Source organism: Ambystoma mexicanum, chromosome 3p (genome assembly GCF_040938575.1).
Source record: "Ambystoma mexicanum isolate Mex_15411 chromosome 3p, UKY_AmexF1_1, whole genome shotgun sequence".
Classification (NCBI taxonomy): domain Eukaryota; kingdom Metazoa; phylum Chordata; class Amphibia; order Caudata; family Ambystomatidae; genus Ambystoma; species Ambystoma mexicanum.
Window position 1 is genome coordinate 77,850,131 of NC_090925.1, and position 72,089 is coordinate 77,922,219.

The window sequence follows — 72,089 nt, forward strand, 5'->3', positions numbered from 1 at the left end:
ATATTGAAAACCATACTAATCCAAGTACTGTGTTTAAGGGAGACGACGGTGCTTCCACCACAATCACAACATCTCATTTAGATGATGCAGATGTAAAGGAATCGGAGAAATAAGTCGATGAAATGTGATCATATTTAGATTTTCTTTGATTCTTTTGGACAATGCATCATTTGTGGTTATCTCTTTATATGTACCTGTGCCGTCGACCCCAAGTGTGTGTTGTGTTTCCAATATTGAAAAGCATACTAATGCAAGTACTGTGTTTCAGGGAGATGCGGATGCTTCCTCTCCAATACAACCATTCATGGCAGTCCATGCAGAGCCAGGGGTATGGATACTGACAGCTCCATCGAAATAGATCATCACTGGTCGAATACTTGTCGTTTGATTGTTGCACACAATGTTTAAATCGTGTTTGGCTATTGAGATGTACCCGTGTGTTCGTCCTCACGTGTGTTTTATGCTAACAATTTTGATACATAGTAATGAAAGTACTATGTTTCAGGGAGACGATGGAGCCTCATTCCGTGCTGTCTATGCGGATACAGAAAATATAGTCGTTGCAGCGCAAGAGGAAGGGAGGACATGTGGAAACGAATCGGAGCTACAGCGTGCCGATGTTGAAGGTCGAGTCAAAAAAGTTGCAAAGAAAAAAAACCAAAAAAAGGTTAGTTACAAACAGTTCATAACTTTAAAAAAATGTTTGTGCTGGGGACTATTTTATGTTTTTTTCCAGTCAATTGTACTACACTTTATCTTGTGTTTAAACTGAACAACCCTTTTCCAATCTCTCCTCCAGTTACCCGTGGGTGTCAGAACTATACATACACAGACAGTGAACCGAATGAGAGATGTGGCTTGCCAGACCGTGTACACTATGGAGGAACTATTAATTGAGGCGAGGCGTGTTCAGGCTTGAGATGCTCATGTCCAATGGCCAGAACATGAAATAACTGTGTTTCGAGACTACAGCAAAGTTGCATTGGACCATAGCTACAGTGCGACCGCACCACCACAAGAAGATGTTATTGAATGTATTGAAGATAGCTCTGAAGTAGTTGCAGATCAACTCACACAATCTACACCCGCCAAAAATTTGCCACCAAAAAACCTGTCGACATTGTTGTGTTCTCCCATCAATGTTGAAGTAATAGATGGCGAAAAGACAGAGAATGAACCAGCCGCAGCATCCATAGACGCATCAGAACTTGATATCAGCGATATTACTTTCCAATGTGTTGAAATCTCCACAACGTCACAGGCCAAAACAACGTTGACGCAGGATGACAGTATAATGAAAGAGAGCAAATACATTGTATTCGACAGTTGTTTGATGGAAATTATAAGTATGCTGAAATGTGTGCATTCCATTAGAGGGAAAGTATGTGGGAAGCCATTGATTAATGTGACTCGTCAAATAAAAGGCAGTAACTTCAAAATAAATGCCGCCTGTAGATTAAATCATAGGTTCTCATGGTCTGCACAACCGATGCTGGGGAAACTGCCAGCAGGCAATCTACTGTGTGCAGCTGCATCACTTTTTAGAGGCTCCAGTTTTAGAAAGTTAGAGGCTTTCTTTCAAATTGTGGGACTCCATTTCATTTCTAAAGCGCTGTACTACATATACCAATGTGATTATCTGTTTCCGGCCATTAGTGATGCTTGGAAAATTGAACAATTGTCTCTAGCAAGTACATTCGAAGGCAAACGATTCAGGCTAGCCGGCGATGGACAGTGCGACAGCCCTGGATTTTCTGCCAAGTACTGCACCTACCACTTTCAGGACATGGATAGTAAGAAAATTGTGAGTTCGGTGGTCGTGCAGGTAACACAATGTACATCGTCAGTGGCCATGGAGAAACTAGGATTTATAAAGTCAGTGGAATATCTACAATCAAGGGGAATGCACATCGTCCTCATAGACACGGATAGACACGTTTCAATTGCAAAGACAATGAGAGAGCAGTTCCCACATATTAAACATCAATTTGACGTATGGCATCTTGCTAAATCAATCAATAAGAAAATCTCGGCTGCAAAGAAAAAAAAAGGTTTTGAAAGTATTTTGCAGTGGTCCCATTCTATCACCAACCATCTTTGGTGGAGCTCAAAAACTTGTGAAGGGTCATGGAAAATACTACTTGAAAAATGGCGGTCACTGATGCACCACTGTACCAACGTTCACCGCTGGACAGCAAATCAACATTTCCACCAATGTGAACATGGCCCTTTGTCCCCAGAGGAGGCACGGAAGAAGAAGTGGTTGATTCCATCTTCACCGACACACAAAGCCATTGAGAAGATTGTTTTCGACAAAACTCTATCAAGAGATTGGAGAGGACTGACAGAATTCTGTCACACAGGAGATTTGGAGGTGTTCCACAATATGTGCCTAAAGTACAGGCCAAAGCGCTTGCATTTTAGCTTTCGGGGCATGAAACATCGCACTCTACTAGCAGTCTTGGCCCATAACAGCAATGTCGGACGTGAACAATCTAGGACTAGGGGTAAAGTAAGGATGCCTCGCTACACTAAGGTGTTTTCAAAACGAAGTAAGCAATGGGTGATCAAACCAGTCTATGATGAAATGCAGTTCGACTTTGTGAAAGGCCTTATTGTTGCTGTGTTAGAGAAGCACAGATATGGAATTTTGGACGTTTCTGTGCAGAGCAGTGATCCATTGCCACCGAACATTGCGACTGTGCCATGCCCACCTGAAGCACAGCTGATTGTGAAGTACAAATCCCGGTTTAAATAATTGCAATACGATTGTCTTTTTGTAAATAAATGTTATTGTACAGTGTACCTGTAAACCTAACCCCTACCTTCACCATCATGGGTGGCGAACAAGCTGGGTGTCATCTTTGAATTCTCTCTATTCACCTCACATATGTGTATGTATATATTTTTCTCATGTCTCATCTCATGTAAATGTAAATACTGCGCACTGTTAACGGAGGGGAGGCTTGCGTATTGCAAATAATAAAACAAACAAACAAACAAACAATAAATCTCACTTTTAAAAAATTAAATGTCTCAATTTGGGCTGCAAAGCTCGCAGACAACGGGGACAATATTGGGGCACTTAGAACGCGCCAGCCAAGCGGGCCGTGGCATTTGGGAGAGAAGCCAGTTCGCATTTGCACATTGAGGCGCACTACATAGACGGATTCTAAACTTCAAGTTCTCACAGATGCCTATACTACGTGATGTTGCAAATAAAGAATGCGAAGGACAGCGGCTTTGGTTTTCAGCTCGCGCCCAGATGAGGCCCACAAGTCGCACTGGAAGTGTAAGGGTCTATTGTTTTTTGACCTTGAGACAGGGACCATGCCGAAAGAACTACATTTGAAGGGGGTGCATAATAACGTAAGAGACGATAAGGCAGAAAATTCAGAAACTAGACCGAGTTTCATTTTAGTTCAGTATACAAAAAATCGTTGTCAAGAGCATGGTCCGTTTTACAGACTGCATTACGAAGAGACACAATGGAAATTTCAAATATAATGTAAGTAAATGTTTACACGCTTTTATACCGGAATGAAGATTTAATGAATGGATGCATGAATAAATGAATGAATGAAGAGCTAGGAAAAGCAAGGAAAATGTGTTCGTAGTGGGCACATGGGCATGCAGGTCCACTGGTCTCACCGATCTCGGTCCTTGGTCCAGCCACTTTTCCCTGCACTGCCTACCTGCACTACGGGACTGTCTCTGTATCCTTCAGCCCCTTCTACCGGCATTTACCTTGCACTTGCCACCAGATGGCCCTATTATTTAATTTGTATTCAACTAACCATGTACAGCACTTTTCCCTCCTTCCCCCCTTCCCATGCGCGATCAGAAAGACACCTGGCCTAGTAGGATCGTTGTCTGTCTGCCCTTGTTCCCCACCTGCCTCGTCGTGCCTAGAAACACCTGAGTATAGGCGCGTTACAAATGCCATATCATATATCATATCATTCCTCACGCATGTAGACTAACTGTCGTTTATCATTGTGTGTTGGCCTCGATTTATTTCGTTACTTTTCGCATTGATTTTGGAGCCGAACATACTCCATTGAACTATCCTTGCAAGCAAATAGTTTCTGATCGGCTGTAATAAATAAAATAAGTAATATTAATGAAGATCGGCTGGCGAGACTAATTATAATTTTTTTGTTTTCATAACAGGTATTTGCTCCCCTTCTGCTACTGCCATCGGTTTGAGACACCAGCAGATGGCTTTTACAGTAGACACCTGCAGCTTCATGTGAACAACTGGTGCATACTGACAATTGTATGGGACGATCGCCAAGGGCCCACATGCCCTTACGCTGTACTAGTGGCTAGAAGCAACATATCAACCTTTACGATGGACTAGTGCCTAGTTGATGGAACAGCCTTGTGGTTCACCGTGCTTCCAAAGTGCTTCTTTTAACGAAAAGCAACACCCTGTGTACCATGGCGGATACAGATAAAAGAAAATACATGGCTTTCGGAGTTCATATGGCAATTGCTGAATATTCTCTAAACATTTAATGTAAAATAAATGTACTTTACCAAATGTACCGTGTTGCTGTTTGATTTTAAAGTAGTTTCATATTCCGAATTGTGGCGCGCTGTGTTGTGAGATGGTCTGTGTTGGTTTCCGGGTTCTGTGTGGAGTCGCGTAGAAGACGACTGGGTGCGTTTGCCTACGCAGCACAGTAACGTCACGGAGAGAGGCGGGGAATATGAATGTTTGGATAATGTCAGGCTCAGGGGCGGGGGAATTCATTTAGTGCCGCAAAAGCAGGTCAGCCAGGGCGATGGGGGAACTGATAGGATTATCAGAAAATGGCGGCTTCCTGGTGCTTGTTTTTGTGTGCGTTTAATGGACGAAAACTCGGGTAAGGTCCATAGGAAAGTTTTCTAAAATCGAGCCACTTAGGCTTAAAAAAACATGGCCGAACCGTAGGGACAATAACATTTTTTACTAGACCATGCCTTTAACTCTACCCCCACCATGCATGCTATCTCCTCTCTACCTCCACCCATCCTACCCCCTGTTTCTCTACTCAACTCTATCCCCTTGCTCTCTACCCCACAACGCACACTGCTCCCCTCTCTCTAGCCCCATACACCCTACATCCACCCTTTATTGCACCATCCACATTACTCACCCTTCCTCTGACAGTCTCGTTTCATGTGTTACCCTCTCAAGCCGACCCTTTCTCGCTCGTATTTCCTTTTGCTCATTATCTATGGCACCCTCTATCAATGGCTTCCTCCCTCGCTCTGTTCCCCTTGTCATTCTATTGCACACCTGCACCCCTTATCCCATCCTCCTATGAACCTTTGCACTTGTCTCCCTGCACCCTGGTGCCTATAAATGCAAAATGCAAACAATAGCAGTAAACGCCAAAACTATTGGCATTGCCAATGCTTGTTCAGAGTTCGAGGGGAGCCACTGCGTTGAATAATGTTCACTCACTCACATTCAATCCAGATCATTTCCTTTTTTCCTTTCATCAATCCCCCTCTATACTTCCTGACAGTGCAGCTCAATGTGGCATCCCGCATCCTCTTACCCATATCGCAGCCCGATTAGATACTGCCATTGCGAGAAATGTGGAGGTTTGGGGTGATATGGGCACTGCTAGGTACTTTGTACAGTTCCATGAATCAGGGTTTGTGTGGCAGTGCAAAGTCACTTTTCAGCAGTGCAAATTCACTTTGAACGGGGCAAATGTTCCATGAATCGCGCCCAGTGTGTTATTCGTAATCCGTACACAGCGGCGTGCTGTGTAACGTGAATGAAAATAAAACGGAAGCACCATAGGCAGCGTTTTGATTTTTCTGATAAGACGCCCCCTCCTTATTGGTTCTTGGAGAATTATGCATATACACATGACATGCTGGGGTGAGTCAGGGGGTGGTTATACATGGGGCATTTTGGTGATTGGCTGTAGAGGTGGTCCCAGCCCATGAGATGATTTCCAAATGGTGGTTTTATATAAAATAAAATCATAATAAGCCTAGCAGCAGATACTGTGGTTCACTGGAAAAATAGAAACATTTAAAAACAGGCACTGGCAAAGGCAACAGTTCAGGCTTATGTGTAGGAATGGTACAGGAAAGTTCCAAACACTGCCCCGGAGGCACTGCCCAGCCATGAGATGACAACAGCTACACAATGGTGCAAGAATCTGGGCATATGCTGGCGGTACCTGGCAAAGGCCGACCCAGTACTATACATGAGCCCAGACTGTTGATTCTGACAGTGTTTTTGGTTTTGCCGTATTTGCTTTTCCCCTGTTAGGGTTTTCAACCTAAGCCCTGCCAGCATCAATCTAGTGTCACATCTTGCCGCATAGTCTCGCAGATGCTAGACTAGCTTTGTTTATTTCAATAGATCTTTCAAACTTTCCACACTCCTCCTTGCACCCTATATATGCAAAGAACAGCAGAAAACTCCCAAACTACTGGCATTGCCAATGCTTGTTTCCTATTGCCATAGCACCTGCACTAGAAATAGAAAAAAATACTTTAACGTGCCCTGAAGATCCCAAACAGGTCCCTATGAGGCAGCGCCCTCCCTTGGAGGGCATCATTGGTGACCCACGGATGAACCTCCAAAGGGGCCCCTTCGTGATAGCTGTGCTACTCATTTCACTTTAAACTTGTGACATAGGCACTTCTCCTGCTTCAGTGCCAACGCTTGCGTGGCATCTCTGCCTAAAGTCTTCTTTCAGCCCTGGCACTGTATACTAAACAGTTTTCCTGCAGACGGGGTGCCAGGGACTTATAGCGCTATATCTTATTCACGACTGGGCTGCCAGCAGGACTGTGACACAATGGTCAGCGATAAGCGATGCCATTTGCAAAAGGTTGATGCAGGCAACCCAGTTTCTTGGCCCAGGCGGAGTGGGCGGTGGCCCACGGTGCAGAGCTAAATAGCTCAGGAGGTGGCTGCAGTAAGGGGACTGCTGAGAAAGCTGCTTCTGAGCTTGCCAGACAGCAGATTAAGCAGCCTGCTGTGCCAGTGAGCACCCCCCTGCAGTGTGCGTGCGGTTGGCTGCTCTCTGCTGACTTGTAGATAACTGCAATGCATTCGGAATATGCAAACAAAGGGATGCATATTCCAAACACAGCATGTGAGGTGGTGCTCCTCATTCTTTGTGCACACAGCCTTTGAAGTGGGGTAATTTATAAGTTTGGCTCACTTAACAAGCCATAGTTTTTACACAGTACATGCTTAACATTTCAGTGTTAAGAACTGAAACTGGAGCATTTTTATTCAAAATGCCAGCACAGAAAGTTTTAAACTATTTTCTTTATTTTCATGTCTCTTTATTTTACACGCAAAAACGTTTTTTTTTTGCATATTCATTTTAGTTATATATGGCGCATGCCTGGGAAGGTTAAGGTGTGTGCGCTAGGCAGTGGCTGGCTTGTTTAGACAATTAAAAGACCTTTGATGTCACTTGGCACCTTGATTAGGAAAGTAGAGTCCATTGTGTGTCACCATGCAGACAGTAGTTCAATGCAAATCAATGCAGTGATATGTTTGCAGCAATGATTTGTGTGCTGCACAATTCACCACCAAGTTGGTTAATGGCATCTATGTGGTGGTCCCTTATCTAACAGCACTTATACCTGTCTGATATGTCCAATGTCAGTTCAAGAGCACACTGGGATGTGTTGTGTATGTGACTCTGATGAGCATGCCATACTGTGCCCGCACTTAAGCACATAAAGCAATCAAAGAAATTGGCTGAAATTGTAAATCCACCAGGCCAAACACCCATTCTGCACTGCCACACCATGATTTTCACTAGCTGCAGGCCAGCACTAATAAGAGATGCTAATGCCAGTTGGGCTAGATAAAGCATGGGCCTGGTCTTTTTTGCCAAAATAACCCCTGAGGCATGCGTAATAGTGAGGAGGTAGTGGCTGAGGAACTGTGGACCCTTAAACATGCATTAGAAGTCGGGTTTGTAGCCTTTATGCGCTATTATTGGATCTCTGTTGTGCAGTATTCTGCTTTGTCTTTAGATTTCATTCCCTAAAGATGTTTCTGTATTGGGGTTGGGCGTGCCCACACGTAGACCAAGCCCTTCCTCCTCTAAAATTCTTCAGAAACAAGAAGCAAAAGAGCCCTTGTACCCCATTTGAGTGGCTGATGTTGCAGCCATTTTATGCTTGCATCCAAAAACGTAAGCTGTCTAAATGAGCATATATGGTTCATGGTTACAAACATTTCAATGTTAGAGTGAGTATTGTGAACCGTGATGTGAGCACCAAGTCATACATCAGTTATGCATTTAGAGATTCAAACATACAATCCTTTTATGACAGACTTGTTAATCAAGTGTAGAGATCTGTGATCACTGTCACGTAACTAAGTAAATCAACTGTAACAGCGCCACGATGCCTTAGTGCTGCTTGTGCGCTCTATGATTACAAATAAATAAATAGTCCTGAAATGCTCTGTGATTTAATGCAAAGCATACATGAATCCTCATTGGTGCTATTTGTCCCTTTTCCCACTCCCAGAGAGGTATCTTGAATGAGTACACTACGAGTGTACCAGACTCTCCACCTTGGAATGATGACCTAAAATAATTAATTTTGGTTAGTCTAGTTTTGCCCCTTCCGAAATACAAGTGAGGTGGAACAGAACCCCTACAACACAGGGCCAGTGAGCTCTCAGACGCTGGCAGGCTGGTCACACCGCAGTGTGCCAGTACAGACAGTTAGACACTGCATTCAGGCGAGGCCTTCCCTAAGAGCAGGTGACAGAAGCACCATTTACCTGGGCAGCAACAGGTCTGTTCTCACATTAATTTTTTCTGTAAAGTGTTTTATTTACAAGGTAATGAAAGCAGCTTCATTTATATAGCAATGATTGATTCATATTGAGGAGGGGTTCTGTCGCACGACAGAGGTGTAGTTTGGGAGTGATGTGTGCCAGTCGCGAGGGGGCGGGGCACATTCTGATGTTTAGCCCTGGGCACCAATTTGGCCAGAAACTGCCCTGCTTATAGTTGACCATCCAGGATGTAAAAACTAAAGCCACAATGCTATTCTTTAGGGTAACCCCCCACTCGACACCCCCACCCTGCCCTACCCACCTCCCCACTTTTTCTATGCAGCCAGAGGTCCACTTCCACCACTGGAGTGACTTACCTCTGAGACAACAAAAGCAAAGCCCCACCAAAGAGAGGGGCGCCTTAAAAACGGGGCGGATCTTTCACTGCCCGTGTTCACAGAGACAGGCATGGATGGTGTGGCCAGACAGCCTTACATGGAGGAGGCAAACGGCCCCAAAGGAGAGGAGAGGGTGGCAGAAAGATCAAGGTTCAAAGATGACAGAAGGCGATCAGACAGATGGAGCCGGAAGGAAGGGACAGGCGCCAGTTCCAGCAGAGGCACAGCAGAGGGCTGGAGAGGTGAGGACAGCGGCCGGGTTTGCGATATTCACCCCGGGAAAGTCTTTCCATGAGTCCCCCCTGCTTTCTGCCAGCTTTTTATAAGGCAGCAGAATTGCCATGTGAGCTCTGTCTCCCCAGGGTCTGGGTCCCTGAGCTGGACAGGGCCAACCTGAGCAAGCAGCACAGCTGCAGGGCGGCGTCATGAAAAGTTAGCTTGTCATTAAAAGTTGTGCAGCCTCTGAGCTCGCAAACACACACTGGTCTCTGAGGCAAGATGGCTCTACTTTGGGTAATCAAAAAAATGCCTCAGTCCTCTCGTCCTGCCAGGTCATGTCAACATGCCGTGTCATGTAATGTCACGTCTTGTCATCGTGCCATTAATGTTATGTCTCGGTCAGTTTTCAGACTAAGACCTCCACTGGGCATTTCTCTGTTCCATTTTAATGAGCCCCCGACGAGCCTGGTGGTCTCCAGACCTTGCAGACCTGCCTCTCCCTCCCCCCCACACCACTCGCCCCACACCCACTCCAGGTCTTCATGACATGGCGCCCTGCAACAACTGATTTTGCGGGGTGCATTACACAAGCAGAACAATAAATACATGCATGTTTCAATGCAGTCATGTAGCGGGGGCTGTATTCGCGTGGGCGCGGTCCAGTGGTGTTGGAAGCCGGGCAAGGGGCTTAGCACCCTATATCGAGGCTTTAGTCATCTGAATCTATATTTGTAAATGTGTGTCTCACGATTTGAAATCTGGTGGCAAGGTTAGAACCGCTCTCCCCAGTGGGTTCCAGTAACCCCCAAACAGAAGGGCTATAACCTGTCATTTATTATCAGCAGTGTGCAGCTCTGTGACCGCTGTGACCTTTATGGTAAGTGCTGGTGACCCCTCACTGTCCAGGCGTGCCCCTTTACGTGCACACTGGCAACAATGCCCTCCATGTCCTCTCTGCGATGTTTCCTGAGGGGACCGTTTCTTGGGTGGCCACTTTGGTGTTACTGCTTAGCAACTATTGGGGTCACCCAAGCTTCCCACTACGTGCCCTGCAGAGATGTCACGCTTTCCGTTGAGGATTCGACCCGTTCGTCGCTTTCCCAGTAGTTTGCCAAAAGGATCTAACCCCTCCTGATCTCTTCAGGAGCAATCTGAGGCCTGCCATCCAATCTCAATGCCCGGGATCTGAGAGGGGAACATAGTCCAGCCAATGAGGTTCCCTTCATTCTTCTGCTTTCAGAGAAATGTTTAGAAGGGGCGGGCGGGGCATGACGAGGAGAATTTGGAAACTAAACCATCGTAGGTTGTGTTAGCTGCAAAGGAGAGTGAAGGAATACCTGCAGATGGAGAGCGATGTTACGTGGGGGGGAGGGGGGAGTGATGATCGACACCTCACCAGCCCCCCATTGGTACTCTGGGACACCAGTACCACGGAGGCCCAGTGCCTCATGGAATTGAGAGATGGGGGCTGGTCGGGGACATAGCACCAGCCCCCGAGGGTACTATGGGAGACCAGTAACGCGGAGGCCCAGTGCCTCTGAGGACTGATGGGTGGGAGCTGACCATGGACATCGCACCAGCCCACCCTGAGGTGATATGGGACACCAGCACCTATGAGGCCCCGTGCCTCTAGGGGTGGCAGGTTGAGACCTACCAGCACATGCGGACCCTGGATGCCCTCGTGGCAATGAGGCCCCATGGCAACCTGGCACACATCTGGTCTCACATTCTTATATACATATCACATACCGACCCGTCACCCTCAGGTGACGGTCACAAGGGGAAGCGCCCCGTGAATGGTTGGCAGTTGGACCACAAGTTACAAAACCCTTTATTAACTCGGGGTACGGAATTTACACCATTGCATTGTGCTGACGGATAGCCACTGGTACCATAGAGCACCCCTACCAACTGCGGGAGCACAGCTTCACATCACTGTCCTTTACTGAGACCACTTTAAGCATGTAAATACTATGCAGGTTCACAGCACCAACACGCATGTTTTTTGAGTCCTCTTAAAGCAATGGCAGGACTGCAGGAGACCAGTTCACCTTCCAAAAGCGTCCGTTCAGGAGTCACTTCCACAGGTGCAGGTTCATTGATGGTATAGTTCAGAACCGGCAAAGCCGCACCTGGCAGGTGCCAGGGGCCACTTTGGCATAGTCCCTTGATGTTGAGAGCAGTCCGTGCAGGAGTCACTTCCCCGGGTCCAGGTACATTGATGGTACCTTTCAAAACTGGCAAAGGGTATGGGACATAACTCATCCCCTTTTTCGGCGGTGTTCGTCCAGTCCGCAAAGTGCTGCTCTCCAGTGGCACATGAGGGTGCCCAAGCACTCCTGAGGAGCTGCCACCCTTACCTGGCCCAGTGTACCGTTTTCTCACGGCGGGTGTCAGGGCCACCCATGTTCATTGGTCACACTTCAGCTGTTGGTTGAACGTAGGGCAGGTAGGTATCTCCCCCAAGGCCACGTTGGCCTGGTCCTTCGACAGGATGGCATGGCGGGTGATGTTAGTGGCAGGCAACCAGGGTGTCATCCGCGGCAGGCAGTCAGAGCCACTAGCTCCCTGGTCCTCAGATGGTACAGTAGGGGATGTTGGTGGCATGGTGTCAAGGCCACTTGTAGGGCAGGCAGGGTGACTTCCATGGCAGGGTGTCCTGTTTTCCTGATGCCACTGCTCCTTGGTGATTGTTTCTATGCTTGTTGGCCTTGCCTTTCGACGGCTGGTACAGTGCATGGATTCTTGTCCTGCTGGACTGGATTGCCGTCCCAGGTGCGTGGTGGGAGTCGATCTCTCTGATCACCTGAGAGCACGTATCACCTCTTCCCCGGTGCTGGAGGGCCTTCCCTTTTTCACACCCTGCACAGGCAGCATCACCTGCTTATTAATCGTGCACCGGGTGCCCCGGTGCTCACGGCTGGGACTCTGAGGAGCATGAGGGTGGAAGCTCCACGTCAGCCATGGTGTGGCCATTGTTGGTGCTGGGTCAATGCCATACTTCAGTATCACAGGGCTGCCTTTGGTGCACAGAGTCCTTTTTCTTCTTCTCTGGCACAGAGACATGGAGCTCATCCGCCCCTGTTGCTGTCTTTGGGGGTTGGGGTCTGATGGCATCCCCCCGATGCTATGAGCATATGATATACCTGTGCTGACATGGGGTCCTTTCGTACTCACTGCCAGGACAGGGATCACTTTTGGGGCTGCCTCCTTTGTTCTCTTTGCACCAGAGTACTTCAACTGATCACCGCCCTGAGGCACGGGTTTTTCAGAGGGCCTATCATTACTACAGCTCCAGCAGGGAGCATGTCTTTGCCCTTCGGCTCCTACCAGCGCAGAGTGGTAGTCACCGCCGGTGCCCAGGATCTTGCTGGGGCTCACATGATGCCAGGATCTTGCTGGGGCTCACACGGGTGGCATTCCAGGCTGGAGCACCTCCTTACCTTCAGCGCCGGGCTCGGGATCATGCTGGGGGCTCCGACGGGTGTTGGTTCTGCTCCTACCGGAGCACTGTGACAATGATCCGGATCGGAGCACTTTCTCCATGTCACCGCTGCAGGGCCCGGGATCAGGCTGGGTATTTCTTTTGCTACCACCAGAGCACCTCCTCCATTTGTTGCACCGCTGGCCCCGAGATCACGGTGGGGGGGGGGGTGGGGGGGGCAGATGTTCGTCTTTCTGCTCTGGCAGATGGGCCGGGGCAGCAGGCGAGACCCGAGGTTTTATCTGGGTTTTTCCTTTTTCTGGCGGCGGGTGCCACACTGGGCAGGTGGACTCCTGCCTCCATGGCACGGCGGGTGCCGAATGGGGCAGACTGGCTCCCTCTCTGGCCACACGAGCACCTTCCACCCAGAGGGCCGTGGCCAGGGAGGTCAGCAGTTCTCTGTCCATAGGGCTCCTCCATTATGCGGCCGTTGCATGTTTTCTCCCCACATGTCCCTCTTCTTTCCCTGGATGGGTTGAGAGCAGCACAGTTCTCCCCCCAGATGGTAGACTTCACCTCTCCTGTGGCCACGGCTGCTTCATTTCTTCTTCTCTGGGGGGGGGGGGGCAGAGCAGCACCGCTCTCCCCCGGCAGGCGACATCTTTTCTTTTCGGCTTCATCCGCTCTGTTCCTCCCCCCCCCCTTTGGGGCGGGCACACACTTAGTTATTTTGGGGCGGAATGCTCTGGGGGCACCTCACTGCAGGGTTGCCCGAGTCTGCACCGCAGCGGAGGCAGTGAGGTGCAGGCCAATACTGGCTTGCGGTGGGGGTCAGGCACTGTTCTTCTCCCTCTCCCTCCTTTCTTTTACTCAATACTCACGGACAGCAGGGGTCGTGCCACGTGGGCTCGTTATCCTCATCGGGGGCTGTTCATTGACACCGCACCAACCCCGCAGTAGTACTCTGGGACACCAATACCACGGAGGCCCAGTGCTGCATGGAATTAAAGGATGGGGGCTGGTTGGGGACATAGCACCAGCCCCCGAGGGTACTATGGGAGACCAGTAAGGCGGAGGCCCAGTGCCTCAGAGGATTGATGGGTGGGGGCTGGCCATGGACATCACACCAGCCCCACCTGAGGTGCTATGGGACACCAGCACCTATGAAGCCCTGTGCCTCTAGGGGTGGCAGGTTGAGACCTACCAGCACATGTAGACCCTGGATGCCCTCGTGTCAATGGGGCCCCATGGGAGCCAGGTACAGGGTGGGCCTGTAGGCCGTAATGAGAGACGGACTGAAGTCATTCAGTTTCAGAGTCTGCAGCCGTTCTGTTCCACAAGCCTGCAGGGCTCCCTTTTTTTTAGCTTGGGCCATGACACAGTCATAGCCCATCTTAAAAGGGTAATGCACATGGGAGGGACGCACCCCCTTCAAGGGGCAACACACATGGGAGGGCTTCTCTGTAACAGGTGAGTAGCTACACCTTGGACTTGGCGGAAAAGAGGGCGTACTTCAAGTGAAGAAGGAAACAGTTGCCACAGTGGTGCAGGGGCGGAGTAACAAAACAGAGGAGGAGCCGGTGCTGCTGCAAGAGCGCCTGGCAGAGGATTCAGAGGTGGTGGTCCTATTAGTAGTTCAGGAGGAGGTGAGTGACGTCACTCCGGCACTCCCTGCCAATGCAGAGGGGGGAATGGTGGGCTCAGGAGTGTGAAGCTGAGTCACAAACATCCCCAACTATGACATCCTCACCCATCTAGTCCTTGGTGTGGCACTGCTTCAGCTTGCCCATGTGTGTGACTGTCAGAGGGAGGCATGCAATGGAATATGAAATCTCTGGCAGCAGACAGTTCATTCGGGTAACCCAAGTAAGAGTGCCTTGGACTCCACACCCGGGTGCACGCACTGCAGGCTTTGCCACAATGATCAGTACAAGGAGCGAACATCATGTACATCTGAATCATCAGTTATTGACACCACACAATGATTCAATCTTCAATAGTTCAGCATCCCCCTTTGTGTGTATTTGTGTCTGTGAGAGTAGGTATGTGTATACATCTCTGTGAGAGCCCATTTAAGAGTATAATGTGAGCCCCTGGTGAAATAAGCATGTGTGCATGCACTGGGGTGTGGTGGGAGTAAAGGGGTGTACTTGGAAATACGGGACTACCTGAACATAGTGTCTCGATACCTGCCAATCTCTATTGGCCCCCCATTCCGAAGAGCTCCTGCATAGAAAGCGCTCTCGTGTCCGGCAGAGACACAGTTATCCTGGCGTGACTAGCAGCCCTTGTCACGCTGAGCATTGGCCAATGAGGTTTGCGCAAGCTCGCGCATGCGCGACGGGGTTCTGCCGTGTGAGGCAGAAAGGGAAAGTAAAATAAAGAGATGAGAGATGCGCTTCGTGGTTCTGTGTCCCTCATCTTGGCGCTGCTGCACGTTGGGGGGCACACAGGGCCACATTCAAGCTGTCAATGAGGATGAGATTTCAACACCGCCTCTCTTAGAGAAAGAAAGGGAGAAAAAGAGAAAATACAGTGAAGAGTGAAAATCTGTGAGTCCAATAACAAAGTGCGTAACAGAGGGTGCCTGACTGCACCAGAATGTTGGTGAGCGAGGGACGAGACAGTCAGCGGCGAACCAATGATGCATCTAATCAGGAAGAGCCCAGTGCAGCTGCATTTCGTCGACCAGGCTCCTTTGACATGTGTGATCAGCAAACCCTAGGAAAGAGATGGCTGCAAAGATTCAAGAATTACATGGCCGCATGTGATGAAAAGGCTCCAGACAAGCTTGCCACGAGATTATTTAACATCCCGGTTGGTGACAACGTTGAAGACCTCATCCCCACGACGTCAAAACATATGAGGGGCTCAAGGAGGCTCTGTGAGCATCCTTTGATCCTCAGCGCAACATAGACCATGAGAGACACACTTTCAATACAAATTGCCCAATGCCTGCTGAGTCCATGAAAGCCTTTGCGACTTGATTGCGCAAGTTGGTGGCTCATTGTGACTTTCATAAATTCTCAAATGATGAGACTATCAGGTTAAGGATCATCAGAGGATGCTTATTGTCCACATTCAGAAAAAAATTACTCCGGGAACCGTTTCCCTGTGCCCCCATTCTAGAAAAGGCACGGTCGGATGCGACAGCAGACTCACAAGCCACACAGATGGAAACCAGCAAGGGACCAGTGAAAGAGCAAGCATATTTCATCAGTCAAGGTGGCAGAAGCAACAACAGTGCATATGCACCTCAAGAAGGGTTGGCACTGCTGAAAAGTGTTATTCCTGCCCTTTCCCCATGAGGAAGGCACCTAATGTCCTGCTTTTGGCCAGAAATACACTAACTGCGGGCAGGAAAATCATATGGCGAGAGTGTCCAATGCACTGCCAAATAGGGCACAAGTAGGCGGTCTGAGCGGGACGCGACCAGAGCACAACCCACGTGCCCAAGGACTCAGGAGAGACACCTATGTGAGAAGAGGCCATGTTCGGCAAATCACTGGACGGTCACCATCACCCCCGCCTGAGCAAGAGAGAAGTAATCACAAGTATGCATGTATGATGAGTGACATGGTGACTGCCACAGAAGGAGACATCGACATTGAATTAGGGCAACACCATGACAAATGTTTAATTGCTACGGGAGCCATCCTGAACATCATGTGCATCTCAGTGTTTTGCAAGATGGCACATCTGCTGGAATTGGAACCATCAGACCTAGAGGCATTTCAGTAGGCCACACTGTGGCCAGTTCAAAATCATGGAAAGTTCTCGATTGAATTAAAACGGGAGACTGGCCGTGGCAGAGCTGCATGTTCTTCAAGCAGAGGTGCTGGGCCAACTCACGGCCCTCGAAATGAAGATTGCAGTGGCAATGTACACTATGCGGCATGAAAACCCAGTGATGCAACAGTTTCCAGAACTTTTCTAAGGACTCAGTGTTTGAAGGGAGAACCTGTGACCCTTCACATTTATGGGTCAATACCTCTAGTGGCACAACATCCCCAGCGGAGACCCATTCACCTGCAACCACAAGTAGAGAAAGAAATTAAGTGCCTGCTAAAGGAGGACATCATAGAACCTGCTTGTGGTCCCACTACAAGGGTCTCGCATATGGTAGCAGTGCCCAACCAAGGGTCCTTAGAAAAAAAATGCACCTGTGGTTGGACATGCGCCAAGCCAACAAAGCAATTCAATGAGAGAGACACCCTGGCATGCATCTGGAGGACATGATTAGCATTCTCAATGGGGCCAAGGTATTCACAAAGCTTGATCTGTATAAAGGATACCAACAGATACCGCTAGCTAAACAATCAGGCTACATAACCACTTTTGCAACTCATTAAGGGCTATTTCGGTATAAGAGGCTAATCTTCAGGATATTGTTGGCTGCTGATATTTTCCAAGAGATCGTAAGGAAGGTAATTAGTCCCATGAAGAATTGCTTTAACTACAGCAATTACATTTTCTTTTTTTGGAGTTGATCGAGAACAACATGATCGGGAACTACATCAGGTGTGCACAGCTATTTCCCAAGCGTGGTTGACGTTGAATGCGGACAAGTTCGCGTTTCACAAAAAGAACCTTAAGTTCTTCGGACATGTGTTCTTGCAAGAGGGGATCAGCCCCGATTCAGGGAAAGTAACAGCAATTGAAAACATTGTGCCTCCACAAGACATGAGTGATGTATGTTCATTTCTGGGGATGGCCAGCTATTGCAGCAGATACTTGAAAGACTTTGCTACCATTAGCGCACCGTTGGGAGAACTGACCAAGCAAGGGAACGAATTTCAGTGGGAAAAATCATGCAAAAAGGCGTTCGCACAGATCAAGAGAGACATTGGGTCTACCAAATGCATTGCCTATTTCGACCTATCTAAATGTACTGAATTGATGGTGGACACAAGCCCGGTAGGTCTGCGAGCCATCCTGGTGCAGCACAAGCCTGGCAGGGACAGTCCCAAGGCCATCGTCGCATATGCCTCAAAATGTCTGACTGACGTCAAAAGAAAATAAGCCCAGCTGGAAAAAGAGGGGCTGGCCAATGTCTGGGCATGCAAACATTTTCAGATGTTCTTACTGGGAAAATCATTCGCAGTAGTGAAAGATCACAAAGCATTGGTCACGATATATGGAAACCCTCACTGCAAGATGGCCCCCAGGATTAAAAGATGGGGGTTACCATTGCAGGACTTCAACATCGTTCACAAATAGGCGAAAGAGTACAATCTGGTAGATTTGATGTTGCGGCACTCGCTTGTGGAACAAGGCCATGACCCATACATGGCGGAGGAATATATAAATGTCCTGACTCAACACAGACCCCCAAAGGCGCTTATGATGGCTGTGTTGAGAGACCACACCATGAGGGACAAGATACTGCAGAAGGTAAAAAATCTTATCACGTTGCGAAAATGGAGGGAGAGTGAGCCAGGAGACGCACAGGGAAATCAAGAGACATGTAAGCAAGAAGTGCAAGCCTTGAGACAAGTGAACAATGAACTGATGAACTGTCAGTCACAACGGATGTCCTGGTGAGGCGTGAGAGGCGGATCATCATACTCACAGGTCTTAGACAGCAAGTATTGGACCTGGCACATGAAAAGCATCGAGGCATGGTCGCCACTAAATAGCAGATAAGAGACACCATGTGGTTCCCAGGCATCGACATGATGGTAGAAGAGACTGTAAAGAAATGCCACCTCTGCCAGTGCACATCGAAGCCCAGTAATACGGAACCACTCAGAATGTCAGGACTGCCAGAAGCACTGTGGACCCATGTGGCGGTTGATTTCTTTGGGCTGCTTCGCGGGGGAAAGTATTGGATGGTGCTGATGGACAAATTCTCCCGGTTCCCCCTTTTTCAGAATGATCTCCTCCATGTCAGCCAGCACCATAATCCAGGAACTAGACATCATATTCTCTGCGTGGGGCATTCCCAGCACGCTATAGTCGGACAATGGTCTCTGTTTAGTAGTGCAGAGTTTGCCCACTTCATGGATCACACTGGCATAAATCACTAGAAAATCACCCCGCTGTGGCCGCAGGCTAACAGAATGATTGATAAATTCATGGGGAGTATGAAGAAGGTACTGCCGCAAAACAAGCTGAGTCATATGTCACTGAACGAAGCAGTATGCAGCATGCTCCGGGGATACCGAAACTCCCCACATGGGACAACAGGAAACTGCCACTCCAAGTTGGTGTTCCAAAGAAAGGTGAAGACGAGACTGCCCCACAGAGCGTATCTTCATGAGACAGACCCTGCAAAGCTATAGGTGGAGTTTGACACCCAGAAATGTGAGATGAAAAGGTATGCCATCGAGAAGTGGTTAGCACAGTCATCCACGCTGCAATCGGGGGACAAAGTCCTTGTGTGTCGGAAACAAGAATGGAAATCAGAGTGAAGATTTTATCCTGGTCATCTACTTATTACCGAGATCAAGGGACCTCTGGTGACAGCCTGATCCCCATGCAGGGTGATCACACAAAAGGTGTCACAGTTCAGGCTCTACCGAGAGGCGGAGAAGGAACTGGGTGAGGAGAAGATGGGAGAGGAATGTCGCAGAGAAAGAGCTGACAGTGACAATGTGGTGGCAACTGAGAGTGAACGGCCTGTGGAGATATCCACGAGTGTGGAGAGATCCACAAGACCGAGGCAATGCATTATAATGCCCATGAGACTCATAGAAGAAATGTGAGGACAACTGTGAGTAACAGGACTTTATTGTGCCCGAGAGGGGGAGAAGTCGTGTCCGGCAGGGACACAGTAAACCAGGTAAGACAAGCAACCCTCGTCATGCCGAGAATTGGCCAATGAGGTTTGCCAATGCTCACGCATGCACGAGGGGGTTCTGCCGAGTGAGGCAGAAAGGGAAAATAAAATAAAAAGTTGAGAGATATGCTCTGTGGCTGCGTGTCCTTCATTTTGGCACCACTGCGCGTTGGGGGGCAGACAGGGCAACATTCAAGCTGTCTGGTGTCTGCAGACAGGAAAAGCCCATTGAAGACGAGTGACAAATGGGTATCCATTTCGTCTTACTTTTTCAAAGGTGGATTTTCAGGCCATCATCTGTAAAGCCCCAACAAGGGCAGAATCTTTTCTGCACTCATTCTCAACCTCCGGGAGCATAGACATCTTGGCAAGCTTCCAGATGGGAATTGTTTGGCTCCAGACTACAGGAAAAGTGTATTATGTTTTGTTTTTGTGGCTTGCCAAACTCACCAGGTCAGTTGTTCAACGGTGAGCGACTTTGTGCTTTGACAGCTTTTGGCATCAGGTTAACCAGGCCTTTCACATGATCTGCTCAGTTGCCTTGAATATTCCTCACTGGAATCCCAATTGATCTCCAAGGATGACAGGATCGGGGGAGAAGTTCGATCGGCTTTACCCAGGACCGTGCAGACACAGGCAATTCCCGGAGTGGCCTCAGAGCGATCTCTGTGAAGTGCTCACAAGATCCCCTGTTGACCATCTCCCTGTACGTTCCACGTGGTGAGAGGGCAGCACCAGGTGTTGTACAGGGGAACATTGGCTAAATGACAGTCCTTACAGCAGGCCCATCAGCAATTGCAGATGTTCCAGTAATCAGGAGGAAGAACAAGTGGGGTGGAAGGTGGGCGGGCAGGGCAGACACGGCAGAGAGATATAGAAGCAGGCAGGAGCAGGTTGGCCCAGGGCTGAAGATCAGAAATCCAGAATGTGGCAACAGAGCAAAGAGGCTGGTAGGAAGAACAAAGCTGAGGGGAGCAAGACGCCAAAGGCAACTTACTCCAATGGGAAGCAGGCAAGGAGGGCAGAGGTAACAGGAAGAGAGACAAGGAGGCAGCAAATTGGTGGCCAAGTGGTAAAAAACATGGTCAGAGCTGAACTCGTAAGGATGCTCCATGGACCTACCACGTGGGGTTTTAAATACCCTTATGTGGTGCATGGTACGTCCCTCCAAGTACTGTTCGCCCAGCAATGGAGGTCTCTCTCCACAGAGCACCTGCAAAAAATTCCAACACCAGCTCTCACACCCGAACACAGCAATGGACATTGCGGGGGCCATGGTCTGTCCCACATAAGAGCCATTTGTGCCCTGCAACAGACTACCATGTGGACCTGAGACCTGACCGGGCCTTCTCGGCCGAGGAAGAAGAAGGTGCCAACATGGTTACAGCTGTCATGATGGTAGGTATGTAGGCTGCCGGTGTTCCTGCGCAGGCCTGCGCATAACACCCTGTGTGAATACTTGAGCAGTTAGTCAGGCTGTGGCCAGATGGACCAAGTGTTAAAAATTATGGTCAGACATTTTGCAGTCAGGTGGCCCTGTCATGGTAATAAGGGAGACCTGGAAGCCTACACACCAGGGAAAAGAAAACTGTGAGTTAGCAGGAATGAAAAGGTGGTAGAAAGTGGCACAAGAGAATGGGACAAAACAGGGGGAGTCAAGCAGGAAGAAACAGAATACACAAAGTGAGAAGGACAGCACATCTCCAAACAGTGGGTGGAGGAGTGGTGTGCACCACCAAAAATCAAATTAAGCATAAATCACTAAACTATACAAGGTATTCAAATGTGAGCAAGGCGCAACTGACCGAAGAATCATTTCCAAGGAACTTCTAAAGTTTAATTGTAGTTATTTGTAGTCCAGCTCAATCCCTTTAGCAAGCTTTTGCCCTCTCTGTGTTTCTATCACCATGATATGATGATATCTACTGTTTTAAAAATACAAATCTCAAAATGCAACATGCCGTTTACACTGTGATTTCTGGCCTGATTTAAACCCGGTTTCCACCTGGGACACATTTTCCACACTACTTGCAGTCCCTTTTCCTTCCATTTCCACTTTTGCCTGCTCCTTGTTCCCTTTATCCATAGAATACTCCATCGTCTAAAATCTCTCTCCACCTGTTTAGGCTTCTTTGGGAATTTCTGAAGAAATGTGCTGATTAAGGGAGTCCTTTGGTCACATTCGGGTAGTGCCCAAGATCGAAGTACCCAGGCCCATTGCCCTGCCAATCTACTAGATACCTACTAGATACTGTACATGAACTCTGCGTTTCCAATATGCTTTGCATCTCATATTCTGGGTAATGCTCTATAATGTCAGTAGGAGGGTGACTGAATATCTACCTATTATACTTGTGGGTAATTTCTCAAAATAATTGAAGTGTACCTGTTTAGTCAATGTTTTCCCAACCACCAAAACTATTGTCCAGCCCTCTGATTTTGGTAGTGCAGTTACAAAGTAGGTATGCCCCATGGTATGCTTGCTCTAGGAAATGGTGTCCCGATTTATTGGGCGTACACTATCAACTCTGGCGTTCCTCTCCCCGTAAGCCAGTAAGCGCACAACAAAGCGCTTTGCAGATTCAACTTTAGTGAGGCCTCCAACGTATGTCGTACCATCCAGCAAATACCCTCTTTTATGGCCAGCAATTCCCTATTTCATATAATGTTGTTCTGCTCTGGGCAGGAGAGCATTCTGGACAAAAAGCAATGGCGTGGATATTTTCAGACCCCTTGTTACTTTGAAACAGTATGGGGCTCCTTTTCTATGAAAATGTAATTTGACGGTGGGGCGCTGTTATGTTTACACTGTAACGCCAAATTTTCCGGCACATCAGCTGTCCTTACTTGATCTGGTTGTTGACAAAAATAATGTAATTGATGATGTCTGTCTCCTTGTTGTATTCATATGACATTTATCCAGCCTTGACCAATGCCTGTTCTTCATGGCTGAGGTTTGGCTTTTCCCATCATGCCTGTGCAGTTTCCTACATAGTTGCCTGAATTGCCACAATATACTGTAATGAAGAGGGGACAGCAATAAAGGTGTGTACAAGAATGTACTTTATTGTTACTATTATTATTAAGGTTTAGAAATATAAAGAAAAGACATAACGTGCTCCAGACACGAGTCATCCCTACTCGTGCTCCGGAACCCTGTGCTTCCAGACCAATGTACTTATACAAAGACTCCCTTGTTTACATCTTTTTCTTTTTGTGGGGATTAAGGGTTGTCTCAGATTCCCAGTCTCCATAAGGTCTCCCACATCTTCATCTCCTGCTATTGGGGGTACCCCAGCTGGCTTTCCCATACCTGGGGTGTGCTTTGTTCTGTGTGCCATTTCCTGATCCAGGGATTGCACCTCTTTGTCAGTTTGGTGCATGAGGCAATTAACTCAGTGACTGTAGTGAGTCTATTGACCACTGAGGACAATACATCCTTTTGTCTTTCCTTTAACCCTGCAATGTTCTATGGCATTTGTGAATGTGTGCTGTGATGGACTGTCAGGAGAGTATGCAAGTCAAGGAGACTGATTATGGTTCCAGCTAGACCACATTTTTGTTGTGGGACTTAGCTGCATTTTAGTGGCAGAAGTGCGCCTGGCTGGCTGTGTCTTGGGAGGGATACAGCTATCTTCCATTGAGATGGAGTGCGCTACATACCCGTTAGTAATGGCTGATTACTTGTTTCGAGGGCGGAGTGCAGGTCCTGTCATGCAGGGCTACGGGAATCCTTTCTGTGCAGCCTCAGTATTTTCTTGGAGTCTCCTCATGTGACTCATCAATGCCCCCGCCTACCTGTCTGAGGGTGAAAATTCACCAGAGAGGTGGATTATGTCAGTCAAGATGCAGAAGGAAAGAGGTCTTGAGCACCTTCCGGAACGCAAGGTGATCCTCTGTGCGGCAAATAGATGTGGAGATGAAAGTGTCAGTCTATTGTGTTGTCACTAGTAATTCTTGGAACTTGCTGATAAATGTCACTTAATGTAAATAGTCCTTCATTTGTACCAAGAACAGATTGCTATCTACTTGCCATGGAATGTTCTATAAAATCAAATGAGTGACCCAAACTAAGGCATTCTTGCATAATGAGAGGGTTCTATTATTATTAGTGTTTTTTTCCAATGGTTGTTTTCCCCAACCCCTGCTCCCCTATTAATTGTACACTATTCCCTACCCCCAACCCTTATATGCCCATACTCACAGCCACCAATATTTTTTTATTCGTTTTTTCAGTGAATTTTTTCAAAAATGAAAAATCAGGCAAAAAACTAATTGAAAAAAAACGTGATGAAGTAATGTCGTATCAATGACAATATGAAAGAAATCTTGGGTTCTCTGAAGCTCAACTGCTATTGTATTTCTATACAATGTAACTGACATTGGATTAGGAAGCTGTTAAAGGTTTTAGCATCACCAGAACATCTTTCTGGGTTGGTCAAATCTAATATACGAAAAGTTTAGTTTCTGAAGGGTATCATAGTGTTTACGGTGTTCCCTGCAACATTGGTTGACGACTGCCACACAGGATTCCCCGATTTGATATGATATGTTATGATAAGTCATTTTTAATGCGCATGTACAAGTGTTTCTAGGCGCGACAAGATAAGGGAGGGAAGACAAAAGGAGTACAATACAAATGATCTTACTAGGCCTAGTGACATTCAGATCGTGCATGTGCGACAGCGCCAAAGTGCAGCAGGGAGGGAGAGGGGCAAGTGCCACTGAGAGGGAGAGTGAGGGGAAGTGCGATCAGGGCCGCGTGGCTCTGGGTAAGTGCATCCAGGGGAGTGTGGCACTGCATAAGTGCAAGGAGGCAGGGGACTGTAGAGGTTCCAGTTACAGCCCTACTGCCCCTAAATGAGCGGTGGCCCAGAGGCAGTCTGATCATGGAGGAGCCTGGTACCCATTATGCTCAAAGGGTAGCCAGGCAACCAGTCAGAGTGGCAGACAGGTAGGTCAGCAGGGGAAGGAGCGAGAGAAAGCATAGGAGAATAGGTAGGTCTTGAGCTGCTTCCGGAACTTTAGGTGGTCCGTCTCAAGCTTGAGAGTGGCAGGGAGGCCATTCCAGAGGGAGGCACATGCAGAAGAGAGATCGACCCCCAACTCTCTGCGTAGCAATGAGGCAGACCCTGAGAGAGTTGATGGTAGTTGAGCGAAGGGCTCGAGAAGGAAGGTATTTTGGAAGAGACCGTTGGATATAGTTTGGCTCCAACCCCAGAAAGCCTTGTGGATGATGCAGAGGGTCTTACAGCCATGGGGAGTCAGTGGAGAGATTTCAGTGCTGCAGAGATATGGTCCCTGGGCTTAAGGCCAAGGATAAGTCTCACAGTTCAGTTGCAGAGGGCGGAGAGGGTGGTAGATTGAGAAAGAGGCTGTGGCAGTAGCCCAGCCTAGAGAGAACCAGGGCTCTGTAGACAGTGAGCTCCTGGAGGAAAGTGAGAAAAGGAATAATACCTCTGAGGAAGTGCAGCTGGTAGTAGGACTTTTTGTCGAGGTCCGAACTGTGAGTAGAGAAGGAGAGAGTGGAGTCACAGGAAGGCGAAGGAAGAGGGCCCAAGGAGGGCGGCCAGAGTGAGAGGGGGAAATCGGGAGCTGGTTTCCCAATGAGAATGATCTCTGTCTTACTGGCAATGAAGGCAAACATCGTTGGCGGCACACCAATCCTGAATCGCGGATAGACAGTCAGAAATGAATGAGAGAGAATAGAAGGCTGAGGGGAGCCTGAAAGAGAGCTGGGTGTCACCCGAGTAACACTGTAAGTTAGAGGAGAAAGTAGAGATCAGATGGGCCAAAGGTCCAAATAGACATTGAAGTGCCAGGGGAGAGGTTAGAGCCCTGGGGGACACCACATCTTGAGAGGGAAGTTGTGGAGAGAATGGACCCAAGTTGAACCTGGGATGGCCGATACAAGAGGAAGGAGGACAACCACTCCAAGGCCTGATCCGTGATGCCCAGGTACTCACAAAGTCAATTGATCAGGATGGTGTGATTGACCATATCAAAGTAAGAGGAAAGGTCAAGGAGGATGGGGACATAAGGAAGGTTGGAGTCAAAATTAGAGAACATATCTTCACATGTGTTCAAGAGATCAGTTTCCATGCTTCTGGCTGCTCCGAAGCCAGACTGATGGTCATGAAGACAACCAACAGATTACGTGGGATGGGTAAGCTGGGAGATGGGCAGCTTTTTCAGGAGTTTGCCCAAGAAAGGAGTGATAGGCATCGGGTGATAGTTTGCCGGACAGGTTGAATCATCTGACGGCTTTTTAATGAGAGGTGCACAAGGGAGTTCTTGAGGAGAGAAGGGAAAGATCCAGTGGCAAACGATTGATTGCAGAAATCAGCCATGGCTGGAGCAAGGGTGTCAATATGATCCTTGATGGTTCTAGGGGAGCAGGGGAGAACCTGTTTGGACAACACTTTCATAGATCAGACTTGTATAGATATCTCATCAGGTGTTATCAGGGAGAAAGAGGGGAAAGGAGGAGGAGAAGGGGAGGGTGCTAGAAGGAGAGGAAGAGGAGAGCATGGTCAGGATGTCCTGAGTTTTAGTGGTAAGTGAGCAGCCAGAGCCATACAGAGACCTTGGGGGGGAACAGGAGAGGTGGAGACTATAGCAGGATTGGCCAGCTCCTTGCAGATTTGAAAGAGTTTGGCTGTGTTGTTAGAGGCTGCAAAGATGCGGGCTTGCATGTGGACTCTCTTCTTGGACAGGACAGAGAGTTTGTATTGCTTTTGGAGCAGATGGCAGGCCATTTTGTCAGAGGATGTGCTCGAAGCCCTCCACTTCCTCTCAGCCACCCTGTAATTGCATTTCAGGGGGGCGAGATCGGTGTCATGCCACGAGTTGCACTTGGAGGTAGGCTTTAGGTGGATTTTCATGACAGGGAAGTCCAGTGTGTTGAAGATAGAAAGATGCAGGCTAGAGAGGGCTGTGTCAGAATGTGAGTCAGCCGCGGGAGTAGGGGGAGCAGAGAAAGTAGCAACAAAGGCATCCACTGACACATGCTTCATGGGCCTAATGATGAGAAAGTAGGTGGCAGTGTTGGGGTGGGCTTTGTCTGAGAGACAGAGGGCTTCAGGTGAGATGAAAGCAGAAAGTGGTCAGTCCAAGAGAGAGAAATGGTGAGAGGGTTAGAGAGGGGGTTGTCTGAGGAGAACATCCATCCAAGATGTGTCCGGCAGAGTGTGTAGGACCAGCGGGTAGAATGGAGAGGGTTGCAGAGATTGCAGAAAAGCCCAGAAAAGGGATTAGAAGCATCCAGGTGGATGTTGAGGTCTCCTGATAGGAGAAGTTGAGGGGTGGAGCCTACAGGTGAAATGTGTTCGTTCTCTCTAACAGGATACCTCGCTTTGCCCCGCCACTTTTGTTCTAAATGTGCGTTAAAAGCTCATGCTGATGAAACAAAGAGCACATTCAAGACGAAGGAGGAAAGCCCAGTGGAGATCTTAACTCTGCTTCGTGCTCTTTCGCCGCTGTGGATGCAAATTACAAAAGGCTGGAAACTCGGACCTGGACGTCTGTTTGACGGCTGAAGAACGGATTTGTAACACTCGGGGTGCCCCCCCCCCAAACATTTCTTGAGATTTGTGATAGGTGGAAAGATGCATGAGCAGATTGGGGGTGCAAGGTTGGATAAATGTCCTGGAGAAATGATGTTCAAGGCGCATTGTTATGTTGTTCGTGGGGGGGGGGGTCCCTCTCATGCTTCCTTTTTGTATGGATAAAATAATAAAAACATGTTTTTAATGTTTTATTGATTTAAAAAAAAACATACAAAATCTTTTTTTTTTTTTTTAAATAGATTCGTACAGAGTTTGTCTTCTTTTAGCAGGTTCTAAATGCAGGCATGTATGCTGGTATTAAACAATGTACCCTTTAAAGATGGAGCAGGAACGCACAGAACAAATGTTATGTCGGCCTCATGCCTCTGCTAAGGGTTCAAGAACACCTCCTGGAGTAGTAACAAAAGCTGAAAACTGCATAACGTTTTTGGTTGCTCCTTGCTCCAGCCCCTCATTTCATCTGGAAGTCATTAAATAATTCCAACTTCACATGTGCAATGCCTCCAACACCAATGCCAGGATTTTGAGTGGCGTTTCCAAACACAATCTTGCAGTGCCTTAGCGGGGTCTAAACCTGCTTCATCTCTTAGTCACATAGTTAACTCTTGGGAGCATAATCCTCCAACAGAAATGCATGAGAAGGGAAACTGCTGCAGAGTAATCTCAGCATTTAAATTTAAATATCACTAGCCAGGTGGCGAGGGCAGGAGCCCCCACCTTCCCCAACACCGGAGGACCTGAGCCACTTCTGCAGCTACGTCGAGGGATCAACTTCAACAATTCCTTGGCCATGCAGCTGATGCCCGTGCTGTTAATACCTCAACTCCTGTGAGTATTGCCCTGTTCAACAGCTATCTTTCACCCTTGCAGCCTAGGTCCTGCACCTGCATGCGCACCGACATCGATTCCAGAAAAAAATGTCGGGTGCAATGCAGCGACATAACGAGGCTCGGCGTCTCGTAGGTTGCTAAGCAACCATCTTCAAGTTGTCCATGCATCCGCCGGCAGGCGGAAGAGCTGGTTTCACCAAAGGCCATCTAAGGCCCTGTTTGCCCCTGTTCGCCAGTGTGAGCCGTACGGCACCGGCTATACAGCTTCCCCCTCAAGCATCAGCCACGATCACCTGCCATGCATCTCCAAGCCAGTGTCAACCAACTGTAAGTACTGTGAACCCACCTCGATTCCTTTGAAGCTCCGCGTCTCCACCACCACACAGGTGTTGTCCTCTGAGCACACCTGTATACTAATGTCGAACTGAGCCTGCAAGCTCAATAACCCTATACTCACCAGGGGTGACCCAGTACTATTGGCACTCCACAGTCACACCATATCAGGATTCTATGCTCAGCCCGCCACCTATACACCAAGACACTATCTTGCCTGATACACCAAGTCAGATCATGGCACTATTGTATTCATGTGCAAACTCACAGTTTTGTTAATCAGCCTTCCTCTGTGCCATCAACCCCTGAGATAAGTGGAATTAGCCTATTCTACTGTTTTTTGTGCTATGTGTTATGTGATAAATGGAATCAACCTACTGGACTATTTAGCCTTGTGTTATATGAACCAGCCTATCATAGTCTACAGCTACTGTGTGATCTAGCCCGCTGATACTTTGAACTAGCCTATTCCACTGTGTCAACTAGCCCTGTGATAATCTGAAACAAGCCTATTCCACCGCGCTATCGAGCCTTACGATAAATCCAATCAACCTATTCCGAAGTATTTTCTAGCCTAGCCTACTTTGCCGACACCCTACCAGCTCCACCAACCTTGCCCATGCCACGGCTAGCACTTCCTCTGCTACCTAGAATATAACCCTAGCATGCCTTCCTCAGTGTGCCTTCCTCAGTGTGCCTTATTGCTCTAGCCATTATCAATACCTTACTGGGCCTTGCCAGTCCCTACACCCATGCCCCTCTGAGCCCGACCTGCCACACAATGACTGCATCTGTCACCAGGCTCGCAATTCAGTCCATCCTCTTAACATAGATCCAAGCCACCTCCTATACTTGTTACACAAATATCAGGAATTCCAGACTTGGATCTAGATTGGACAAACTATTTGAACCCCCGGCCAGACTCTCACACAGTTCTTCTTTTTTTTTTTACGCCGTTCTCACCCAGTTCTAATGCTATTATTAACCACTCCTCGAACCAAAATGTATCTAACTCCACAATAACCGCCCCCCTTTCAAGGCCACCATTGAGCAGTGCGCGGCTCCTCATCCCAAGACATCTGACCCCACACACCAGATTGCAAGCAAAGACTCCCATATACCACCACTCAAGGGGGCCCTACTAAACTCCAGGTCCCTGGTAGCGCATGCCACAGAAATTGCAGATCTGATCTTAGCTGATAATCTCGACTTTCTCGCCTTAACTGAGACATGGCTACATGCTGCAGCAGGACCCATACTCATGCTAGCTGTGCCTGATGACTACACTATTCTCAGACAAGATAGACATGAGTCCCGAGGAGGAGGCATCACCATCATTTTCAAATCTAGCCTGGCCATGAGACTGGCCCCTTCTCACAATTTCCAATCCTGTGACACGCTTACAGTCAAACTACCACTGGCCAATTCACAAACCTTAACCCTACACCTGATCTATCAACCACCTGGACCCATTGGTTCATTCGAGGAGGACATCTCCTCCATACTCTCCAATAACCTCAAAAACTCATCACAAGTTCTACTCCTTGGAGACTCCAACCTGGGATTCAAAGATGCCCTTGATAAACCTGCCCTGAACTTCGCCACCATCCTGACTGAACTCGGCCTACTCCAAAAAGTCGCCGCACCCATTCACAATAAAGGAAGAATACTAGGCTGGGTAGCTGACTACAACTGTCACGCTAACATCACCTCCCTCTGCCCTCTAACTTGGACAGACCACTCCATCGTGTCCTTTGCCCTCACCACAAGCAGACCTCCCCCCATCAGTATCCCCACCGCTCATCCACCCTAACCAGAATCAAAAAGAACATCACAGCCGACAGGCTCAACCCAGCCATCCTTCCCACTCTCAACTCCCTTCCAGACAGCACCGATCCAGGTACACTGTTCGACGAGTACAACAAAATCATGGCTAGATCGCTAGATATAATTGCCCAGCTCAAACTCAGACCCAGCAAATCAAAAACTCACCTGAACAAATAGTTCACCCCATACCTCAAAGATCTCAGACAAAAAAAATAACTTGTGAGGCCGCCTGGCGACTACTCCCATTGGAAGTCAACAAAACCAAACTCATCAAGATCTCCACCCTTTACAAAAAAGAAGTCTTCCTGGCCAAAAAGAATCACACAACACCCAGATCTTCCAAGCTAATTCCAGCATGAAGGAGCTATTCACAATCCTTAAAGAGATAGAAACTCCTATCTCCATGCCAGACACGTGCACCAAAGACAAAAGCTGGTTCTCCGGCATCCAACATGCGCTCTCCAATAAAATAACTAGTCTCCTAAGTAAAATAGCCCATAAGAAATCATCCTTGAACTCGCCCATTAACTCACCGCCACCCAAGATTCCTCCTACCACTGTCACACAGTCTAACTTCAAGACACCTACCTCACCCAGCTCACCACCTACTCGCTTCAAACTTTCTAAAATATCAATCCTCGAAGTAGAAAAAATCATACTTTCACTCAAACCCTCCAACTGTCAGGGCAACCCCTGTCCAGCCCAGCTTATCAAGAACGCAGCTAGGGACCTACCCCCTTTTGTTTCGAAGCTCATTAATGCTTCATTTGCATCCAGCATCATCTCCGCTAACTTCAAAGAATCATGGGTGCTCACCTTACTAAAAAAACAAACACTTGACCTTTCAATACGCACTAATTACCGGCCTATAACGACCATACCCTTTCTATTAAAAATTCTCGACAAGGTCGCTTACACACAAATCCAGAAATACCTGGAACTACACCACCTCCTAGGAGCACGCCAATCTGGTTTCCGTCCACAACACGGCACAGAGACGGCCCTCATAGACCTGAAGACCCAAGTCTGTAAATTAAGGACAAAGGGAAATCTGCCCTTCTCCTCCTCCTTGACCTCTCAGCTGCATTCGACCTTGTTGATCACAAGGTCCTATGCAGCCACCTAGACTCCTCTGCTCACTTCTCTAGGGAGGCCATAGTTTGGATTGAGTATTTCCTGAGTGAAAGGACCATGTGGGTATGTTCGCCCTCAGCAGCAGCAGCAGACCCTATCCCTGTCACCTGTGGCGTCCACCAGGGATCTTTTGTATCTCCTACGCTATACAACATATTCACCAAGCCCCTTTTCGATGATCTGGACAATCTTGGTATCACCTAAACTAACTATGCAGATGATACACAGATTCTCCTGGATTTCTTTGGATATGTGCCCCTGAGAATTCAATCTTATCTGAACATTAGTGAAAGAGTACAGGGCCTTGATTGCTGATAACAAGTGCGGCGGAAAGTTCCACGGCTCCAGTTGTGACGATAGGATGTGCCTTTCAGTGCTGCCAAAGGCTTTCTTAAGATCGATAAAAGCCAGTTAGATTTTGGTGTTACTTTTTATTGCTTTTAGTTTCAAGAGCTTTAAAAGGAACATATATACTTGAGTTCCCACACCTTTTACAAAGGCCGTTTGGTGGGGATCACTTCTGTTCCTTTTAGTGGCCTAAGCCTGAAGGTGTTCTAAGATTATTGCCACAAAGACCTTGCTCAAGACATCCAAGAGGGCAATAGGGAGATTGTTTTTGTTGCTTTCTAGGCTTTAGACAATCCTCACATTCCAAGCCCATCCCAGAATCTTTCTGGCAAGCACCAGCGTCAGATCCCCAACAAGTGGTGAAGCACGCGCTGCACCGGTCATTTTCTCATTCTATGCAAGTATTTGCAAAGAGACTTCACTTTGTGCCTCTTTCTGGGAAGATCAAGTTCAGCCATCGGGTCTCGATTCTTAAAAACCTGTCAGCTTGCCAAACTGAATGTGATTAATTCCAGTTAGAGTGTTAGTTTAAAGTAAGCCTCCCCTGTGCACCAAAGTCTGTAGTTCAGTTTGTTCTAATGTATGTATAGAGTCATGTACAGTTTGGTGCAAAATTAAAAGAGAAGGCAAATGTGACCCGGTTACTCTTCATGCAGAAAGTTGTATCTCCGTTGTATGATGCACACTCTGAGTTCTTTTGACTCTGTGCGGGGCTCACAATAGCTGGCAATGCATCTATATCTCGGAGCCGGGAGCCCAGGGAACACAGAGTACACTCTCCCGACACTCTGTGCGACGCTCCGTGTCCAGGACTGATGTTTTGAATGGGTTGTTCCATGCTGTTGATAAAAGAAAGAGCAGGCTTTCCACAGCAAGAGGTCCGGGACAGGGATACTGGAACACAGAGAACACTCTCTCGACACTCTCTAGCCCAGCTTTCCTGCAATAAGCTAATATCATATTTTTGCAAGAAAGTTCTGAGATTGCCATCACTCCCCAGTCATCTAGGATAAAATACTAAAAGAGAGAAAGCACACCCTAATAAGAAATGTTCTAGGGCGACGTACCATTTCGGCCGAGATGCAGAGTTTAGAATATAATTAAGGCTAATCCCTGTGAGGATACAACTCCTGGTTATGTTTGATGCTTCCATTCTTCGGTCCTCTCCCTTTATGGTGGTGAAAGACGTGAACACACACATTTTATAATTGCTTTGCAATAGGACGGGTCCATTGACCAACCAATGCACCCATGTATTAGGCTTATCCAATGAGACTGGTAGAAAAACTCAATATGAAGTAAAGATATGACTTTACCTTTAAAGGTAAACCAGGAAATATCTCTTTCTTTTTTTAATTAAGTGCAGTGATGATAGTTTTAACATGACTGGGCTGTTCAGCAGTTTCCCATTCCCCCCCCACTAACATAACAAACAACAAAATAGAGCGAACAACAACTTATGTACTATTCATACTGCTCGGAGAGTGTAGTGGAAGATGGGGCCTCTAGTGTGCAGATTTAAAAGCTTTGTTCTATGGGCGATTGTCCCAGCACTTCCTGAGAGGTCTGGGCTTGTGTGGTAACAAGCACTGCTTGCAGTTGCGTCAGCCAGGACTCGTTGTCTGCTCATCCCGCGGGCGGGCGGCTTCCTGCCATACCACAGGCTCAGCTGTGGTCCATTTCTGTAGGTCTTGCCACCATGTATTAATGTCAGGGCTCTTGTGTGCTTTCCAGCCTATTGCTATCCTGCGCTTAGCCAACGCGAAGGCCAGGTCTGTCAGTTTGCAAATGTGTCTCGCTGCTTTTGGGCGCTGGAATATATCTAGCAGGAAAGCGCCGGGTATTATATATGCAAGGTTATGGCTGTATTAGACAGCTTCAGTGCTATCCCTTCCCATCTACTGCCAAATCCTAGGGCAGGCCCAGAACATATGTAGCAAATCAGCAGTTTCAAGTTTGCATTTGGGGCAGAAGTGGGTGTTTGAGCGATTGAACTTCAACATTTTCTGAGGCGTCAGGTATGCCCTCTGTGTTACATAAAACTGTAGCTGTTACAGTTTAGCACTGCGCGACACCCGCTTGTGATATAAAATCACTTGTTGCCATTGTTGGTCTGCGAATTGTGTTTGCAGGTCCATCTCCCACTGCAGGCAGACTTGTAGTGTGCTATCTGTCCATTGGGGCAGGAAGAGTTCTTACAAACTGGATATCGCCTGACCTCCCTCCGATATATCGTACAGTGTTTCTACTGTTGTCGTGGCTTCCCACTGGCATACTGCTGTGGGCTATTTTAATTTCAGCGATTTTTAGCATCCTAGCGGGTGTGATGTGCTGTCCCACATCTACACCCGTGTCATTGGTATCAGAAGTCAATCACCCTGCCCTCTTGTAGCAAGTCGGCCACTGTCGCCACACCTTTAGACTCCAAGTGTTTCCAGATGGTGACCATGTGACCCTGTGCTATGGGTCGTTCTCTATCAGAGTGACTAGTGGGATCTGGAGAGAGTAGGGTGTCATATTTCCCATCAATGTACAGCTTCTGTGCCATATGGTTTTCCCCAGTGTAAGCAAGAGTGGGGGACATTGAGAGTGAGTAGTATACTTCCATATCACTTCCTTCAGGAAGAAAGGGCTGCAGGCGGACTCCAGCAAGGAAGTTTCCTGAGTTGGTTCTTCGAACAGCCACCTCGTGACAAATTGCATCTGGCTTGCCATGAAATATAGTTTAAAATTGGGGGCTCTGATACCTCCTTGTTTGTACAGTCTCTACAGTTTGTCAACTGCGAGCCTGCTTCTGCGATTGTGCCAGAGGAACCTTCTGCTTGCTGTGTTTAGCTCTGTAAAGAAGCTTTTGGGGATGTTGTACTGTACATTTGTGAAGTGGTGCAGCAGCCTCGGATGGCTACCATTTTCAATAATGCTGCCCTACCCATCATAAAGAGAGGTAGTCTTGTTCAGAAATCCATTTATTTCACTACAACTTCAGCTGCATGTGTCGGGTTATGCGTGTGTTCTGCAAGAGGGTAGTGATATACATCGATGCCCAAATGCCGAAACGTGTCAGTATTCCAATTCATAGGCAGTATGGGCAAGGAGCTACCGACCTGCGAGCGGGGACAAGCATGACTTGTGTCTGCTGATTGTGATGCCCGACAGCATGGCAAATCTAGCTAGGACATCTAGTATATATTGCAGGTTGGTTGTCGGATGTTGTATGTATAGTAACATTTCATTTGCATATAGGGACAAGAGGTGCCAGCTGCCATGTATGTTTATGCCTGCTTCCTTGTATTTGTTGCAGCGGTATATTGCTATTGGTTCCAGTGCGAGAATGAACAGTATGGGAGACAGTGGGCATCCCTGCCTGGTTCCTTTTTCTAGGCACCATTGTTCAGATATTTGGGTGCCTATCCTCACTCTGGTGTCAGTTCACTGGCATATTATTTATAAAACTCACTCGGCAGCCCGTCTGCACCTGCAGTTTTGCCTGTCTGCAACTCCCCGATCGTGGCCAGTAGTTCCTCCGCCGTGAAGGAGGCATCCAGTTTTGCGTCATTGCTGTCTAACCTTGGGAAGTCCATTTGTGAGAGGGCTTCCTATATTTCTGGGTATTTAGCACTGCTGAGGAGTCTATGTAAACAGCATTATAGTATCTTAAAAAGGTATTGTTTAAATCAACTTGTGTGGTGCAATGAACATTGTCACAGTTCCTGATGGAATGAATCGTGTCTAGTTTAGTGTCTTTTTCGTATAGCCAGGCTGAGAGTCTGCCAAGTTTATCTCCCTCAGCGTGTTGTTTTTCAATGTATTTGGCATAATTCCGTTAAGTAGTAGTTAAGTAGCAGTATGTTAAGTAGTTTTGCATGGATCTCACAATCACTCGTAACACCTTTTTAAGGCGTGATCATTGTCATGTCCTGTCCTGTTTGATGTCCTGGGTGTTAGTCTTAGCAGTGCACAGTGGTGGCGCAAGTTATGGTTGCTTAGTTTGCCATAACTGCTGAACCATAATATCCCTTTACAAAAGTTTTTCCATTGAATTTGTTAGGTTTTTATTAGTGCAACTGAACCATAATAGGTCTCATTACAAGTTTGGCGGTAGCCTTGCCGGTAAAACTGGCAGGCTATCGCCAAACTTGCAATTTTTTCCAGTGCCTGCGAATGGGCAATTAACAGATAATTACGGCGGTGCCGGACCCGGTAATTGCCCATTAGCAGGCGCCGGAATGGAATGATCCCCATTCCCATTGAGCCCAATAGGGAAGTCGGATGCACTGGCACCATTCAGAATGGTGCCGGTGTATCCGACATGCTCTGCTCTCGGGTGCCATTCCGCCTGCCAGGTCAGACATGGCGCCCATATTGGCACCCGCAAGCAGAACTCGTAGGAGTACAGTTCTTGAAAAGGGCTTTGAACAGACTTGTAGCATATCACAGCTCAGTGCTTCTATAACCATCAGTTCAGAGTGGAGAGCTAACATTCCCAAAAATACACCAGGGCCAATCTTGATTTTCAAAGACCATGGAAAATTAAATATGAAAAAACATGGTTAAAAAAAAATATATAGAACAAAAATCCACTTGGAATTTGGAAAAATGGCACAGTGCTTATAATCTAGAACTGGAGTCAATGGTTTGCAATATGCCCCCCTTGGACTCTGCTCCGCAGGAGTTCATAAAGCTTACTGTATAGTGTTATCTTGGGCGTATTTTCTATCACTGGTTTCCTAGCAACCCATTGTTTGAGCTCCTCTCTAGTTTTGCCGATACTTTGGAAAGGGTTATTATGTAAACAATGGAATTGATTGACGTTGTGATGTTTTAGACTATAATATGAATCCCCTACTATAATCTGCTTGCAGTTTGCTGCCTGTACGTAACATGGAGAGTTATATGCACAAATAAATTATTGGCATTGTGAGCAGAAAGAGAAAAACAGAATAATTATGTTGGAACGTGTACTAGTCTTTCTTTTTCTAGCTATGCAATCGACCCTCTAAATGAGCTAAAAAGCTGAATTACAATAAAATGTATCTTTCTAATTGAGAAATGTGAATAAATCAGACAAGCAGACCATGGCCCTCATTATAAGTTTGCCGGTATCTTGCCGGTAATTCTGGTGGGATACCGGCAACCCTGCCTTGCCGTCTCTGCTGCCCGATATCCCAGTATTACCAGGATGTTACGATCAGCAGAGTCAAGTAAGGTCCAATTCCCATGCAGACCAGCAAGACTCCAGGGGATGAGACTTACTGAATCACAGGCACTGTTAGTAATGCTGCTGACGATTCAGGCATTTGTTCGCCAGTGGGGGCCGCAATTTCCAGCAGTTCATGCCTCCCGGGCGATCCGTGGCCCCTACCAGCAAACTTGAAGTGTGCTGGTCCGGTAAAAATACCTGTAATGGCGCCCCATTTGTTTATAGTATCCGTGGACATGTACTCTTGTTAAATATAAAAATGTATTTTAATTTCATAATACTGTAACTGAAAGTCAAGCCTTCTGCTTTTAGAATGCATTCATTAATTGAATTCATAGAGCTAGGCCTCAGCTGAATTCTTTTGATGTAATAAAACATTGTGAATATTAAATAAACCACGCATTGTTGTTTCACGCTGTAAAAATGGTATTGCAGCAAAATGTCATTTTACAGTCCTCAGCCATATGTCAGTGAATGCATTTATGCATTTTAAATGTGTGTGTGCGTGCATGCACATATATGCTTTGACAGAGCTTGCAAACCAATTCAGCACACTGTTGGGGTGGAAATGAGTCTATCCCACCCCCTAGGTCCTTCAAGGTGAGGCGAAACCCATATGAAATCGTCTAGTGTGCAAGGGGGGAGAGGATATAATATAGTGCAAACGATAGATGCATATCCCTAGTATGCGCATTAAAAAGAAATGCTATTTTGTAATTATGGCGGATGCATAGCTCCATGAGGCCCAGATCATTCAGACAGGATGGCTCTGCACAACCAGGCCTCTAACCCCAACCCAGCCTACCCAGAGGCATGGCCCACACCCAGGGGTGTTGCTAGGTCTGGAAAAGACCTGGGGCTACGCTAATGTCGGAACTGTTGGGACTAGGGGCTAGCTAGCCTTTTGGCTGTAGCTCCTGATATTCTATCCATGGTTACAACCAAAATACCAGGGGCTATAGCCCCCTAGCAACGCCTCTGCCCACACCACTGACCTGATCCCCACAGGGGAATTCCAAGGTAGTGATTGACCCCAACCCAAATCGTGAACCTACCGGTCATAAAAGATCTAAGCGTGAACAACTGTTTCACTCGTCACATAAATACATCCTTTGTAGTACAAGGTATATCGAGGGATAAATTATAGATCAAAATGAGGCTGGAAGCCTTGGGTGCAAGAGGAGCGGTATCAACATAGCACAGAATGTGTCGGTCAGTGTAACTGTATTTCTTCCTCCCTTCCGCCTGGCTCCAGCCCCTGAGCCTCCCAGGTGCATTCCACAGTGATGTAGTAGTAGGCTTAGCGTATAATAACTGTTTTTACAATGTAACTTATGAGGGACCTGACCTTCATTCCGCGGAGAGATGAGCCGAGCTGATCCACATGGGAACTCACAGACGGCAGAGAGAAGCTAACCAATTGTAGCCTGGCATTCCCTATGGAGCAGGCCCATGTATATAGTCTCGCCAATCAGTGATGCCAGTTTTTAGTGTATACATGTGACATAAACCCAGAACATTCTCAAGTAGCAGAGTCATTTGCTGATATTTTGTATTCTGTACAATGAAATCTTGTTATCCTTGCAAGCTATCTCTTGGCCCATTGCCCTAGAGGGTTGTATTGATTCTGGCATGAGCATAACAGGGCAGGGACTTGCCTTCAAAACCTTGCTCATATCAACCATATGTTATACTTACACGATTTCTGCAGCATTTTGCAAACATATTTGTCTTTAGAATGCCATTTTTTGAAGGATTAAAATGGGTACAAATATTACAAAATACACTGATTTGTGTGGGGATGGATGAGAGGAGCAAGCAGGAAATACAGACATCTATGCTATTCACTCTTTGCATACAGATTTCTGGAGCCATGTAAACTGCACAATGCATTGGAGTTCCCTTGTGGGTTTTGTACCTGCCCATCGATCGCATTATTGCAATGGACTTGGGATGCTTTCACTCAAGCTGACTGTTCCTGGTTTCTCAGTGCTGCAAGGAACCTGACACAACCCAGTAAGGCTACTTCCGGTATAATAGCCAACACATCTACATTAATTAATCTGCGACATAGCTCACCACTCTAGTTCTATCACAGTACCCATATCAGTGGCTAACCCAGACCTAGAGCGCTGTAAGTTTAACCAGCCCTTAGAACCTCTCGTCTCGATAAATAAAGGTCTACAACCTACTTCCAAATGGCAACCATCAGCAATACACAATTGCATTTGCCTCTCCTTCTGTGCAATGAACTTGCCTCCTCCCAATTTTCCCACCGGGTTACTCACAGCAAGGCCATAATTATATAGTGTGAGTAACACACTGCACAGGCTATACCAGGGGGTAAAGGCCCGGCAGCCTGAGTCAAAGGCTCGAGCAAAGCAAGATCTATTAACGAGGAAACTGGGATGTTACCCCCGGTATAGCCCTTGGAACAAGTTACTAATGCTATTAGCATCGCAAGTTACCAAAGCGGTAATACGGGGTGTTAAAAAAAAGTATTTTCATTCAAAGAACGGGACACGCAGTGTCATGTTAAATGAATGAAAACACTGTGCTAAGATGGCCGCCATGGTTGTGGAAGGTAGGGCTTCATACGGAGCCCCTCTTCCATGCTCTTGGCAGCTAGAAGGAAGCTTCTGCGGCAGGCGCCGGTGCCGCCACAATCAGGTAAGTGGGAGTGGGCAGGGGGGGTTGGGATTCGTTTAAAAAAGAAGGGAAAACAGTGGGTGTAGAGAAGATGGCAGAACGGGACGGCAGAAGCAGCAAGCGGGTTCCATGGAACGCGGACTGAGATCGGGAGTATCAGCCCGCAAACCAAGGAACCTGATTGGCTGCTTCCTGCCAACCCGGGTGCTAATGACAAAGGGTGCTAAATAAGACCAGATTACATAACATTTGTTACATGACTTTGAATAACTAGGGAAATGATGGCTGCCATGTCCATCAGTCCGCAATCGTGCACATCAGGAAATGGGGAAATCCCACCAAATGTACTGCATGTATATTTGGAGAAATACACAGAAGCCTTGACCAATGCCGGGTTCTTGCGCCCTTCATTGTAGACATGCAATGAACAGATGCTCCAGCTCTGCAGAGTGTGGCATTAGATTAGAATCAGAGGAAAGGAGCCAATGGAACAGACATGCTATCCGGCAGGCTCTTTTCTACACTTGTAACCTAACTTTCATAGCCAGGCAGTCAAAGGTTTTCTATTTCTGTTCATAAGAGCATTTTTAAACTCCCTGTTTTTCAGACCGTATATAATAGGGTTACAGACTGGGGTTACTGCAATGTAGGATAAAGACAATACTTTGCTGTCTATGTTTGAAAATGAGGATGTCGGTCGTATGTATGCAAATGAGAGCATCCCGTAGAAAAGAAGAACAACGGTAAGGTGGGAAGTGCAGGTGGAGACAGCCTTGCTTCTACCCTGCTGAGAATTCATTTTCAGGATGGACGAGGCAATGTTGATATAAGAAATGATGATAAAAACAAATGACATGAGTGTCTGTACAGTACCCAAGATGTAGGAAAATGTTTCAATGTTACGGATGCTGGTACAAGAGAGCCTCATCAGGGCTGTCACATCGCAGAAGAAGTGATTGATGACATGAGACCCACAGAAGGACAGTCTAGATATTAATACAGTGTGCGGGACGGTGTCTAGAAAGCCAAGCACCCAGCTTCCAGCAGCCAAACGCATGCAGGCAGCGGCATTCATGATGGTCATGTAACGTAAGGGATTGCAGATGGCCACGTAGCGATCATAGGCCATGACTGTGAGGAGAAGGATTTCCGTGGATACCGTGACACTGAAAAAATACATCTGGACCAGACATTCAGTCAGAGAGATGAATGTGCCATTCTGGAAAAAGTGGGCCAGCATCTGTGGGAAGATCACTGAAGTGTAAGAAATGTCAAGGAACGACAAATTTGAGAGGAAGAAATACATAGGGGTGTGCAGGTGGGGATTTGAGTAAATTGTTGTCATGATGAGAAGGTTTCCCACCAGAGTTAAGAAGTAAATCAGTAACATTGCCAAAAAAAGGGGCATTTGTAGGTGTGGACGATCTGAAAACCCCACAATCAGGAACTGATTAGCATTGCTTCCATTTTCTGCATTCATTTGTCCAACGATGTAGCAGCACCGAGAAGTCAAGCTGAAAAACAATACACAATATAATTGTTTACTATGGTATTATGAAAGCGTTATGAGCCACTATCCCAACTAACAGACTTTCAATTTTTACTCCCAAAGAGATGCAGGGATCACAATATTCAGACCTGACACTTTCCATAATTTTTTCCAGAGCCGTTCAAAGGCATTTAACTTACACTGCACCAGCCCCACCTGCCTTTCTAAGGCGATTAATCATTGCCAGGCTCCTTCTAACTGAGCCCCATCTGCTCTAAAAATGCCTGAGCTGAAAAGCTTCCCAGAGGCTTGTCAGGGCCCTTGGCTCTAGTCAAACCACACCCTTTCCTCTTGATTCTAATGTAATATGGTATTTGACACAAAGTTACCACAATGGGCTCCACGAGTCACAGGCCTAACACATACCTGGCTGTGTATACCCTTGTTCAGACTTCTAAAGGCATACGCCTCATATTTTGATGATTGTGCTACCAATGATCTTGTAATGGGACGGGCCTGACATACAGAGTTCGAACTGGACTGCACATACAGTGACTGACACTAACCCATCCCCTTTTCGCTTTGTGAGACACTCTACAGGTGGAGTGTTTTTTCTTTCCCTGCCCGTCAGTTCCAGTGACCCCTGCCCCACTTAACACAGTGTACCATTTAGACCTTGAAGATCGCGATGTGTGGGAAAGTTCAACATCCAATACATGCCTCTATGAGCAAAACTATGAATCAGGTACAGACAGATACGGATAACATGGTATTTCCAGGAGGTACTATGAAAACTGTAATGCTGTGATGTTTTTCAAAGGCTCCATTCCATCCCTGCTTAAGGAAGTGGGGACATTCCATGAAAGCTTGCAAATAAGCAAAATAAATGACTTGGTCAAACTAATTAAGGTATCAAATTGTTGTTTTCCTTTGGATCACCATTCTATTTTCCTCTCTCTTTCAATATATATAGATATAAATATTCACTGAAAAAACATTATTAAAGGGACATTATGGTTAAGTTTCACTAACGAATACCTATAAAATTCAGTGAAAAAACGTTGTTAAAGGGATGTTATGGTTACAAGTAAAACTGAAAAACCCTTGAAATTCACCAGTTATGGTACACTAAGCAATCATAACTCGCGCCTCCTCCATGCACTGCTAAGACTAGCACCCAGGACATCAAAGATGGCATCACAAATGTCATTGATGACATTACATATGAAATGTGATTTCTGATTTTTATTTCCTAAAACTACTTAAAAATGTTTTCCCATGCAGTATACATCTTTTTCACATAAAATTTCTCAGTGCATTTTGAATATTTACAAGAAACGTCTATATAATTCACTCCATCACTCTAAAAATTGTTTGCACCATCCAACTTGATGTGTTCATTTTCAAAAGGTGCCATGTCTACACCATTCGAAAAAGCAAATACACCTTTATTTAAAAGGTGCCCACCTTCTTCTAGTTGTGCACATTTGGGCATCTCCATACTTCCCTTGGATGTATTTCTGACAAAATAATCTTTGCACATGGAAATTGTTCCATTAAGCCTTGGAACATGTCGTTTAATGGAACCTGCAAATATAGTGGAGTAACGTAGCCCAAAATTTCCTCTGCAATGAAGAACAGTAATATCTTGGCATGAAAGTGAGCCATAGTCTTACAAAATGGTAATACACTCACCCAGTTTATCCCAGACACTGTATACCATCAAACATCTTTTCCAATTATTCATCCAACAATTTCCGAACATCCACAAAGTGAGCTTTTTCTTAGCAATAGCCACATCCATCTTCCCTACACACAGCAATTAAAACACCTACTACCCTCTCTTCCTGTAAACCACAACCAGAACACTTCAATGGATAATCCCCACAGTCCCCTTTCCATATCAGTTATCCTTGAAAGAACTGCATGTGGCATTTGCCGTCCATGGACTACTGTGGTGTCTGCGGACATCACAACCACTCAAATTGGTGTGGGGGGCAATTAAACACAATTTCAGTTATTTTTTCTTTAGGCGGTGGCACTGTATAAAACTTTTTTGGGGGTTTGTTAACAAACACCTTTTTTTGTTTTTATGTACAGTAGTACTGTACACTCTTACATCTTCCCTTACACTTTTCCTACAGGAAAATGTTCAATGCATTCCTAACATTGTAAAGGAAAATTGCATTTCGACATCTGTGAAATGACTCCATCTTCACAAAAGAAATGTACACCATCAGACCTTGTATTGTCATTCGTATAAAATGACATTCTGGCAGCATATAAAAAGCAGATACAGATTTATTGATAAGCTGCCTTCTTCCATTTGTGGACGGAAAAGGTTTGTTGGACATCTCCATGTTTGCCTCTGATTTATTTCAGAAAAGTTATCTTGGCAGCAGGAAACAGTTCCATTAGACTTGTAAAGCAATACTTCAGGGCAACCTGAAAATACACTGGAGTCACAAACCCCAAACTGCCCTTTCCATGCCAGGTATCCTCAAAAGACCCAGATGTGGAATGTGCCGTCCGCGCACTATGGCGATGTCCGTTAACCTCGTAACACAGTGGGCAGTTCCTCTATCCTTTCCACTTTCATGTTCTCAACACTCCCTTATTGGCTGCTTTCAAAAAGTCACACATCCATAATATGTTGGCAGCACATGTATACATCCCAACATCACCTATTCCAATCTGTAGGTGCTTATCAAGTCTTCATTTTTTCCTTTGCATTCTGTCACTTCCAATTCCACTTCTCTAATTATAAAACACAAACTACAAGTTCCAGAATGCACAGCAAAAACAGGACTGGACTTCAAGATTCAAACCTGTGACATGTATATCAAATAAATATATAAAATGCTGTATTTTGATGAAAGTAAAAAATGCAAATTTGCATTTAAAGCCGCACTGTGTCAATTTTTCATAAATCATAGTAAAAGCAGATAAAATTGATTTTTACACCATATTTAATTGCCACTCAGTGTGTGCCAGTTTTGACAGTACATGTATACTTCCTAACAAAACCCATTCCAATCTTTAGCTGCTTATGCAGTCCTAATTTGCTCTCTACAATCTGGGATTTATGCTCCAACTTTTATAATGGTAAAAGTGGAACTACATGTCCCAGAACCCAAACAGAAAATCTAGGACTACATGATCCTAACTTGCACACACCAACTGCCATTTGAAAGTGTACTACAAATCTTTTCTATCAACTTTTCTTCTCTTTTACGGAATGTTGAACACATAGCTTCTATAAATGCACATCTGCATTTCTTAACTTTCATGATGATGCTCATAAAAACAAACATTTGTATACATCCAGCAATGTCATAAACTGTTTTCGCAAACAACTCCACATACCTTCATAAATAACAACCTTGTTTACTAAAAGTACTTCACCATTACTACATATCCCCACTAACTTTCTTATACAATTACAGGAAAGAAGCACATTGCCAAAGACAAGAACCAAAAAGAATACCCTTCACATCCAACAAAGTAAGTACACTAATGTACCATGCATATGTATGTAATTACAGCAGCACAGTTCCACTATTTATTACCCCAGACTACTCTTTTCTAGCCAACATTTATTTCACTCTAAGCCATTATATTGCACCATATACACTCTTCCTATTCCTATCTAAACAACACCATTGCAACACCCACTCTTTTCCTGAAAACACCACCATTCCCTTACTAACCCAGCACTTTCACACCTCTGCAGACTTACTCTCACAGCCTTCCCAACCAGACCTAATATACCACCTCACAATCAAACAGCATGGTATTAATCTCTCCAACCTCACTCACACACCCATTCACAATACATGCATATACACTGCACAACTTTCAATCCCAAAACTTCTCTTTTCCCAACAGACACAACAAAATGCCTACTAAAAAGTTACTCTGCAGAAATAAAAGAGAAAACAGAGCAGATAAGAATAAGACCAAACCATATAGCCATTCACCTCTAAAACAATTTATAGAAAACATTAAAACAAAAGAGCTAGTAATCTAACTCAACAAAACTAAAACAGCCCCACCGAAAAATGTAAGGCCCCACTTGCAAAAACGAAATGTAAACAAATATGTACAACGGAAAGCAGACCTACCAACAAACCTTTCACTCTATCTACCAGTGTAACCATAGTAATGGTAAAGAAATACCCCAAAAATATAGTACAAAAAAGGTTCCGCCATATAATTCTTCAAAATCGTATAAAAACAGCTAAGAAGTCACTATCTACCCTTAAAAACTGCCACTGGAGACTATTCCTGGAAGCTATAATTGACAGCACTTTTCTACTAAATGAGACCACTAACTAAATTAGTCAATACATTACAAAAAGTACTTCTAAACATGCGCAGTGTCAATAAAGAGACATTATTAAACTTCTGTCATGGTGAATAGATTCACACAAGCAGCACAGAACCATATGTCAATGAATAAGCTTATGAACAAGAACAACAAAAAACAATTTCCATAGACAATAATGGTTGAGGGTATGAAATGCTAGAAGACACCATTGTGGCAAAAATCCTGATAGAAAAAACGTTCCCAACAAACTTTTAACCAAATTCTCCTTTCACCCAAACTAACTGTCCAGTGCACAAATGGACATGCAGCTCAATGTGTAACGCACACCAACAATCCTTTAAATCTTTACAATTCCTCAATCACTATGTGAAATTAAAGGAAAAAATTAGAATGAAAATGTTACAAACCATGGACTCCTGTCCAGTGCCCAGCAACACTGGACTTCAAGGACATTCATTCACCTGCATTTTAGGAACAGCTTGCAAAAGCACCTTCCACCACATCAAAATGTTAGCAACACACCATTCTGCTATATGGAATTTTGTGTATAGACTATACTATGCAAAAAGTCCTGCTCTAGAACTGCAAAACCTGAATAATATTCTCCTACATGGAACAGCCAGAGAACTGCTTCAAGAAACAGAGCACATCCAATGTAAATACTACGAAACTGAAGTTGACTTAGAAAATTCTGTAACTTCAGAAAACATTATCGAAAACCTCATAAAAATGTACTCCCTAACAAAGACATAGAAAAAAGAAATAGCTAAGTTTCAAAACACATCTGCTGAAATACCAGACCAAATATGTGTCTGTTGTTGCAGAACCTTTTATAAAAAAGAGCACAAAAATAGTATATATAGCCTACAAAATAAAAGACAACGAGGAATCCCAATGGTTCCAATTAGCTCCATATCTAACAGCAGTAACTAATATAAAATAACTGACCACTCAATAGTGTGTACATACTAGCTTGACAATAACCAAATGCCATCACTTGCTATCAGCTGGCCAACCCTGCTGCAGTCTCTACCTCTCCTGTCCCCTCCCAGGCCCTCTGCACTGCACTGGCCTCTCACTTCATCTCAAAAACTCAGGACATCCTGTCCTCGCTCTCCTCCTTTCACCTCCCTCCCTCTATTCCCGGCTCTTCCGCTGACCCTTCTGCAGTCACCCCTCCTCCCTCCTTCTCTGCCTTTCCACTTTTTTCTGCTGATGAGGTTTCCAGACAAGTCCGATCTATGAAAGTCTTGTCTAAACAGGTTCACCCCTGTTCTTCCAAAACCATCAAGGACCACATCGACTCCCTGGCTCCTGCCCTGGCTGATTTTTGCAACCACTCCTTCGCCTCTGGAGTCTTCCCTTCCCCCCTCAAGCACTCCCTTGTGCACCCCCTCCTCAAGAAACCCTCTTCCGACCCTTCCTGCCCGGCTAACTATCGCCCAATCTCCATTACTCCCTTCCTGGGCAAGCTCCTGGAGAAACTGGCCATCTCCCAGCTTAACCTCCATGCTGAATCTGTTGGTAGTCTTCATGACCATCAATCTGGCTTCAGAGCTGCCAGAAGCACGGAAACTGCTCTCCTGAACATCCGTGAGGACCTGCTCTCGAACCTCGATTCCAACACTCTGTGTGTTCTCATTCTACTCGATCTCTCCTCTGCCTTTGACACTGTCAACCATGCCATCCTGCTCAACTGTCTCCGTGATAACCTGGGTATCACTGGTCAGGCTCTGGCGTGGCTGACCTCTTTCCTTTCCAATCGACCCTCCCAGGTCCAACTGGGGTCCTTCCTCTCTGACATCTTTTTCTCCTCCTGTGGTGTTCCCCAGGGATCTAACCTCTCTCCCTGGCTTTTCAACCAGTATCTGGCACTCCTTGCCCTCCGCATCGCCGCTCTCTGCCGCAACTTCCAGTGCTATGCGGACGATACCCAGCTCATCTTCAGGCTACCCTTGGCCTCCTCCTCTCCTTCCCTCATCTCTGACTGTCTGTCTGCTATCCAGGAATGGTGTGCCGCCAATGACCTTTGCCTTAATGCCAGTAAGATTGAGATTCTACTTATCGGCACACCCACTCCCTCCTTCCCTGCAGCTCTCTGGCCGGCCTCCCTTGGCCCCCTTCCTGCCCCTACCTGCAAGGCAAAAAACCTCAGGGTCATCTTCGACTCCACACTCTCCTTCTCTCCTCATATATCAGACGTCTCTAAGAAGTCACACTATCAGCTGCACCTCCTCAAGGGTATTCTTCCCTTCCTCTCCTTCCCCCAGAAGCTCACTGTCTCCCATTCCCTGGTTCTCTCAAAGCTGGATTACTGTAACAGCCTCTATCTTAATCTGCCTGCCTCCACTCTCCGCCCTCTGCAACTCATCCAGAACAGAACTGCGAGACTTGTCCTTGGCCTCAAGCCCAGGGACCGTATCTCTCCAGGACTGAAATCTCTACACTGGCTCCCAGTGGCTGCGAGGATTAAGGTCAAAACCCTCTGCATTGTCCACAAGGCCTTCTGGGGCCTGGGGCCCAAATACCTTCAACTCTCTCTTCCTAAATATCTTCCTTCCCGAGCCCTTCGCTCATCCGTCTCCAACTCCCTCAGGGTCAGCCGCTTCTCGAAGCAACGATCTTGGGGTAGATCTCTCTCTGCAGCAGGGGCCTCCCTCTGGAACAGCCTTCCTGCCTCCCTGAAACTTGAGGAGAACCACCTCCGGTTCCGGAAGCACCTCAAAACCTTCCTCTTTGCTTCTGCTTTCCCTCTCCCTCTCCCCTGCTGAACAGCTTTAATTCTTCACTGAATCTGCTCTGAATTCTGCAACTGGGCCACTCTCAGTGACCTCGGTCCAGGACCCAGCCACTCTCCACTTGCACTGCCTCCCGGGCACCCCCCTGCACTGCGGGACTGTCACTGTATCCTTACAGCCCCCCTTCCCAGCACTTGTTCTGCATCTACCTTGCACTTGCCACCAGCTGGCCTTATTTATTATTTTTTTTTACGCTACTTACCTTGTACTGCACTTCCCCCCTTCCCCTTGCACTTTTCCCTTCCCCCACCCCTGCACTTGCGCGATCTGAATGACACCTGGCCTAGTAGGATCGTTGTCTGTCTTCCCCTTATTCCCCCCCTGCCTCGTCGCGTCTTAAAACACTTTTGTATAGGCGCGTTACAAATGCCATATCATATCATATCATATCACTAATAACTTAGAAATATCTCCAGTTCCAAAAGCTCTCCAACAACTTAACTTGCATGAGAGCATTATAATCCGCCTTCAACCGAAATCAGCCACATTACCTCCATCCGAGTTACTAAAGGGCATCCATGGCAAAGCAGTATATTTGCCATTAGATCTCAAAGAAAACACAGAAACGCTAGTAGTACAGAGACCAATAGATCAATATTTGATTGTACTAGTTAATGGTGTACCAACAAAATGACAAAATAATTTGGCAACAACTAGTTAACTTAAACAAAGGTAGACAAGTCATACAATATCTAAAAGAAAACAATGAATACTACAAAGATATAAACAAGAGAACCCACCCAAATAATTCAAGACTCAATAGCAACTGGCCATTTTGAACGTGTAGCTCCTGTTACTGCAGCCAACATTTTATACAATTCTCCCACTACACTCCAAAGACACCATTGACGATGCATTAGAAACATATCAAATGCATCAAGCCAAAGGGTGCCCAATGAGCATATGGGGAAAAAGTGTAGACGTATGATCTTTTCCTCTACTCCTTTCTACAGGAGAAGGAGTAAGATATGATGAAAGCACCACACATATTAGTGCATCAGAATATCGCTCTTTAAGAATGTATTCTGAAGACCCCAGATTCAGACAAAACATTGAATACATTTTCCACTTCCAAATTGAAAGTGAACAAACAACTCTATGTTATGGAGTTGCATACACATTAACTTTTTAAAGATATCCGCTACCCAACTACTTAAAAAAAAATAGAAGACAAAGATGAAGTTTTGCAGCCAAGTATCACAAATCTCTTGGCAAACATGCATTGTACAAAAGAATACTGGTTCCGATGTCATGCTGATGTACATTAGATGCTAAGGAACCTAGGCCCGCCCACATGGTTTGTTACTTTAAGTTGTGCAGAGTAGGCTTGGGATGACTTGCATGACTTCTTACACACTGCAAATCAAAATAAAGACGGAATAGATATATAAACACCAGGAGAACTCTGTTCTCTTGATCCTTTCAATGTATCAAGGTACTTCCACCATTGCCTCACTGCCATGCTGCACTTTATCTGCAATAAAACTACCCTTCCGCTCAGAGAAGTACAACACTTCTTTTGGAGAAAAAATATCCATCCACAGGAGCACCACACATCCACATGCTTTTGTGTATACAAGATGCACCTAAATTTGGCCATGTTAGTAATGCCACTGTTTTACAGTTTATTAAAAAATACATTACCTGCAAATTCTCTTCGGAAACCACAGATAGTGAGCTACATAAACAGATCTTATGCTTCCAAAAATGTAAGTGTGGCAAATACTGCCGACATAGATATAAAAACAAAGACAGATACTATACTAAATGTTGCTTCGACTTCCCATGACCAGTTTTCACAAAAGGACAAGTAAATAGCTTGATGTCTTCTGTTAGACACAGCGTAAAAAGGTGAATCCCCTAAAAACACATACAACATTAAAAGGGATGAAGCATCAAAGTACATCAATGATTACAATGCAATCATTGCCCTCTTGTGGAATGCAAACATAGACATAAAATACATTGCAGACAATTCCACTCAGTTGCAAGATATGGCACAACCTATCTCATCAAAGCTGAGAAAACAGCTAAAAGACCTCTGGTATGATACATCATCTGACAAAACACTATCACAAGAATTGTACAGCTTCGGTATAAAAATGCAATAGTCCCTCCTTTCTATGATCAGACAGAGTAATTGGGGCGTCCATGTGTGATGATACAGGGGATGCAAGGGACACAGGGGACAAAGGGGCATGGATGGGCTTTGAGTATCAGGTGGGTGAGGATTAAATGTTCCTTAGGATGACAAGAAAAGGCACATGTAACGTGGGGAAACTGCACACACCTCGCCAGACTGGATATAACTGTGTGTAGGTATACTGTCCACAAATCCAAAAAACATTAAGAAATGCAGCTGTAACTCCAGCCAGATCAGTGATGTGAAGCGTGCAGCTGCAGTTCCCATTTGTGCCAACAGGCCTGTGCCATCGCCCTGAAAACAGAGAAAAATTGACACGTTTCTGTATCTTAAAAGGTTTTTTCTGGCTCCTTGAGCCATGTCAGATATTTAAACATTTCTGCCACACCCTACACATGCTACCCCATCTTCTGGGAATCCCCTCATCCCTCCATCTCTGCAGCTCTTCACTCCTTGCTCCCATTAGTTATTGACAGCCACTTTTAAACTCAACTGGACTCTTTGCGTACACCGAACATTCTTCTGCTCTTTATGATCTGTACCTGAACATTCTTCGTCATCAGGTCAAATGGATGCTGTGACTGATTGCCCTTGAAACTGCCCTCTGACCTTACACAAAGCTAGGTGCACTAGACATAGAGTCTCCTAGCTCTATTCCATCTGGGAGAAACACCCTAGGGACACCAGAAGCATGGGGAGTGAGAGAGCAGATGTGGCAAAACCCAACAGATCTCTCTCTCCCAACTCTCCTCATTTGGCTATATCATACATTATCTGCTGCAAATCCATGTGCATCTACTATCGGGTCTACATTTACAATGTCCTCACTGCCCAGGAAATCAGTGTCAACATTCCTTTGTGACCTCAATCATATGTCATCAAATTCTATGATACTAGATACATTTAAACCATTCACATCCATACTGTTTGCCATCTTTGAACATGATGACAAGAGAGAAATACATATAAACAATCATTCTAATATACATTGTAAATCCAAAGTTTTCTTCTTATTTCTTAAACATAACAATTCCTGGTTTTCATTTGCTCCCCCCTTTTGCACTGGAATGAATTGCAAATCCTTATTGCATGCTTAACTTTGAGCCTGTTTTTGCTCCTGTGCTGGTGGAGGGGCTCCGGTGTCCCTGTGTACGTCACTTGCTGGCCTCCACCTTCACAGAAGTTGGAATTGCAAAAATCATGTGGTACAACCCATGGAAACATAGCTCATTCTAGCATCGCACAAAGGCACAAACGAGGATCAGGTCCCCAGGGAGCAATGCTTGCTTGTGCAGATCGTCTGATTCTTTCCTGCTTCCTCCTGTAGGCTGCTGGTGAGAAGACACAACCTGTGAAGATATAATTCGGACACTTTTGGTTAAGGCCCAAATGTACTCCCTAAATCCTCACCTAGGACCTCTGCTCACTTATGTGCTTCTGATGCTGTGCGTGCAGATGAGAGCAGTGTGTTTAACCTATACCCCGTCAAGATTTCATGAGAGCTAAGGTGATGATTCTCCCCTGGCTGATTCCTCAAATAAAACAAAACTAGTGGCAAACAAAATAACCAACTTTTATTTAAATCACTGGACATTTTGGACAACCATGCCTTAAAAACTCCATTTAACCACTCCACAAATCTGTTGGCCTGTAGGTGGTATACTAAACACAACCAGTGCTTGATCTCCAAGAGCAAAGTGATTTCTGAGAACAAGGCATTAAAAAAGTGGGTTCCATTGTCGGCCTTCAGGACCTCACGAATTCCCCACCATGGAAAAACCTCTTTCACCAGAACCTTTGCCGCACACTGTACACAGGGACCAACCTCAAGCTATCGGCAGAATAGACAAACTACGATTATAAGGTACCAGCAATTACTACATTTAATAATAGTATCATGTCAACAAAATCAATATGGAGTGCTCGAAATGACCCCCCACCTTACTGACTTCATGGTGTTTCCAGGAATTAATTCCCTACAAACTATGCAGTTTCCTACAAATCTATTTACCTGTTGCTGGAGGTTTGGTATGAATCATTCCGCCTGGAACTCTGCTGCAATGTGTCACTGAGAAGAGTGCGCAGTGTAATGTAGTTGCTCTAGCGCCACCAGAAGCAATTCTACAGGCATTACTGCCTTCCCTGTGAGCTCTTGCCTCCACAGCAAATCCGTCGTTGAGAGGGCACATCCTCTCTTTGCCCATAGCTCCTGTTCCTCTTTAGCTTCTTTTACATGCATTGCTGTAATTTGAAGCAAAGGGGCTGCAGAGTATGGAGCTGGCAACTGTATCTGCAGGGACACGGTTTCCATTTTCTGAAAATGGCAAATATGCGGCTTCTTTCGCCACCCTATGTGCGGTATCATTTCCAAATGCTATTGAGTCCATACAATTAGTAAGCAAAGTGCACTTAACGATCCCTACCTCTGTGGACAGGGTTAGGGCTTCGATTAATCTGGATAGCAGCATGCAGGACAGGGCTACTATCAGACTTCTATAGTACCCCTGTATAGAGGTCTTCTAAACCCTCTATCATGCCACTTTGACAAGCCTGAAAGCAGAGTGGAGGTTACATATGCAGAGTCAGAAGAAATAGTGACCACCTTCCCCTTACCAATTACTAGTGCCTCTATAAGTGTCACTAGTTCTGCCGCTTGGGATTAGGAATGCAAAGGCAACCGTTTGTTCAATCTGACCTGGTATTCCCAGAGCAGCGGAACCCGTATGCCTCTTACCAGTGTCCTGACTGATTGTGGAGGATACATCAACAAAAAGTACCCTCCAAAGCATCCTCCTTAACACTCGTCCTCTCTTCCTTTTCTCTCTTCTATCTTATATTTTGCACAATTGTAGACAATGCTATCAGGTTTCACTGGCTTGACTACAAATGTCACAGGATTGGATAAGTTACATTGTATGGGATGTTTGAATGGATGCATTCGATACAATAACATCATAACCCAAAACTCTTTGAGTCGTCAAAGGTGACTTGGATTTTTCCAAAATCACAAAGACTGCATGTCACTGTACAATGTCACTGGGTAACCCAAGGTAATGGCTGATGACTTTGCAATTGCAACAGCTGTTTCTGCTAAAGCTTTCTCACAAGGGATCTGTCCCTGCATCACTGGGTCTAAGAGTCCACTTTAGCACACTAAAGGTTTATGAGCTATCAATGTTTGCTGGGCTAAGACCGCTGCCATCACCTGCCTGTTTCAGTGAGAAAACAGAACAAATGTTTTCTTGTCCTTCGGGGTCGCCAACACCAGAGCATTTCTGATCATAGTCTTGAGTTCCTGGAAGCAAGTCACCATTTCCTCAGACCATTCGATCAGGCACTTCACCTTCTGCACTTACCTGTAAGGGCCTCACATAACTAGAGTAGTTAAAGATCCAACATCTACAATAGTTATATATTCGTGATACAGAGTCCCAAGAACTGCTACATTTGTCTCACCATGATTGGTTGAGGTGTATTTTGAACTGCGTTGGCTGTCCATGGCATTACCTTCCTTCCTGCAGGTGATATCACTTGCCCCAAATATACTACTACTGTCTGACAGTAAAGTGATTTTTCTTTGTCCACTTTTTACCCCCTTCTCCACAAGCAGGGTGAAGAGAGCGTTATTGAATCCCCTCAACACTGCTCTTCTGAAGTGCTACAGACTAGCAAAGCATCCACATACTTGATTATTGTACTGGATGCATGTACATTCCCCAAATCCATTTGAACCACCCTGTTAAAACACTCCGGGATTCACAGTACCCCTAGGGCAACCATGTGTGCTCAAATCTCTGACCACGATATGTAAACGCAGTGAGGTACTGAGAGTCAGGGTGTAAGGGGACTGAGAAAAATCAATTTTTTAAATCAATCACTGTGAAGTGGGTTGACCCAGTAGGGATTTTACAGAAAATGGTAGCAGGATTCGGTACCACCTAAATTTCACATAAACAATAGAGAGGGTGCAAATCCTGGACCATTCTCCAACTTGACCACTTTGCTTTCTTCACAAGGTAGATGGCTGTGGTACATGGGGACTGTAAGGAACTCATGGTGGCAACTGTAAAGACAGACACAAGTGATCATAGTACAATGGTGTTTATTAAACTGTAAATGCAGGGTGGAAAAATGCCTAATGTAAACCTAAATCTAAGATGGGAGCAAGCTTTTGAATGAAACATAAGGCAGTCCTTGTGGTGTCTTGTCAAGGTAAAAAGGCCTATAGTAAAAGAAAATATTACCAATTCCTTACAACTAATTACAAAAAGAGTTTGGGATATGGTTACAATAAAGCAAGAAGTGGTCACAATTAATAGGTCAGGATCCGATTGCCAAGGGTCTCCCTTCCCCACGTTTTCAGCACAGGACATAGTGGATCTCCTGAGCACAGCACATTCTTGAACTTTCCCAGCATGAGTTGACAGTTCTGTACCAGCTATCAGGTTATTTGATGGTTAAGACTCTTTTGAAAAAAAAAAGTCTCGTGCCTTCGAGGGCCTGATGTTGTCAACAAACAAACATAAAGTTCTGTCCCACGTATGCTTTGGGTGAAGGCTTCACCTCTGAGTCCCCCTCTTCCGGGCGTAGACCCCTCAGAAGTCGTGTTCAACAAAAACAATTAAACAGTTCCTTTCTCAATTAACTTTGTGTGGTGACACTCCACCCCTGGATCTCCCTCTCTCGGGCTCGGACCCCTAGGCTTCTTGCATTCACAAATCGTAATGTCTTTTTAAACAGTTCTGGTTTCACCCTTCCTGTCAGCGTCCCTCTGCCGGGTTCACTCTTGCCAACTTTTGTCAGTTCACTGCAGGGTTGCCAGTCATTTGGTCGAAAACAATTGGTCGACTGGACAACTGGTCGAATCAATTTGGTCGAAAACCAAATGGTCGAATTTTTTTTTTTTTTTAATTTTTACCCCTTTTTTTTTTTTTTGGGGGGGTCCCCCCCCAACCACCTTTTTTTTCTTTCTTTTTTTTTTCTACACGAAAACCCACAAAACACATATATAAATAAAAAAAAAAAAATTCGACCATTTGGTTTTCGACCAAATGACGTCGACCAAATTGCAGTCGACCAGTTTGTAGTCGACCAAATGACTGGACACCCACTGCAGACATCCCTTGGTTCGGTTCACTTCTGTCACTACACTGTTCATAGGGACTTCAGGCCTCGCCCCTTTTTGTTAGCATCCCTCCGCTGGGTTCACTCTTGCCAATCTTTGCATCACACTGTTCATATACTAATTTCACCATGCAGGATTCATTTCCCTTAGCTTTCACAATCATCTGTCGCTCAAGACTTTCGACGGTACAGCAGATTTAACAAGACCCCTGTATGACCACTTTGACCTATCTTCGCCTCTTCCCAAGGCCTTCTGGTTATGGTAGTCTCTACCATCAGGTAATCACCCAGAGTTTCCTGCGTGAGCACCCACATGGTGCCGGATGCCTCTGTTGTGGGTTTCCCCCCTCTTTATCAATAGTATCTTTATGTTTTTCCAAGTTCAAATTAGCTGCTTGCTACTTTTCATTGAACAAAGTTCGGTTTCTTTTCGACTCTCCCCTCGACTCACCAGCTACGATGAACCATTTGGCTTTCTCCTCCTTTGAGTCAAGGTGGGTACCTCCGAGACAAGCTTCTCTCCCCGGCTTGGTTATCAGCAGAGGAATCTCGTGTACCATTTACACCTGCTGCAAAACACTGTCTTTTGATTCAAGATGGCCGCCGGCAGTGACTAGACGTGCCGACGGCAGCTCCCGCACCCCGAGGCCGTTCCAAGGGACCCACCAACCCCTGAAGGCAATAGGCAGTGGAGGAGGATTTGTGTGGTGCTGGCAGTGGGCTCGGGCAGCCGGCGGAGGCGGATTTGCGACCGCCTTCGATCTGGAGCCCGGCGAGCGGAGCCAGCGGAGACTCGCCCGAGTAGCCGGTGGGCGGCCCCGCCGGCCCGTGCCTGGAGAAGCCCGCGGAGGAGGAGGGAGCAGCGGAAGAGGTCGGACCCGGCCGCGGCTGGGCCAGACGGGGAGGGTCCACCTCCCCGGTGCGAGGAGCCGCGGCTTGGTGCGGAGGACGGGAGAGGCGTCAGGCAGTCCCGCGGAGGCTGTGTCCCCCGGGGGCGGGAGCGGTGAGGCCCACCAGCGATCAGCTGGCGTCGCGACCCCCCCCGAAGAGCAGAAGGAGGCCTCCTGGCCGGCAGTGGGAAGGTGAGGAGTGCCCGGGGCCCGGGGGGAGGCGAACACTGGAGAAGGTCTCCTGGCTGGCAGCTCGGCTCCGGGACAGGCGTTGGGGATTCTGAAGGCGCTGCTCGGGGATCGGGCGTATTCCCCTGCCTCGATCCTCACATTCTGCGTGGGCTCATCGGAGGGAGCTGAGGCCCCCGGACCCTCCTTTGCGACTTGATCAACCTCCGTGGAAGCAGCAGGCGACCCCCCAGTGGTACCTGGGGGCGGAGTGGCAGACGACCCTGGGGGTGCTGGCGGGCTGCCCCGCTCCGTAATGCCCTCGAGAGCCAGGGTGAGAGCATCGCGCGCCGGACAGGGGGGGGGACCCCGTGGGCACCCTCACCTCCTTGTGGTCGACAACGATGGAGGCACCCAGTGGAGGAGACCCTGAGCACCATGAGCTGTCTAAAGCGGGGGATCTTGAGCCCTTGACAAGGGGGGACCTCAAGGGGGAGATGCAAGCCCTGGGAGAGTCTCTGGCCAAGGCAGTCCAGGACCAGTTTCAGTTACTAAGGTCGGACTTAAATTCGGCTCTCGGGGAGCTGAAACAGGAGGTGGCTCAGCTGGGCGAGAGGACTGACATTTTGGATAGAGGCCTACAGGAGCTGGAAAATGACGGGGCAGCCACCGGAGAGGCGATCGATCGCCTCGACCTAGCGACCCGCAACTTAGAAGTTCAGCTGGAAGATTTGGAAAATAGATCGAGACGTGTCAACATTAGGGTGAAATTTCTTCCAGAATCAGTCACGGATAAGGATTTAACGAGAGTATTGCAGAGCATCTTTGTGGGCTTGATAGGGGGAGAGGGCCCCGAGGCGATAGAGCTGGACAGAGTGCACAGGGTGGGCCTGCCCCTCCCCGGCCGAGATGCTAAACCGCGAGATGTTTTGGCAGCATTCGCACGATACGCCCAAAAGGAGGCAGTGTTGAGGGCGGCTAGATTGCGTGAGCCATTGATCTATGAGGGCCAGTAGATTGCTCTGTTTCAAGACTTGGCCAATAGCACGCTGGTGAAAAGGAGGGTGATGCGCCCCGTCCTTGCGGCACTCATGAAGAGGAACATCAAGTATAAGTGGACCTTCCCCTTCGGGTTGCTGTTTGAATGGGAAGGTGCTCAAAGGAGGGCCACCAGTGTTCAGGAGGCAGCGAACATCATCAACCTGCCACTTGGAGACTTGAGAGGTGACACTGAAATTGGTCGCCCGGCCCCAGGAGACGGTATTAGACCGTGGATGTGGTCCACGGTGGGCGCCAACACAAAGAAGAAATCGCCGCGGAGGCGTCCGCGGGAAGGGAGGGAGAGGTCCGAACGAGGAGGAGAGGGGGGTGGCCCCCGGCCCGGGGGGAGTCCGGTAGAGAAGGTTTGAAAGGATTCTGTAAAGGGGGGTGGTGGGAAGAAGGCTAACTACGGTTTCGGGGAGGGGGCGGGGTTGCATCTCTTGGATCACGCAAGGACGTGTTTGTCCGGGGGGTTGGGGGGGGCTAGGAATGCCTTCCGAGTTGGGGGTTGGAAGGTGGGGGGACAGTAGGGGAGGGCAGTCCGGGGGGGGGGATGGGGGGAGGAAGGGGTGGAAGGGGAGGAGGGGAGGGCAGCTACAGCACACGTTAGGGAACCGTCACCCTTGGAATTGGGTTTCTGGTGGGCAATTCCCTGGGAAGGTGGGCGACGGGGGGGAGGCCCCGGGCCGGTTGGTAGGGGGGAAATCTGGTTGGGGATAGATATGGCTGCCTCGGCACTTAAGGTGTTGTTGGCTCGTTATACCCAGGCGTCCTATTCAAGTGGCAAACACATATGTGAGGGGACTGAATTCTCCCCTTAAGCGTGCAAAGTTGGAACACTTCGTGAGATCCCACAAGCCAGATGTGCTAGCCCTACAAGAGACTCATCTAAGGAAGTGTGATCAAACCCGTTTGCGGCTTAGAGGATATCCCCTGGTATACTTTGCATCGGGCCCCACGAAGCGGGGAGGGGTGGCTCTAGCCTTTAGTAGGAGGACAAATTTCCAGCCTCAGGAAGTTCTTAGGGATACCAATGGGAGGTATGTGGTGGTGAGGGGAACCTTAATGGGTTCGTGCTACACTATCGGGTCAATCTACGCGCCCAATACGGGCCAGGACCAATTTCTGCGGGACACTCTCAACACCATCGAGAACTTTGCTAGAGGTCAAGTGGTACTGATGGGGGACCTTAACTTGGCTTGGGACAGGGTTGGGGATCGCTCTAGAGGTGGGGAAGGAGGCGGAGGGGCAGTGGCCTCCCCCCATTTAAGGGAAAGATGGTCTGGGGCAGGCCTCCGGGATGTTTGGCGGTCCCTACGGGGGAGCGAGGAGGGCTTCACATACCTCTCTGGGGTTCATAGAACCCAATCTCGAATCGATTACATCTGGGTTTCTGCTAGCTTATTCGGGGCGGTGGAGGCGGTTGAGGTGGGCCCCCTGGGGATAGCCGACCATAAGGTTGTAGAAATGGTATTGAGGCTGGGGAGACGTAGACCAGGGTGTGGAGCTGGAGACTTCTGGGAGAGCTTTTGAGGGACCCCGGGATACGCAGCGAGCTGGAGGATAAGATACAGGGGTTCTTTGAGAGAAACAAGCCTACCGACACGAGCCTGGGCACGAGGTGGGATGCCTTCAAGGCGACCCTCCGAGGGGACCTCATCGCTCTACAGGCGGAGAGGAGTAGGCGGCTGAGGGGGCTGGAGGCCCAGCTGGAGGGAGAAGTGGAGTCCGCCAGAGCCCAACTGCGAATCACACCCACGCGAAGGGCCTTCAGGGCCTACAGGCTGGCGGAGGGCCAATTGGGGATTTTAAGAACTAAGAGGGCTGAGGGAGCCCTCCTTAGAACGAGGCAGACCTTTTATGCTAAGGCCAATAAAACGGGCACCCTGCTCGCTCGCCTTTTGAAGGGACAGAGGGATCAGAGGGTCATTGCCGCACTTAAAGACCAGGAGGGTAGGCGTTTGACTCGGACGGACGAGATAAGGGAAAGATTTGTGGATTTCTATGAGGCCCTTTACTCCTCTCAGGATCCATCTCCTCTCTTACAGAGGAACTTCCTGGAGGATCAGCACCTCCCGCAGGTCCCCGAGAAGGTGGCTGAGGAACTGGGTGCCCCTATTTCGGAGGACGAGGTAAGAGCCGTTGTTACTGCTCTTCCCAGCAATAAGGCGCCGGGTCCCGATGGCTTCCCGGCCTCCTTCTATAAAGCCTTTTCCCACCTGCTGGTCCCTCACTTGACTCAGCTCTTTAATTCGTTTAGCTCAGAGGGTGGAATTTCCCGAACGATGGAGGAGGCTAAGATCATCCTTATCCACAAGGTAGGGAAAGATCCGGAGGACTGCACTTCTTACCGCCCGATTGCCCTCATTAATACCGAGGCAAACATTTTTACTAAAATTCTGGCAAAGCGGTTGGAGGGACACCTTCCATCCCTGATCCATCAAGACCAGGCGGGTTTTGTTATGCGGCGGCAAACAGCAGACAACATCAGGAGGATAGCTCACCTCATTGAGAAATCTCGTAAAACAAACACCCCGGCGTTCCTATTAGCATTAGACGCCGAGAAGGCGTTCGACCGGGTTGAGTGGTCCTTCTTATTTCAGGTTATGGAGAGGATGGGTTTGGGGGAGGGCTTTATTAACATGGTGGCAGCCAATTATAAAAACCCCACTTCACGCATACTGGTTAATGGAGAGGTCTCCAGACCCTTTAGCCTTCGGAGGGGGACGAAACAGGGATGCCCCCTCTCCCCGCTGCTGTTCGCTATTTACTTGGAACCTCTACTCTCGGCTATCCGCCGGTCCTCAGAGATAGAGGGGATCCCGTTTGGTGAGGGGCAGCACAGGGTGGCCGCTTTTGCCGACGACATGTTGCTCACGCTTGTCGACCCGTGAAAATCCCTCCCAGCGTGCATGTCGCTGTTAACTTCCTTTGGTGAAGTCTCGGGCCTCCGGGTTAACTTCCAAAAATCGGAATTACTGCCCCTCTCCTTGGGAGTGGGGGAGGCGAGAGAGGTCAGGGAGCTGTCCCCTTTTAAGTGGAGCCCCTCCGGGCTGCGATATCTGGGGGTGCGGATCACCCCCTCCCTGGCTGGTTGGAATGGTGCGAACTACGAACCGATTCTCTTGGTGATCCAGAAGGATCTACGGAGGTGGGGGGCCCTCCCGGTTTCTTGGCTGGGTAGGGAGGCGGTCCTTAGAATGGTGATACTCCCTCGGGTACTCTACCTTTTTCAGGCCATCCCTTTGAGGGTCCCGGAGAGCTTCTTTCTGAGGCTGGATAGACTGGTCAGAGGGTTTGTCTGGGGGGGGAGGAGATCGCAAGTTTCTAGACAACTCCTTACGGCTTCTAGAGATAGAGGTGGATTGGCCTTTCCCGACTTTCGCCGTTACCACGACGCGGCTCAGCTTCGAATTATTAGAGAATGGTTTGCGGAGGAGTATCAGAAGCATTGGGTAAGGATGGATCGGGCTGTGGCTAGGCATCACCTGGGGGAGGTGCTTTGGCTTCCGAGACGGTTGCGACCCGCTCATGTCTACCTGAGCGACATCACCAAAAGTGTGGTAGAATGTTGGGATCCTTCCGTAATACGATGGGGAATCACGACCTTTCCCTCGCCGTTCTCCCCTATCTTTCGCAACGGGGACTTCTCCCCAGGGATGGAGACGGGTGCTTTTTCAGAGTTGGAGGAGGGGGGATGTAGGTCCGTAAGGGACATGTTCACCGGAGGTAGAGTGAAAACGTTTTTGGAATGTAAAAAAGAATTCAACCTGGGGGAAAAAGAGCGGCATCGTTATTTCCAAATTAGGCATTGGGTGATGTCTCCGGCTGTTCGACAGGCGGCGACTAGAGATCTAACTCAATTTGAGAGGTTTATAACGACTAATGCGGGCACTGGGGGCTTGATAGCGGCTCTTTACAAACATCTCGAGAGAGGCACCCCGCGCACTTCCTGGGCCTATATGACTACTTGGGAGAGGTACATTGGGTCTCCCATGGAACTAGCTGATTGGGAGCGGCTTTGGGCGCGGATCCCTAAACTGGCAAAGGCGATCCAGATCCGGGAAGTGTGGTATAAATGCTTGTTGGGTTGGCACTATACTCCGGCCCGTCTCCGGGCAATGAACCCCGCTGTCTCTGGGGACTGTTGGCGTGGGTGCAGAGAAAAGGGCACGGCCTCACATATCTGGTGGGATTGCACTGCTATTCAGCCTTTTTGGGAAGCTCTTAAGAAAGCCACAGCTCAGGCACTGGGGGGAGGACCCCTCCGGCACCCACAGGAAATCTTGCTGGGGAGAACTGGGGTAGGAGTCGGGATGGGGGCGAATGGGTCCGGTCTGGGCTGGGGCAAAGCACCTACAATTTTTGTGTTGGCAGCCTTATCCATCATCGCACAAAAATGGAAGAGCCCCGTGATCCCGACGGAGCAGGAGTGGCTTAGGAAAATTTGGGACATTGTATCTTTAGAGTGGGCTTCTTACGCAGTGGACAATAAGCTGGAGGCATTCCATGCAGAATGGGGGGAGACCCTGGAATTTTTAAGGGGGGACTTTCGGGAGCAGTGGTGCCCACAGAGACTTTTGGACATTGGCGGATAGCAGCTGGCCCAAGGGCAGGGAGAAAGGGAAAGGTTTTCTGGGTGCTGTATTTACAGGGGTTTGGGGGGTGGGTTCTTGCCTATAAGGTTCTTTTCTGTTTGTCTTTATTTATGTAACCTGTTCGCAATTCTGTTTTGAAAATGAATAAATAGAAGTTTAAAAAAAAAACACTGTCTTTGTTTGCAGTGTTATGTTTCTGCCTGCAGAGGTTTCAAGGGCTTTGATCGGAAAGGTCAAGGTCGCTTCTCTCCTTGTCACCCCCTCAGTATGCACCGCCTTTTGAACTGCTGTGCTGCGTTAGCTCTCACGTCGTGCTTGATGCCTTGCTCGTCTAATGCTCTTGTGCTCCACCTTTTATCCCTGTGAGGAAGGGAAAGGGCTGTCAGGTGTTTGTGATTCTCGTCAATTGCCTGAGTTTGCTTGACCCTTGTGTCGGAACATGTTATTGTTATTTGGCATTTATAGTTCTCATTGGTCACAATTATCTTAACTACCTTCTTCAGCTCATGTGTACAACACACACCCTTTTAGGATTTGTCCTTGGTAGATCATGAAATCATCACACAGTTACACATTCACACACAACCATAATTCATTACTAGTCCCAGCTGGCTTGAGACCTCCTGACCCAGGACGTAATTGCACATGGTTTGCAAGAGTACTTCAAACAATATGAGGAGGGGAAGAATAAACAGGTTCCCAACCATCTCACCCATCCCGACTTGCTGGCATCTTTGCAACACTCTGATCTAAATCACTACAAATTCAGCATGCATTAGTTCTGATCACATGCTGAGAAAACTATCTAAACCCATGAAATGTATATCAACTCTGGCTTCAAGCATCCCTTCACCTCATGTTTATTTCTGGCCAAAAGCAAATGGCATAAACTTAAAAGATTTCATCTTACTTCTGCAATATTGCCAGGCCATAAAAGCCCTGGGCCGGCCTGTTAACTGACCATTTGTGTAATGCCGCAGCAAATAATTACCTTTCCTTTGGCCTCCCAAGCCCTCAAAACCAGTGTTTCCCAGTCACACAGAATTCACCTCCCAAACCCCTGACTGTAGAGTTTAACCAATTTAAGAAAATAACACAATGCATATCGATATGTAAATTCCCCATGTATGTATATCAGTATATAGTTTAATAACTACTGTGTCCTCTTTACAGTGGTTTCTTTATAACAAATCTCCTTTCTCCCATGCATGTTAAGAAGCTCCTTGTTTCCCAGCTTCCAAGTGCTTCGTGGCACACCATACCCAGATGGCATTTATATTTCATTGGTGATTTTGATGTTTATCTTACTACGCATGTGCAAATCCTAAATTTATCAATTTAAACACAAAGTAACACTTAAAGTAACACATATTCCATCATCCTTAACTATGCTGGATACATATAAAACCGCAACATCGCACCAACTTTGCCGCTCCCCCAGTCACAAAAACGGCACGGGCAACGTGAACCCCTCTTTCTCATTGGGACCTTTCCTGACAACCCCAACATTGCCGTGCCCCAACCATCTGGAAGCCAATCCCTGTAGAGGCTTGAAATGCCACTACCGTCCTCCAGTTCCACAAAACACTATAAACGTGGCTCTTTCAACAATACCTGCCGGACAAATAAAAATCCCTCTCTCCCTCCACCAAAAGTACTAGGTTACTGTATAAAATTGTGCAAATTCTGGCACAATCCTGATGTAAAGCACTCCGCTACTCTTGAGCTAGGGTCACGCTATAAGCAACAACAACAAAGAAAATAAGCCCACAAATGTGAAGATTGATTGTAAGGCATCCCCAAACATCACCATGCGCTTGGCTCAGGCAAAACCTTGCAAATGAAGAGCATTGCTTCCTTCTACATCACACAACGGAGTCAGTGGGAGGTGGGGTTACTTTGCTGTTAGGTATTTAGATGGTAGGGAAACATAATAAGTCATCAGGGGCCACTCAATGTGAAAATGTGCATCGAGTCAGGGAAAGGGGTGCCTCATGTGTCAGTCTCCACATACCGTAGAGATGTGTACGCACCGCTCAGGCGGATTTGTTGGAAATTACAGGAACTTTAAGCAAAGGTTTATGGGGATTTAGATACATGTGTTGCAATGTCTTCTGATATTTGCACAAATAATTTGTGGGAATTTGATGACACAAACGGGAGATCTTGAGGGACTATCAATAGGTTTTCTTTACACATCAGGAAGATTTTGGAACATTATGAAACATCATGTTTGTTTGAGGCACCCATTGGGAAGATAAGAACATGGACACTCAAGGGGTAGGACAGCCCAGTATAATAAGTGCTCAATGTTGACTCTTAACTGAAAGGGAACAGTTCAGTGCTAGTGTGAATTTTAGTATCTGTGCCTGGCTGAGAGCATACACTTGTGCATGTGAAATTATAGGTTTACCTGTATGTTTGTAACACTACCTTTGTAATGTACACGTGTGAGCATCAATGTGCACCTGTGTATTTGCATTTTATGTGAGAATATCTTTCTGTGTCTGGATGTATGTTGGAGTATCTGTTTGCATCCCTGTAGGCAGCAACATCTGTGTGTGCCTCTGCATGTGAGAGCATCTGTTAGTGTGTGACTATATGTTGTGCATATATGTGTCAGCAGCCTTTGGTCATTGGGGTGTCTACATGAGTATTTTGATCAATACAACCAGGCACATGTAGACGTTGGAGGTTTTTTCCTTCATATTCTGGCAGGGCGCATTCTGTAGTAAGAAGTTCCACTGGACACCTGCCAAGAATAAAGCAGCCTGAATTCTTTCATGTGCATTCCATTATATTAAGTGGTATCCGGTCATTGCATCACCAGCCAAAGCATCGACAGCCATACCATCTAAAAAAAGCATCTAAAAAAAAGCATGTAATGCATTTTTTTTTTAGATGGTAAAGGGTTTAGTTTAATAAAAATGGGCTTTAAAGGTTAAGAAAGGGGGGGCTGGCGGGGAACCCACATAAAAAAAGAAAAAAAAGCATTAGATGCTTTTTTTGAGATGCTTATTTTTTTAGATGGTATGGCATAAGATGCTTTTGCTGTTGATGGAATGGCTATAAACCTTATAAGCCTATGTACTGAGTGAGATAGAATGCATTTTGTGGCATGTCCCCTTTTTGGAGAATATGTATTCTTTAACATACACAGTGTTGTGTCTGGGGGCACATCTGAACTGAGTGAGATATGAGTGTATGCTGTGATTGCTATTTTTTAAGGGTTTCCCCATCCTGCCTTATATTCCTCACCCACTCCCTATGTAAAAGCAAAGGAAATATCGAGGCTGAGTACCACAAAAGGAAATACACCAAACACGGGCTATATAGATTCACAGATCTTTAATACTGCACAGTTACAAAGAAACACATATCTGATACAGATAGCTATCTGGCCCTCAATACATCACAATGAGTACCAGCCCATCAGAGCATGGACTGAGAGGGTACTGGACATCTGGACACTCGCATATTTATACAATTCAGTAATAATGTCCAGCCCCTCTACAAGTTAATAATCTGTGTTCTAGAGTTTGTGCCGAGTGCACTTATGGCTCACACAATAATATGCACATGGATTACTTAGGTTTGCATTTTGAACAAGTTACAGTGGCAAAGTGTATTCCTGGATTTAGCAGTAAGCCTTAGCACATATCCTTTTACAATGCAGTTCTGCTATTGTCCACGCTCGATATTTGCATTACATTCTCCTCAACGTATGTTCGTGGATGAGGCTTGTTAATGCAGACAATCCTTAGACCACAAGTCATGCTCAGGACAAGGTCTCATTACCTAGTCCAAACATTTGGCCCTCCGACAGTCTAACCATTAACTGGGCTCAAAGGTCGGGAAGGCTCGGTTACAAGTTGGAAACACAGTCCACCATTTTAGAACACAGAAACACATATAAACAGAAATCAAAATGGCGGATGATCCTAAAATGGCAGCGAAGTCGATCTAAAATCGGAACTTTGCAACACGGTTTTCTTCTCAGAGCGACTAGGCTTAGGCCAATATATATTAGAAGGAGGCACGATATGATTTGCCGTTTAACAAACCATCCTTTTGGCCTAAGCCAAGCGCTAAACTACTTTTAGTCACTTTATGAGTAACTCCACGTCTCAATGTCCATTCATCCTGAATCACAATCATCGGAGATATCGATCGCCATGAGGTCTGTAACAGAAATTTCTTTCAACACAAATTATATGGTCATTCTTTCCGGTGCAGGTAACTTTTGTCCTAATGTTCCCATAGTATGTGCACAACATCCTCCTAACACTGAACATATGACAGGAAGACATTGTATACAGCAACAGCAGAACAACAGAATACCCAGAATAATCAATAAGGCTGAAAGTAGCTTCCACCCCCAAGATCATAAGAAGTCCCAGAACCAAGCGCTAAGATCCCAATTTCCCTCGGGAACGTGCACTTCTGAAATAAGGACGTGCAGATTTTGCATAGCCTTAAAGATAGTTGGGGAGGAATCCAGTTCGAAAACGCAACAAGCGGACCCCACTAATTTACATACTCCACCACGCTCAGCCAGGATGACGTCTATGCCATCCGGTTCTGTAGGGCCACTAACCTTATCGCTTTCTGTTCTAAAGTCATGTTATAGAGTATGTCAGTGGTCCGGTTGATGGTCCTCTCAAGTACTCTCGCTAGTCTTCTGATATCCTCAGAGTTTAGTATTTGTCCCCAAAAAGGTGCAAAATATTTCGCTACGTCACCCAGAACCTGTGATGAAGTATCGCCATTCTCATCCCGCCTTGGACATGCTTTAGAGATTTCTATGGTACTTGCTATGAATACCCCTGGTAACAGAATTCCTAAATAAAAGGTTCCCTGCCAATCTCTAGGTAGCCATGGGAAAGCTTCATTACCGCAAACAAAGTAGACAGGTTCGCCTCCATACAAAGGTCTGTCCTCACTGGTCAAGTTTGCGACGTTAGTGCAGCCCTTGAAATCACCCATTGACTGAGTACCATTCCTCTGTATGTAGAAAGAAACTGAATCAGGACTATGGTTAACAGTATAGGAAGGTGGCGTGGCATCCCTATTGCCTATGTAAGCCATTTTGAAAGAGATCAAGGATTGAAAAGGTCGAGACAATCTATCAGAAAGACCAATGGAAGCAACATTAAGCTTGCTCCTATTCGCAAAAAGTGAGCATCCCAGGGGCGTTAGAACTCGTTTCTCAAATTCATTCAAATTGGTTCCATCAAAGTTCCCCGAGATGCTATCATTGCATCGGCCAAAGAATAGTGCCCTTAAAGATGCATAACATGTAATAGTCAGAGGCAAAGGATGAATATACCAGCCCAACCCCTTGTCTCCATGTTGCAGTAAATAAGAGCAAACCCAGCAATTAGACCTGTTCAAAATGGCATGTGTTGCATTCACGATAAACAGTAGTGTGTTAATGTGGTAACTCTGTCTGTGTTGAGAGTCTCTAGGAGATAGAGTGTGCAGATGCACGAAAGGTGTAGAAACAGTAGGTACATTTTCAGCAGGCAAAAGAGTTTCAAGAGGATGTACTTCTGCTAAATACCAAAATCCCAAAGCAATTGCTATTGTGAAGCCGGTTAACATAACTACAAGAAAGCAATACATGTTAAGAGACCACATGCTTTCGATTGTCCATTGTTACGATTGGCCACACAGTCATTTATTTGCTCCGTACGAGTGAGAGCGATAACAGGCATTGTTTCTTCAAATCAAAAAACGCTGGAGTTTATTTGCTGGCGATCTCCTGATCGCACATTTTCTTAGTCCTACCCTATCCCAAGCCAACAATTATTCTTTGTATGCAAAAGACACGGCCAAAAGACAAGCCCTATGATGGTTTTCCTGTTGGCACAGCCGAACCATGCAGTAAGTCTAGCTCCGTGGACGCAGATTGTACCTTATGACTCCTGGTACGTTGTGATCTGCGAACAACATGTCGTTGCTTCCTGATGGAAGTGGTGGATTTACAACAGAACCTAACAATGGTGAAAAAGGATCTGGAGGAGAGTGTGGGGATAAAGCGGCTGTTTTCCCAGGCCCTGCGGGCTGAGGGAGAGTCTCCGAAGCACTCTCAGTAGTGCTCAATACTGAGTGATCGTTGAGAGCAGCACAGGTAAGATTTGCTGTATCTTCTGTATCGTGTGGCAAAGGGAAGGGAATCCTCTTGACATGCGACGCGTGGATCCATTGCTTTCGTCCAGTCACTTGTACAGCAGTCTGTGTGGCCAGTAGTACCTGTTGAGGGCTACTCCAATGCGGTGAGAGACAGGATGCTCTTTCAAATGCTTTTACAAGCACCTAGCTACCAGGTCGGATACTGTGACCTGGACCCTCGTATTTGACTGGGAGGGCTTCTCGCACCTTTGATGAATCAAATAGATTTTTAGTTAACCAGTCACAGTAATCAGAAAGAAGTACATGTTCAATGTCCCTCAGGGCCTTTGGCTTAGGCAAATTCCAAATTTTAGCTGGCCTACCCATAACCACCACAAAAGGGGAGAACCCAGTCCTAGTCTGTGGAGTTGTTCTCATTGATAATAACACAATCGGTAAGGCGTCCGGCCATTTCAATTTGGTGCCGGCACAAGTCTTAGCGAGCTTGTTCTTCAAAATTCTGTTATGTCTCTCTCTACCAATCCAGCACTTTGAGCATGTCTAGCCGAATGGAACCGTTTATCGATCTGTAATCCCGCGCATATCTGCAGAATTACAGCAGCGATAAAATGTGGACCATTGTCCGACCAGATGACCCTTGGCAAACCAAACCTAGGAAAATATTCCTTAAGCATGGTTTTCGCCGTTGTCATTGCTGTAGCATCTTTAACAGGAAAGGCTTCAACTCATTTACTAAAAGTGCAAATAACAACTAAGACATACTTAAGGTTATAGCAACGCTCCATTTCAATGAAATCAAAGTGTATGACCTCGAAGGGGACAGAAGGTGGACCAAAACTACCCCTAGGCATCGTTGTGCCCTTTCCCATATTATGCTGTAGACAGATCATACAACTCTGAACAAAACGATCAGCAGTTTTGTGAGATTTTATCATTCACCCAGACATTTTGTAACATTTTGGAGACCTTCTTTGCACAGATGTGGGTGGGCCCATGAGCTATTGCGACCATCATTGTAATGTACGCATCTGGCAGCAACCATTTTCCCTCTAATTTATCCACCCAACACCCGTCGTCATCCAACCTTGCCAAACCCTCAGCCCATTTCTTAGATTCTTCTAATGTGGCATTGGCTTGAATATTCTTTACAGATTCGATACCTTCATCTATGGTACAAACATGTGTGGCTTCCCTTGTAGTGTACATTTCTGAATAGAGATCAGTGGCAGTTTGTTTGGCTATCAGGTCAGCAAAAGCATTCCCTTTTCCTACATCATTTATGATTTTCTGATGCGCTGCGCATTTCATGATCGCTAACTGAGTAGGGAGTGCAAGCGCTGAGAGTAACCGTACTATCAATGAGCCATATTGGATCTTTGTTCCATGTGAGGTCAAGAAACCTTGTTCTGCCAAAGTCTACCGAAGTTGTCATCTACCCCAAAAACATACTGACTATCGGTATATATGTTTACTCTAAGCCCTTCGGAAAGTTCACAAGCTCGAGTCAATCCAATAATTTCTGCAGCCTGCGCAGAATTATGCGTGATTCTCTTGGTTTCCAAAATTGTGCTTAATGTGGTGATGGCATAAGCAGCAGTGGATGTACCATCCGGAAGTTTGAAACAGGAGCCATCACAAAACAGCTCCCCTTGTGGGTCGTTCAAAGGAGTATCTTTCAGGTCGATTCTGCCTTTAGTCTCTTGCTCTGTGGTGTAGAGGCAGTCATGTGACATTTCGTCACTGCAAGCAGTATCTTGCGGGAAAGGTAATAGTTCAGCCGGATTCAATACACAACACCTCTGAATTTTGATGTGCGTTGTGAACAAGATCAATTCGTATCTCGTTAATCATGCGGAGGTGAGGTGTTGTGTTTGTGTTCTGTTTAATAGAACATCTACAGAGTGAGGTACCATCAGGGTTAAAGCATGGCCTAGGACCATACCCTCGCTGTCATGATGCCTACCCCCGGAGCACCAGGACAGGCCCAGCACCCCCGGGAGAAGGCATCATGCCCTCGGGTAAAAGCCCAGCGGCCCCTAATAGGGGCTCTTTGGACTTTGTCCTGGCGCCTTTGGCGCCAGGCTCATGTTGGACATCAGTCCTGGCACCATAGGCGCCAGGCTCATAAAAGAGGGTGTTTGGTGCACTTACCTGACGCAGACCATGCTGCATGAAGCCTCAAGCCAAATGAGGCTTAGGAGGGACTATCTTATCAAAGGAACTATTTTACTTGGGTGGGGACCGTGGAAGAATACTTACCTGGAACTTCTTCCAAGGCTATTTAAACCACGCCCGGACTGCCACACGTGCTTCGCGTTGCTCTGCATCTAGCAGCTGAACGCTCACCGTGCCTGCTCCTGCATCTTGCCTCCAGCCACGCCCGCCTCGATCTTGGGATACCTGAAAGGAAGGAAGGGAAGAGAAAAGGTGAAAACCAAGAACTTAATCTAACTTCCTACCTGTGTCCGGAACCATCACGCCAGCGATCCTGAAGATAGACATTCTTTAAAAGCATTGCGCTACTTGTTGCAGCGCCGCGCATCACTCACCTGCCTCGTGGGCTCTTCACTATCCACTGCGACCTTCTGGGCATTCCGCCACATCTCTGCACCTGCAGGGGAGAAGAAGAGACAAAAGGTGAGCAGGAGGAACAAATGAGGAAAGCCTGATTTTCCGTCACAAGACTTATCTGGCCATATTTGATGGAACCACTCCTCATTTCGGGTCAGCGCCACTTCTTGGCCTGGTACCGCACCCCGGCCCCTAAGGGAAAAAAGAAAGACATTACTAGAGGGATTCAAAGACATTTAAAGGGATCATTTTATCACAAACTCACCTGAGTTTATCTCCGGCAATATCCCTCGAAGCATCACTTCCACTCTGCACCTGAAAATAAGGACAGATCGCAGGATAAGAAAAGCAAACAAAGAGAAGACTCTACTCTGAAACTTTTTAAACTGCATACTTACGGCATTTCGCCTTCCGAAACCAGTGAAGTAACTGGTCAATTACGCGCCCCTGCACCAGAAGCAGGATGGAGAGCTCATCCATTCAAACATTAAGAAAGATTTTTCTACGGGCCAGACAAGCCAGATTTGGGGGTCCAGTTCAGTCAGTGTTTCAAACCCTGCGCATCACGCTTGAAGAGGTCACAGCAATCCAGACCAGGTCAGCGCCTCCGTGGGAGCCAGGTGAGCGTTACACTCGCTCTGTTTTACAGACGCAGCAGCAGCAGCAACAGCTCTCAAACATCTTGGCAAAATGCATGCAACAGGTTCAAAGGCGGAAGAAAAGTAGCCGCACGGCCTATTCTTCCCTCCATGTTCCTGCGTTAATACAGCCAAAGCATATCCATCACGTTCATGCACATACAACTCGAAGGCCTTTTCATAATTTGGTGTGCTGTAGGATTATATAGCGTGTTTTTGGAGTGCAGCGCCACTACATGGGATCAATATATAGCGTGATTTTGGAGCGCAGCACCACTGCATGGGATCAATGTATTGCTATAATGTGGTACAGCATGCCATGTGTTGCCGGTGTAACATATGGATATGTAAATGAAGACAGGCTACTCAGTCAAACACATCATTTCTTTCACATTTAAAAACGCACCATTTTTTTTTTCTCACCTGAAATGCCTCTGTTGTAGGAGACATATTAGAGGATTAATGAACTGATATAATTAACAGTACTAACATGATTCTAACTTACTAATATCATAATGTGTTCCTCAATGGCAAAATGAGGCAGGCTGAAACTCATTTTAAACGGACATTCAGAATTTATTTTTTTTTCCTTTCTCTTTCTCTGTGCTTTCAGGAAACAAAACTCGAATAAGCAGGAAATCAGTGGATACAGTTTCTTACTGAAAATTGAGCTATTG